The 72,089-nt window shown below is 36.1% G+C and overlaps 1 protein-coding gene and 2 long non-coding RNA genes across 4 annotated transcripts; 1 reads left to right on the forward strand and 2 right to left on the reverse strand.

Annotated features, from left to right (window-relative positions):
* Positions 1–8,843: 8,843 nt before the first annotated feature.
* Positions 8,844–18,978, reverse strand: LOC109168208. Its single transcript, XR_002052019.1, has 3 exons — positions 18,968–18,978; positions 11,289–11,293; positions 8,844–9,057 (listed from the first exon to the last, which is right to left on the reverse strand). It is a non-coding gene; the product is annotated as an uncharacterized LOC109168208 (long non-coding RNA).
* Positions 18,979–19,307: 329 nt separating this feature from the next.
* Positions 19,308–54,274, forward strand: LOC109168207 (random slug protein 5-like). Of its 2 annotated transcripts, XM_019317252.1 has the most exons (6): positions 19,310–19,554; positions 21,170–21,428; positions 37,988–38,024; positions 38,123–38,228; positions 45,739–45,849; positions 54,056–54,274. In XM_019317252.1, exons 1-6 carry the CDS (start codon positions 19,417–19,419, stop codon positions 54,170–54,172), a joined length of 768 nt encoding a protein of 255 aa, XP_019172797.1. In that variant the 5' UTR covers positions 19,310–19,416; the 3' UTR covers positions 54,173–54,274. The 2 variants fall into 2 exon arrangements, with proteins under 2 accessions (XP_019172798.1, XP_019172797.1); XM_019317253.1 differs by lacking the exon at positions 45,739–45,849 and having other exon boundaries at positions 19,308–19,554.
* Positions 21,602–38,786, reverse strand: LOC109168209. Its single transcript, XR_002052020.1, has 3 exons — positions 38,776–38,786; positions 24,355–24,357; positions 21,602–21,728 (listed from the first exon to the last, which is right to left on the reverse strand). It is a non-coding gene; the product is annotated as an uncharacterized LOC109168209 (long non-coding RNA).
* Positions 54,275–72,089: the final 17,815 nt, after the last annotated feature.

A 72,089-nucleotide genomic window follows, 5' to 3' on the forward strand; every position in this document is an offset into this window, starting at 1 on the left:
GCCGTGTCGGAGCTTGCTTCCAATTACCTAAAATCCCTAGACCTTTTCGCCCAGAACAATCTAATCCAGTTACTGGTTAGCCATTTGGCCTTTGAGACAGTCCAGGAACATAGCAAATACGCCATTGTTAGCAAGGCCACATCAATCCACGCTTTGGTTTTAGCCAGCAATAAAACCGCAAATGAGAATCTTAATTTGGGAGAAGAATCGTAACCTTAAGGTTCATGATGATGATGAAATGAAGAAAGTTACCAATCCTCTTGGGAACAAGAAAGCCAGCAATTTCCAGAATGTGATTGAAACCACAATGGCAATGAGAGCTCAAACAAAGAACCCCACAAATGGGGTTAATCATCAGCACCAACATAGTCTTTCTGCTGGTTTAGGGTTTAGTAATTAAGGAAGGGAAATTGAGGACCCTGCTACCAAGGCATGAAGGCAATGTCTGCAAGAGCCCTTTGGCATCTTGCCAAGGGGAATTCCTCAATTTTCCGTAGCATTGCTGAATTCAGAGCTCTTCTCTGCTTCGCGGTTCTTCTGGAAAAAGGACCCGAAGATGTGCAGTATAATTCAGCTATGGCAGTAGGTGGCGCATGATGAGCCTATTAATTAGTTGATATGATGAAAAGACACAAATACCCCCTCTCAAACGGGCCTTCTAACGGGAATATTGACGGAGGACCAAAATTGTCCGCGTCACAATAAGAGTGTCTACAAATTGTCTGATTTTTTTATGAAGGACTAAAATTGTCCGTGCAACTATAAGTCTAGGACTAAAAATGTCTTTTACTCTTTTTTAAAAAAGACACATTTATGACAACTGCTTACCTCTCCACTCTCATAGATATCCAATGTGTTTCCATATCTTAGCTAGAGATGATGCAATGCTACTTAGAGGGGTATGATAAAAACATCATGATATGTACAACTACTTGTATAATGTTTTCAAGTAAAAGATAAACACAAACATCCTTGTGTTTAGATTAACTATTTGTATTATTATTCACACATAATTGCATGTTCAATTGTTTCTATGATAAGATATAAAGTTAATACTGAATGAGAGATAGAATCATAGAACTACACTATAGAATAAGAGTTTCACCTTTTATTTAGATTGCAACAGTGTTGATGTTATACATTGTCTTGAAAATTCTTCACTATAAAATCTAGAGGCTAATTCATATAATCATGCATGTGGTTTCAGTTTTCTTTAGATTCTTCTCAAAATGTATTGTGGTGTTATTTTGTAAACACTTTCAAGCTGTGTTGTATTGATCGACAGTATTATCATATCCATTGTCTGATTGCACTCTGGAATTGCTGACTAATGTGTGTTTAGTAATCTTCCTGCAAAAAGTTAGATAGCAAGATCATAATGTTGATGTCCTTAGTACACTAACAATTCAAAAAAAATGGTGATTTCCTTCACCATTTTAAGTTTGTTGGTTGAAGAAAATTGGTCCATAAGGATTCTTTTCACAACATTTGAATCTTCAGAGTTAATATCATTCCTTCCTTTTGGACTCTTTTGCATTTATTGGGTTCTTTATCTCATCACCTTTTGAAACTTCCTGAAAATTTAAAAATAGGAAGTTATATCAATCAGTTTTTTTAAGAAACAAGAATATATATATATATTTTGTGTATCTAAAATAATCACCTGATCGGATAAGTCATCCTCTTCTTCATCCCCTATTTCTTGGTTGTCCTTCAATTTTGGGCTGTTTACCACATCATCCTAAGAAGCTTCTTGGAAATTTAAAAATAGAAATTTTTATCAAAAACACTTTTTTGAAGATGAATATATGTTCAATTTTTTTTAGGAGTAGTCAGAAAACTAAAATATTAGGCAATGAAAGATTGGTTTGAAGCTTAAACAGTGAACAGTGTGCAAAAAAATGGAAGCAATATTGACAAAAGTTTGATTTTAACAGTGTACATTTATTTTTCTTCAAAACTTATTTCATATAAATTTTTAGATAAAAAGGTTTAAGAAATAATACATTTGAAATATGCACAGGAAATTTAATACATGGTAGGATTATAGTATTACCATGTCTGATTCATCATCTTCACATTCTTCTATGGTTTCACTCATTCACTCAACATGGTTGCTGCTTCTTTTCCATCTATTCAAACTTCCTGCATTGCAGTGAACTAACTGGATAGATTTCCCTCTATTTTACCTATAAACATGATAAAATCCAAAAGAAAAACAAAAACAAAGAAATAACATGAATATAATAGAAGATAAAAATAAACAGTTATTACCAAATCCGAGTCAGTATGCTGAGGGCCAATCATAACCAAACATTCTCTACTCTTTGCCCAGATTTTGGTTCTTTGTTTCTGATTTGCAGGTGGTTCGAACTGGAGAGATGGTGAACTTGGGAGTGAATCTTGATATCAAGGAAGGTTTATATAGAGGCTGAAATTTGTTTTTCAATTTTGAATATTGTCTTGGAACTATGAAGGCTGCTGAAAACGTTTCAAGACCCAAGATTACAATCAACAGATTATCTTTTCGAAGCATTTTCTCGTTTAGAGATGTGTAATAGCTGTATGTGTATATCTGTGTCTTTATTGTAGATTATAGGTTAGCTTCTCAATGTAATTAGAACTCTTTGACTATTAGAAGTCTATTAATTTACATCGGTAATAGACAATATTAGCCATAATTAATTCGACTGTTGAGTTATCTTCTTAAAATGACGTCATTTTAATTCTTTATTCTAGATTATAGGTTAGCTTCTCAATGTAATTAGAGCTCTTTGACTATTAGAAGTCTATTAATTTACATCGGTAATAAACAATATTAGCCACAATTAATTCGACTGTTGAGTTATCTTCTTAAAATGATGTCGTTTTAATAAGGCGGGAGAATTTTTTAGGCAGAAACTTAGTGCTTTATTATAATGATAGATTCTTATCAAATCCACATAATTATAAAACTACAAAATTATATATATGAATGAATAAACCTCATATCACATTTTTATATATAAAATTTAATAACATTAATAGTTTTTAATAAGAGTCAAATAAGCCACTTCACTGCACACAAAAATGCAATTGGGCCACCGAACTAAAAAAGAATGCAATTAGGTCCCTGAACAAACTAAAATCATGCAATTGGGTCAAAAATGACTTGTTCTCTAGATTAAGTGCTGACGTGGCGGTTAACCTCTAATAAACTATTTTATTTATTTATTTAAATCTTAAAAATTTTAAGAAAAGAAAAAAAAAAAATAACCCCACCCCTTCCCTCTCCTCCCTTCCGCTCCGTCTTCAATTCGCCGGCGGTGAATTTGCAAATTGATGGTATGCTTACCATTCCACCCCAGTTTCTTAATGCTGCAAGTTGGCCACGCCTATGATAACATTGCATGGGAATTGAGAGGAGTATATGTCCAAAGAAATCATCAAACTTTTGTATTCATCACTCTCTCTATCCATTATCATGGTTACTGCTTTCGTCCTCACCTTTTCTTATTTATGCTATCTCCTCAACATGCTTCCGTCGTGCTCTTTGCCAAGTGCGCTACCACCACCGTTGTCAAGACTTTCGAGAAGTGCACTCCTCCGCTTCAAGGCTACTCCCTCACCATCAACGACCTTGCCTCCATCTTCACCATATACGTTATCTCCAGTACCTCTGATGAGTTCCACAGCAGCAATTGCAGATGCATTTTGTCTCAAGTCCAGCGGCGAAGACGGAGGGGAGAGGAAGGGGTGGGGTTTTTTTTTTTTTTTTTTTTTTTTTTTTTTTTTAATTTGCTTAAAATGTTTAATATTTAAAAAATAAATCAAATAGTTTATTAGAGGTTAACCGCCACGCCAGCACTTAACCTGGAGAACAAGTCATTTTTGACCCAATTGCATGATTTTAGTTTGTTCAAGGATCTAATTGCATTCTTTTTTAGTTCGGTGGCCCAATTACATTTTGGTGTGTAGTTGAGTGGCCTATTTGACCTTTATTCCTTTACTATTTTAAATTTGTAGTATGTACCTCACATAAGTGTCATACTAATAATTATAATATTTGAACATACTTTGAATAAATTTTTAATTTTTTGTATATATTTAATTATTTATATCTTAAGTAATATTCAAATATTTATAAAATAAGTTTTGTTCTTAAAAATGTTATTTTGTAGACCATTTAAATACCACATAATAATCATTGCTGTTTTTATATATAATAAACTTTAATTTCTTAAACAACATCCAATTTCATTAAATGGTTGCAAAGGAGCATGAGTATTCATACTTTTCTAATTTTGAAATTTCACGTTGAAATTTTGAAATATCATTTATATTTTCTCATGAGAAAATAAAGAATCTTTTATTTATTGTATATAATTTGATTTTCTAATTTATATGGAATTGAATAAATGTCAATTTTTTCAAATTTCATGTGATATCTTTTTCTTTTTTTTTAGTACTACCCACTATGTTACAATGTAGTATTTGTTCATAACTATCTCATGTGGTATCTAATAACACAGTGTTTTATAATATATGTTAATAGTATGTGATAATGTTCAATATAAAATCCAATTTAGTATTGCTAAAGAAAAATACATTTCAAAATAAATTTTCACCATTAATGTATGATTTTATCATTTTTTTTAAAGAATTAATACCCAATATAGTCATCAACTATATGGGTTTTACTTAATTTAGTCTTAAATGACTTTTTGTGTTCAATTTAGTCATCGACTTTGATGATTTTACACAATTTAGTCCTTTGAAAAAATTTTGTTAGTTGACGGTTAGAAATAGTGTCCTAATGGTAATTTCTCATCCTTCATCCCATTTAGAATGATTCCTTCTTCTTCCCCTTATTAAGAGCCACGCATAAATGCAAATCTTCGAGGACTATATTAGGTATTAACTCTTTCTAAAAATATTATCAACAATAAAGTTACTTAAATTTTATAAGGTGCATCGCACGGGGGCAAATATATTGTTCCCACTTGGTTCTTCTGGCTTATCTTGAAATAACCACCCATTTTTACAACATATTTCTCGTGCATCGCACGGGAACAAATACTAGTTGTAGAATGCATATTATATTAAAAGTATAGTTGGCAATTTGAATAATCATTATGGTATGATTAATATTATTAAAGTAAGAATTTTAGATATGATAAATTATTAAATAAAATTATGAATTGTTATGAAATCAAACTTATTTCGTTGTGAATTGTTATGGAATATAGAATATATATTTGATATATAGAATCTCTATAGATTAGGCAGTCTTAGGAATTTAGGAAGGTAGGGTATATGGAAACTTGTTTCTTATTCGTAGTCTTTTAGTACCCCTATTTATAGGGCTTTGTATTCTCTATTCAATATGATAGTTTGAGATAATATACGACAGCACATTAGAAACTCTCTCTTCACTTTCGTAACATGGTATTAGAGCCTTTACGATAATTTTTTTCCCACTCCGTTGTCGTCACGTTGTGTTCATCCATTGTGTATGAGTATGAGTATCATTGTTCATCCATTTCGTTGGAGGGGGAGTATGAGTATCCAATCTCAAGCTTGTTCGGTCACTTTGTGTTCATCCATTGTTCATGGAAATCATGGCGTTCGAAGCTTTCGTTTCAAATGAGTGTCCTAAATGGACTTGAGTTATTTGTAATTTAGTTATTTTGGGTTATAACTCATTTGTGTAACAAGTTGGGCATTATTAAAATATATGCTCCAACTTGAAGGGGAGTGTTATGGAATATAGAATATATATTCGATATATAGAATCTCTATTGATTAGGCAGTCTTAGGAATTTAGGAAGGTAGAGCATATGGAAACTTGTTTCCTATTCGTAGTCTTTTAGTACCCCTATTTATAGGGCTTTGTATTCTCTATTCAATATGACAGTTTGAGATAATATACGACAGCACATTAGAAACTCTCTCTTCACTTTCGTAACATGAATAAATATATGTGGACATTACTATATGTATTATACTATGATAATACATCTTTATCCTTTGTAGTATTATTGTTATATTAGAACTCTGTATATCTTGTATATATTATACTGAAGGATGATTAATAAAAGATTGATGTTTCTCTCTGTACTAGTTTTGCACGGGCATTGCATGACTGATTTAATGCTCAATGTTTGTATTTATTTAAATATAAATAATTCAAAGTATATAAATGAAAAATTATATATATATATATATATATATATATATATATATATATATATATATATATATATATATATATATATATATATATAGGGAAGGGATCAGATGCATTTGTTGCTTCCCATGCGGATGTGCGGTGGATTAATGTGCGTGAGATTTATACTTAATGTGTGTAGACACAGAAAATTTGAAGCCGACAAGTGGACCGATTAAATCATTATCAAGCCCAATTTCAGGGTTAATCATTAGTCCAATTTAATTATTAATTGGGCTATGATAGTTAAATTAATTTAATTAGTCCAAGTAAATTTGATTTGGGCTATTGAATTAATTAATTAATTGGTCCAAGCCCATTTCATAAGTGAATTATAATTATAATTATAATTTAAATATAATATAATTTTATTATATTTGAATTAGATAATTATAATTTAATTTGAATTTGAATTAGATGATAGAATAATGAACCTAGACTTGATTTTGGCAATGTTCATTTTAGTAGATAATTAATTAATTTAATTAAATAAATATTAGTGGAGTTTGTTGAGGGATTTTAGTTACAAACTTCACTATAAATAGAGCCTCAATTCCATTCTTCAAATCACACCTTAAATACATTGAGAACAACTTGAAGACTTGAGAGCTTGAAGTCATTGAAGAACGCTTGACAACTTAAAAGCTTGAAGATTTGAGAGCTCTTTTGAAGGCATTTGAAGATCTTGAAGAATTAAAGGCATTGAAGGCATTTTTTGCAAGTTTTAAAGATCTTGAAGCAACTTGAAGCCTTTTTAGTTGATTGCTTCAGAGCTTGACGTTTGTTGTTGGAGATCACACCGTTTGAAACCCGGAAGCTACGCCGTTTAAATCCCGGAGACACGCGCTATTTGAATCCCGGAGGCTACGCTATTTGAATCCTGGAGGCACTTCAATAGATAACGGCATTGAAGAACGCTTGAAGATTTGAACGCATTTTTTGTTGATTTTGCAGGCAATTTGAATCCATTGCATGGCCGATTATTTCTAAATTCTTGACGCTCGTTGTTGGAAGCCACGCCACTTGAACCCCGGAAGCTACGTCGTTTGAATCCCGGAGGCACGTGCCATTTGAATCCCGGAGGCTACGCTATTTGAATCCCGGAGGCACTTCAGTAGACAACGTTAGTGAAGAATCAAAGGACTAGACAGAGATTTTGTACCTGCATTGAATTATACACACACTGTACAAGAAATTTTGTGAATATATATACAAAGTTTACATTTTTGTGTTTACACATTTTGGCACGCCCGGTGGGACAACTCTGCCTCTCATCTCTTCACTATCGATCTACATCAGCAAGCAACTCTACTAGCAATCGGAATGGCGTCAAGAAGCTCGATGTTCAAGAAGTCTTATGCCCAAGCCGCTAGTTCCAAGTCTTCATCAACAACTGGTTCTGAAGCTAGCCGAGAGACCGAAACACCATTAACCAGGAGCCGTGCAAAGAGCTTAGGAATGCGACCGCCGGAGCCTGAGTCAATTGTTCGACGTATGATTCAAAGACTCGAAACGGCCCCTACCGTCCCGAGAAAGTCTATTTATGTTGCAGGTCCACCATCTTCGAAAGGAGCAACCGATAGCGGGAAGCTGGCTTCTTCGAAAGGAGCAGCTGGCAGCGGGATGCTGACATCTTCGATAGAAGCGGCGAATAGCGAGAAGTCATCTACCTCAGAAGGAGCAGCTAATAGCGAGAAGTCGATTACCCCAAAAGGAGCAGCTGTTAGCGAGAGTCCAACATCTCCGAAAGAAGCAGCCGATAGCGGGAATCCAACATCTTTGAAAGGAGCTGATGATAGTAGGAGTCCAACATCCCCAAAAGGAAACGCTAACACTGGAGGCTCGTCATCGACATCGCCGTCGTCCAGCATGTGGAAGGTCGCTCCAGAATGGTCACGCATCTATACAGGCATGCCGGCTATGACAACAAGCGCGACAACTATAGAAGACCAGCTTGCGAGCATCACTAAGGCGCTTGAAGGGATCACCACCCTCCTTCAAAACCAAGAAAAGAGAATCAACGACTTAGCTAAAAAGGTCGAGAGCACAAGGAATGACGAAACTAGCCGGGCTCCTGGGAAGCAACCTGAGGTTCAAGGAGAAGATGCCTCGCACTCACCAACTTGCATTGGGCGAACTACAGTGCACGAGGAATCAACTTCGCACATACCAAGTTCGGACAGGAGCATTCCAGTCACAGGGGGCATGATACCTGTAGATCAGCTTAACGAGTTCATCATGGGAGCTATCAAAGGAAAGCTCGAGGGGGAAAAACCTTCATACACTTACACCAAGCCTTACACTCAAAGGATAGAGGATTTGAAGATGCCCATTGGATATCAACCTCCAGCATTTCAACAATTCGATGGGAAAGGCAATCCAAGACAACACATTGCCCACTTCGTGGAAACATGCAACGACGCAGGAACGTATGGAGATCTTCTTGTCAAGCAGTTCGTCCGCTCTTTGAAGGGTACTGCCTTCAATTGGTACACTGACTTGGAGCCTAGTTGCATTGATAGCTGGCAGGACATGGAGCGTGAGTTCTTGACCCGCTTCTATAGCACAAGAAGAACCGTCAGCTTCTTAGAACTCACCACCACTCGCCAAAGGAATGGTGAAAGCTCGACCGCTTACATTGAAAGATGGAGGGAGTTATGCTTGAATTGCAAGGAAAAGATATCACAGAGCTCCGCGATTGAAATGTGCATCCAAGGCATGCACTTCGAGCTCTCCTACATCCTCCAAGGGCTCAAGCCTAAGACTTTTGAGGAATTATCTAGTCCTGCCCACGATATGGAGTTAAGCATAACAGCTAATGGTGAACAAAACATACCCATTCAAAGCTTCTACAATGGGGGCAAGAGTCATGATGACGTTGAAAATGGCGACAAGGCCTTTAAGAAATATGAAAGCATGGACGCTATGCATGTGAATATTCAACCAACTAGAATATTCACTGAAGCTACTAATGAGTCTAAGGGTGCTTCTAGATCATTACGGGGTAGTAGAAGGCTTTCTTTCAGGGAAAGACAAAACAAGAAGTATCCATTCTTGGATTCTAATGTCCCACATATGTTTGATGAGCTATTGAAACACAATCTCGTTGATTTTCCAGAAATGAGGCGACCACACGAGGCATCAATGGTGGATCATTCGAGTTATTGCAAGTATCACAGACTTGTCGGACATCCAATTGAAAATTGCTTTGTCTTTAAGGATAAAGTAATGGAGTTAGCTCGAGATGGGAGAATTGAACTTGCAGATGCCACAGCAAGCGCTAATCAAGTTTCCATCTCATGCGGTAAATCTACTTCGCTACTCATTGAGAGGAACAATGTGAAGGGAAATAGAAAACGACACAAGTGTCTATTCCCTCTTAACATCAAGTCTTATGATACCAAACCTGAGTATGATACTCGACATGGTATTAAGCATGCTAAACAACACCATGTTGATGATGCGGCACGACCATCTAAGCGGGTTATGAAAAGGTGGGTTAAGAAGAGAATGTTACAGGGCCCTATTGATGGGAGGACTTGCAGCCACCATATGAAAGCACGAGTTCCAGTCATATTGGCAGATTACATGCCGAAGTGGTTCCATATTACTCCAACTAACCGAGGAATGAAGATGAAAATTCCTCTAATCAACCCATATGCTAGAGAAGAATGTGCCACAACACATTATACCACAATATGTGATGGAGGAAATATTCTTCAAGCTTCCTCAATGTGAATTGAAAACGCATCATATTCAAGACTCCCCGGCACGAGTCGAAACTGCCTCATATTCCTTCAAGACTCCCCGGCACGAGTCGAAACTGCCTCATATTACTTCAAGGCTCCCTAGCACGAGTCGAAACTGCCTCATATTCCTTCAAGACTCCCCGGTATGAGTAGAAACCGCCTCATATCCCACAGGGCTCCTTGGCACGAGTTCAAATGACCATATAGTTTCGAGACTTCCATGCACTACATACTTTCAAGCAGTGTATGCTCTCAAGTGGCATGTCCAAGAAAGTCTCGAGGGGGCAATTTGTAGACACATAAAATTTGAAGCCGACAAGTGGACCGATTAAATCATTATCAAGCCCAATTTCAGGGTTAATCATTAGTCCAATTTAATTATTAATTGGGCTATGATAGTTAAATTAATTTAATTAGTCCAAGTAAATTTGATTTGGGCTATTGAATTAATTAATTAATTGGTCCAAGCCCATTTCATAAGTGAATTATAATTATAATTATAATTTAAATATAATATAATTTTATTATATTTGAATTAGATAATTATAATTTAATTTGAATTTGAATTAGATGATAGAATAATGAACCTAGACTTGATTTTGGCAATGTTCATTTTAGTAGATAATTAATTAATTTAATTAAATAAATATTAGTGGAGTTTGTTGAGGGATTTTAGTTACAAACTTCACTATAAATAGAGCCTCAATTCCATTCTTCAAATCACACCTTAAATACATTGAGAACAACTTGAAGACTTGAGAGCTTGAAGTCATTGAAGAACGCTTGACAACTTGAAAGCTTGAAGATTTGAGAGCTCTTTTGAAGGCATTTGAAGATCTTGAAGAATTAAAGGCATTGAAGGCATTTTTTGCAGGTTTTAAAGATCTTGAAGCAACTTGAAGCCTTTTTAGTTGATTGCTTCAGAGCTTGACGTTTGTTGTTGGAGATCACACCGTTTGAAACCCGGAAGCTACGCCGTTTAAATCCCGGAGACACGCGCTATTTGAATCCCGGAGGCTACGCTATTTGAATCCTGGAGGCACTTCAATAGATAACGGCATTGAAGAACGCTTGAAGATTTGAACGCATTTTTTGTTGATTTTGCAGGCAATTTGAATCCATTGCATGGCCGATTATTTCTAAATTCTTGCCGCTCGTTGTTGGAAGCCACGCCACTTGAACCCCGGAAGCTACGTCGTTTGAATCCCGGAGGCACGCGCCATTTGAATCCCGGAGGCTACGCTATTTGAATCCCGGAGGCACTTCAGTAGACAACGTTAGTGAAGAATCAAAGGACTAGACAGAGATTTTGTACCTGCATTGAATTATACACACACTGTACAAGAAATTTTGTGAATATATATACAAAGTTTACATTTTTGTGTTTACAATGTGCGTGAGATTTGTACTCAATGTGCCTGAGATTTGTACTTAATGTGTGTCATATTAATATGCGTGAGTTTTGTACTTAATGTGTCTGAGTAGTGTGTTTAATGTGCATGAGATTTGTGATTAATGTGCGTGAGTATTTCAGAATTACGAGCTCAGAAGGAAGCAGAACAGAAACTCACGCACATTAACGCCCAAGCTTCTTGTTACTTCTTCCTTCAATTTGGCCATGGATTCTGGATTATCAGCTACCTTCAGTGCGGTTGAATGTTTATATAACTATAGGTGCAACTACTTATAACTATAGGTGCACTTTGTATTGATGCTCAGTGTAAATTTTTACTTGCACCTATAATACATTTTACATGCACTTGTAATACATTTTACTTGCACTTCGATGTTCAATTATTTACGATAATGTCACCGCGTTTTTTTTTTTTTAAAATCAATGTTTCTCATCCATTAGATCTGGACTCGTGGATGGACATAATCTATTCCTGTTTCGCGCCTGGGCGAAGCATTCGCATGTGAGTGCGATTCTCTCTCTCTTTCTCTCTCTCTCTCTCTCTCTATATATATATATATATATATATATATATATATATATATATATATATATATATATATACATACATATATACATATATACATATATATATATATATGTATGTATATATATATATATATATATATATATATATATATATATATATATATATATATATACATATATATATATATATATACATATATATATATATATATATATATATATATATGTATGTATATATATATATATATATATATATATATATATATATATATATATATATATATATATATATATATATATATATATATATATAGAGGGTTGCATTCACATGCAAACACCCTTAAAATACAAACTTATGGACAAATTGAGACCATAGGATTAAGGGCTTTGGGTGGCATGGATTGATCCAAGAATCATGTAGTATTTAGGATTTGATTTTTTAAAAAGGGGTAAAAAGGGGAAATCATGCAAAATTTAATATGGATAATATAATAAAAGATTTTCATGCAGCATTTTTGGTATTGTAATTAAGGTAGAATTCGACTACGCAACCGTGATTCCCTTCCCCACAAGCGATACATCCATCATCGATCAAACGTAGCGGTGAGGATTGAATAGAGAAGACTACATGGAGGCAAATTCTAGAGATATCAAGATGGGCATCCCAGGTATATTATACCAACGAACTAATTAAAGTGAATTTTTTTAAAAAGTTTGAATGATGCATACAGATTGGAATTGTAAGTGTGAATTCGATGTTGTTCGAATTGTGACCAAAAGTGAATGAATATGATCAGTTTACTACCCAAATTATTAGCAATAGATTATGAAGCATTCTGTACAGTATAGAATGTTTATATGGTACCCGTGCACATAGAAATTGGGCTATGTGCACACATGGCTGTCGTAAGTTTACGTGTTTGCGAAGACGCCAAACTAAAGCCATGGTACCGAGCTGATTCCCTTCTAAGAATAATGTAAAATGCATAGACCAAATGTATTTAGCATGCACACATCAATGCATACGCCAATGGGCGAATGCAATGCGAACTCTAATGCTCAGTAAAAATATACCCCATGCAAACACCTACAGGCGTCCGAGCACGCATGTGTGGCGTATGTAATGTGTTTGCACATTACAAGAATGGTGTGTGCACGAGTCAACTTGTATGTGCGACAACTACCGAGAAAGCATGTAATGTTCTTATAATAATGTTGAATTGGTTTACAGGTAATGAGCTCCCTGAAACTGCTGTACCGGGATGTGTAATGGACATATCCCAGATGGAGCCAAGAAGAAGAAAAAAGGGGAAAGGACGTGCCACACATACGACCTTCCGGGCCATGACAGCCGCAATTGTCCAGACAAAATAGCACCAATAGAAGATTAGACAACCATTGGTAAATAAAAGCAATGTAGTATCCTGTTTCAGAAGATTTAAAAATCGTATTTTAAGACCTAATCATTTGTTTATTATACTAACTAATAATTGATTAATTTGATGGCTACAGTTTGTGGTTTCTAATTTTGTATGAAAAGTCTTACACATAGATGTTGCAGTGAGCAATGGATGTGACAAACAAGCACACTTGCCAGGAAAATGGAGAAATAACACAGTGTTCTAAAACTGAAAGTATTAGTTTACTACATTATTTTCTTGTTTCTCCTTATCATCAAGAATACAAAATGAAGATAAATTCAATGTTCTAGTTGAGCGTTAAAAAGGGCACATATTAATTCATTGTTATTCCTGAAATGATGGAAACAATTGGTTATGGCTTCCATTCACATCCACCTTGTTCGTTGTGCACACAGAGGTACAGTACATGTGCACACACGTACGGAAAGGGCCAACTAGTGTGCACACATGAACTACCGGATGTTCCAATTACTATTAGAGAACTGATCATATAAATTGGATAATGTTGGTGGAATTGAACAAGTTAGGAATGCAATATATGCTATAGTGTTGGGGGAAATCAACGAGATAGGTGTGTGATATAGTTTATAATGTTGGCAAAGAATTGACCAATATAAATTCATAGATTTGCACTCAATAGCGATGCACACAATTACTAACTAGATGACTATACATTCTGGTTCATATCTAAAATCTGCTGGATAGATTTTTTTTTTTTTTTTTTGATAAATTCTGCTAGTACATGACTAACTAGATGGTTATACATTTTGGTTTGTACCTTTATGGCATGCTGTTACGAGCCAAAGAATATGACTACCACCTTGCACATAGTTTTATAACTCTCACGCACACAGGGATTGCTAAAGTGTTAAGGAAACGCAGGGATGTACCTTTTTAGCATGTTGTTACTTGTTACTAACTATACATTTTGGTTCGAATCTAAAATCTGCTGGACAGATTTTTTTTTTTTTTGATGAATTCAGCTAGTACATGACTAACTAGATGACTATACATTTGGGTTTGTACCTTTTTAGCATGCTGTTACGAGCCAATGAATATGACTACCACCTGCACACAGTTTTATAACTCTCACGCACATAGGGCTTGTTAAAGTGTTAACAAAACGCAGGGATGTAAGAACAGCCGGAATATGACTAATTGAGTAGCAATTAGGCCATTAAAATGCAAATACTTGCTAACATGCAGCCAAAAGTGGAATGCACACACCGAAACTAATATGTGCACCCACACACCCACGAATTCCAGTGGTACAGACCACAGAAACCATATGCACACAACTGCAACAATTAGAGCACACGTACCCACAGTGTTATACGCCAAGCCATCAACACACAGAAATAACGCCAACATAAATATTTAATGCCAGTAGTATCCCACATTGTGCAGTAAAAAATCAGTTCGACAAAAAAGAAATAAAAAAGTGGAATGACTAGTCTAGCCAACTACATGTAAGTTCATCCAAAAACAGCACCGTGGAAACTGCAAGTTCACATAGTAGGTAAAAGAGCATAGTCTGGTACGCCCGACATAGATTCCGTGATCTGTGCTCATTGAACTCCGACACTGATAGATCCTTTATATACTGCAGCCTAAGTTTGTGCAGCATACTTGTGTCCCCCTTCAAAAGACCGCAATCCCACTTTGAAACCCCCGGTCCAACATATGTCAACATTTGACGCATAAGAAACACCCCACAATGTTCTAAAATAATAATAATAATAATAATAATAATAATAATAATAATAATAATAATAATAATAATAATAATAATAATAATAATAATAAACACCCCACAATCTGTCTTATTCTTTGAATCCCGCCAAGACATTTGCATCCGCTTACCATCCACCCCAGCACAAATGATAGACCTCGACCTCGCAGGACAAATAACTTTAAAGAACCCGAATAGCATATCCTTTTACGTAACAAAAAAAAAATCAAAAGGAAAATTAAAAATAACAATAAACATATAGGGGGTGGGGGGGGGGGGGTGGGGGGGTGGAGGTCAAACGAAACGGAGACATATCACAAAATATACCATATCCTCCAGCGATTAACCGTATCTGTGGATCTTGGTAGTTGGATCAAATGAGTTATCTATAATCTCATAGCGAGACAGGCGAAAATCAAAACAAAGTAGTGGTCCCGCCGAATAATGGGGAAGAAAATCTGGAACCAGCAAAATAGAGTTAAAAACATAAATTAGTTTACACAGAATGAACGAGTACATAAGAGGTAATTGCACATCATAGACCATCATGCGCACACCCATTCTAACGCATCACGCCCAGAACACGATACACACTAAAAGGTAGAACAGACATTGAACAACCCATACAAAACTACATAAACTCCTAGCATGCACACAACATTGCACCCTGATGCACAAGACAGAATATAACCCATTAACTACGTACAAACAACCCATTTCAACGTGGGAAACAACAGGGACACACACGACAACAAGGACACCACCAACCATAGTCTAGCAACAACAGGTTCACAAGAGGAAAAATAAACAAACCACAAACAGATTCGGACACACAGAACTGGAAACTCCCACCCCTACTACCAATACCGAACAAAACAAAAGAGGGGGAAAAAAAAGGAACAGGAACACAAATTAGACAACAGAAAGCAAACAAAACCCCACCATAACAAAATATCTAATCACAATTTCATATAAATAGGTAAAAACACAAACCCTAGATATACAAATACCAACCCAAATCAGGAAAACCCATCAACCCCCACACAAATAGACGACAAAAATAGATGTACTAATACATACCCACAACAAGAAAACGACCACACACACACCCCACCGAAGAGCGCGGAAAAAAAAATGAAAACGCGAAAGGGGGAAAAAAATTACCTCTAACGCCACCACGACTATGTGGTCCCCGCCGCTTCCCTCTACTGCGGTCGCTACTGACATCCATCAAGCTTGAGGACAAAGACGACGGACAACAGAAGCCACATGACGCGAACCACGAACGGCGTCGGCACACCACGCTTCAGAAACGAGTAAAGGAGATAAAGAGAGATGCGTATAGTAATGCTACAAGATACTCGGGTGCGTGGGAGAATAGATCAGATCTGACTAGATCAATTAGTAGCAAAAGCCCAAAATTACCCCCCGCGTAATAATAAAAACTAACACAAGAATTAAAACAAGCAAAAAAAAAATAAAGAGATCGTGAGCGTCCAACCCACAAATCAAACGATCATAAACAGTCCACACGTTTTTATTTTAAGGGGTGTTTTTATCTGAATGTAATTCTATATATATATATAGAGAGAGAGAGAGAGTTAATCAACGATTTGGTCCCTCAATTAGTAACGAACTATCAATGTAGTCCCTCAATTGCTTATTCATCGATTTGGTCCCCAAAAATAATTATTTTTAGTTGATTTAGTCCCTCCGATCATCGACGGTATACATATATAAATACTTCAAAGTATATAAATGAAAAATTATATATATATATATATATATATATATATATATATATATATATATATATATATATATATATATATATATATATATATACTAATAAGAGCCCAAGAGAGTTAGGCCTATAATGGGTAGAAAAAATGGCGGTCACAGATTTTAATCAAATGAATGGCTCAGATTGATTGAAAGATTAATCAGATTTAAATTTTACAGTAAAATTTCCTAAAATACCCACACATCGTTACTAATTCCATTAAAATTTTAAGAATTGCCGTTAGTTCACCGTTAAGTTATTCATTGATTTCAATAGAAAAAGGTCTTAGGTTCGAACCTCATCCCAATCAAAGTTGGCATAATTAGTACTTTATTTTACTCTTATTAAATTATATAAATAGTAATTTAGTAGTTACAACAAAAAATAATACATATGCATTTCTTTAATTTATAATTATGTGTCCACAATGCCTTTATTCAAAAAAAAAAATATTCATTATCAATAAATTAAATAAGAGAAATAATTTTATTAGTTATATTGTCTTTATTTTTTTTCAATATAAAAATTCTTTATATTCAAATTTATTAATTGATTATATTCGCTACATTATCCTTACAATGTCTTTATTCGGTGAAAAAAAAATTATTAATTATCAATAAATTAATTAAAAGAAATATTTTCATTAGTTATATTGTCTTTATTTTTCTCAAATGTAAAGTTTTTACATCTCAAATTCATCAATTGATTATATTCATTACATTATCTATTATCTTTTTTTGTGCACTGTTTTTCTAATTAAATATCAAAGTTATAATACAAAATAATGCTATATATTTATTTACCAAGTATTTTATTAATACCATGAAAAAATTAAAAAATATAATTAATAAAGCCAACCATATTAACTACTTGAGAGATTTTGTGACAAAGAGAGTATTCAAATCACACAACAAATTGAAGTGAGAACTACCTCGCAATGTCCTTGTTTGACAATCAGCAGTTAGCGGTTAGCGTTAACGGATTATACTAGCGGATTTGACCAGCGAATTTAAATCAAATGAATGGTTCATATTGTTCAGGTTTTAATTTTTTTTCTTTTAAGATTTTCTAATTATCCTTAATTATATGATTATCCATTTAATTTTTCCGTTAATTCACCCTTAGTCTAATTCTAATATTAAAATCTAATATAGAATTATAACTACACCATTAATCTAATTCTAATATTAAAGTCTTAATAGAACTTAACCACAAATCCTAATGTCGTAATCTTCTGAAACAATATTAGTATATATTTAATATTTTATGCCCTAATTTTTATTTGTTCTCCCTTATGTCGCGTATTTGGTTTCAACCACACCTATACAATTATTTTATTGACAATTATAATCAATCTTGACTATATTATCTTGCATTTGTAAACTTAGAATTACCTATTTAACCCGCACAAGCTTAGCTCAATGGTTTAGTGGGTAGTATTTGGGAGAAGAGACCAAGGTTTGAACCTCGGCGGCGGCAGTGCGGGAATTATGTCCAAAGTGGGCAGATTCCTTGTGCGTATCAGCATTTGACCCTGTCTGCTAAACCATTGAGTCACCGGTGATTTACAACTTCCCACAATGCTCTGTCGGGCCGGAGTGTGGGGGGGGGGGGGGGGGGGGGCCTTGGGGTTGGGGACTCACCCTTTGGGAGAAGAATTACCTATTTAAATATGCAAATTCAACCTTCAATTATCTATGCATGAACAATTTCAATATAATCCTGTCTTCATATACTTTAAAGTTCTTATTTAAAAAAAAAAGTATTGGGCATTATCCCAATCGCGCAATGCGCGTAAAAAACTAGTATATATATATATATATATATATATATATATATATATATATATATATATATATATATGAAAAATTTATTATAGTTAGCTTTAAAATTAATGTTTAATTTGCACTTTTTTAAAAATAATTGTTTAAATAACTAATTTTCTAACTTTTTAGACAATTGGATGACGACATTAAAAAAAAAAAAAAAAGTCATGTACAAAACGTCAACAATTGAAGGACCAAAATTCTACCTATTCCTCGATTTATTATTTTTGGATACGAAAATGGTGATTAGATATATTTTTGGATGCTTGTGGTGGTAGCTCAATTGGTTCTTGTGTGACAATGGACAAGGATGCAGGATTAAGCTCTAACAATCGTAATGTGAGAGTTTCACCTTTTGTAAGTGTGACTTTGTTTTGGACACCAGACACTTGTCTTTTTATTTAATGTGTGATGAATCACTATAATTTATTTCTTTACAATTTTGTTATGCCAATGTTTGGAGGCACTTAGAGCAGGGATTTCGCCTTTGTGGGTAAGGTGGGTTAATGAATTAACATGGGGAGAAAGTAGTTAAAGCGGCATGTAATAAATGCGGACGCCATATGATATGCCTGTTCAAAAATAGTGTCGATGCAGAAAAAGAAAACCAAATTTCCATTATATAACAAAACTTTGATCAACGTAGTTATCAATCTCCAGCTTTACCGATCCTTAATTAATAAAGTGCTTCCTTCTCAGCTCTCATCTGATCTTCTTCAATTCCTTATTTGTGAGTAATAGCTTTTTCCAGTTTAATGGAGAGAGAAATCGAAACTGAGCAAAACAAGAGTCAGAAAGTGGAAGAGGCAGAAAATGCAGGATTTAGTGAGCTAGAGAGGAACAAAATTCAGCTCATGAAAGCTCTTCTTAATAAACAAGATCCATCTTTTGTGGTATATTTATATATGAACTTCTCACTATTTTATTTTATTTATTTATTTATTTATTTATTATTATTATTATTATTATTATTATTATTATTATTATTATTATTATTATTATTAGAGTTAATTCCACCATAGATCCCCTTGCCTTTGGTGACAATTTCAAATTTAATTTCAGACTATCGTTTTGGTCATTTAACATCTCAGACTATTATTTTTTGGACATTTTTAGTCCTTCTCATGACTTTTCCAAATTTTAGTAAGGACATTTTTGTTTCTTCATATTTCTTTTGTAATTTTTCTTGTTTCAACCGATTTAATTGGTTTAGGACTTTACTAAAAACCGGTTGAAAAATATGGTTACCAAAAATCAGAGGTTACATGAAGTTCTAAACCAATTAAACCGGTTAAAACTGAAAAAATAACAAAAGAAAAATATGAAAAGACAAAAATATCCCTATTAAAAATAGGAAAAGTCATGAGAAGTACTAAAAATGTCCAAAAATAATAGTCTAAGATGTTAAATGACAAAAACGATAGTTTGGGACTAAATTTGAAATTGTTACCAAAGATAAGGGACCTTTGGTGGAATTAACTCTTATTATTATTATTATTATTATTATTATTATTATTATTATTATTATTATTATTATTATTATCATTATCATTATTATATGAAGTTAAGTTTTCTTTAATATTTTTAAACCGAAAAATAAAAAAGAAGCGTTTTGATAGACAACTTCTAGTTGGCAAAAGGGGGATGCTTTCAACTTTAAAACAAAAGATTGGCACAAGTGTCAAATAGGCCCATTTACTACTGCGAAGTGCTCAATTTTCACCACGAACTAAATTAAATGTCAAATAGGTCCATCTACGAGTTAAATTTGTTCAATTGACTTTTTTTACAGGTTAATAACAGGTTACCTATTTAATTATTAAAATAAATAAAATAAAATAAAATAAAAAAGAATACAGCCACCGGCTGTCCTCGCCGGACAGCCGGTGGCTGCCATTTCAAAGACAGTCGTGGCTGTCCGGTTGTGACAGCCGGTGGCTGTATTCTTTATTATTATTTTTTTTTTTTTTTAATAATTTTTTAAATTATTTTGAAATTATTTTTTTAATAATTGAATTGGTAACCTGCAAAAAAAATTCAATTACCTGAAAAAAAAAAGCTAATTGAACAAATTTAGTAGGTAAGTGTGGTTAATTAGCCTTTAATTTAGTTCATAGTGGAAATTGAGCACTTGACAATAGTACATGGGCCTATTTGACACTTCTCCCTAAAAGATTCAATCTTTATTTCATATATTTAAGAACTAGAAACGTATTTCATCCATTTTCAGAAAATCTTTAGTCCCCTTTCATGACATGAATTATTGTCACGATTGGTTGCAATTGATGTAAAATGATTATAATAGTATTGTTATATAACATTGAAATAATAATAATTTTTTTTGAATAAGAAAAATAAGAATAATCTTTAGAATAAGTCTTGTTTGAGATTTGTAATATATTTTAGTTAAAATGTACGGAGTAATACTTTTTATAGGTCCATAGAAAAATAATTTTCTCATACTTTTGTATGTTTGATAATACGTTTGTTGTTGTTGTTGTGTGGTAGGAAGTTGATGACTACACAATGAGAAGGTTTCTTCGGGCACGTAATCTAGACATAGAAAAAGCTTCAATTATGTTGTTAAAATACCTTAAATGGAGGCATACATTTGTGCCAAAAGGTTATATTTCTCCATCGGAAGTTCCAAACGAGATAACTCAAAATAAGGTATTTGTACAAGGAGTGGATAAACAAGGACGCCCTATTGCCGTCGTGTTTGGTGGTAGACATCTACAAATCAAAGATGGCTTTGAAGAACTCAAACGTAAGTCCATTATATTTTTCTTTCCTCTAATAATATGTTACTGAAAATAAGAGTAAGTGTGTCCTAATACATTGGTGTAATGGATGAGAAGTTTTATTTAAACTTGCTTTTAGCGTCACGAAAATTGAGGGTTTGACTCCTTATGCGCAGAAACTAGCTAGATTAGCGGATGAGAACTGTATGAATAGTATTGATGAGATAATTACAAAGATACAGATTACAGGTATATATACAATGAGAGATCACATGGACACTAGGATAGAGAGTCATAATCTAACTCAAATACATAGAGTCTTAATACTACCTCCCTCTCAAACACAGGGTAAACTAGTAACATGTAGCTTGTCCCTTAAAGAAGAAAAAAAAAATTAGCACCAGGCAGAACCTTAGTAAAAATATCAGCAAGTTGATCTTTGGTTGAAAGAAAATTGACTTGAATATCTCTAGAAGCAACTCTATCTCTAACAAAATGATAATCAATCTCCACATATTTGGTATGAGCATGGAAAATCGGATTTGCAGATTAGAGAAAGTCTTTCATTCAGTTCTAACAGAAACCAATTACAAAAGATAATAATACGATACAACTCTAACAACTCCTATCAAATAGACTAACCTAGTGAACTGATTATACACCACACAATTATACATTACAATATAATAATAAAGTAACGCTAGCATGTAACATAATAATAATACTATTCACACACCCCCTCAAGCGCAAGGTTGATGCGCCAAAACATTGAACTTGTCCCGTAGCAGAACAAACCTCGGACCCGGTAGCGGTTTGGTGAAGATATCCGCTAGCTGATCATTAGTAGAGACAAAATTAACAAGAAAGTCCCCGGCAGCCACCTTGTCACGGACGAAATGGAAATCAATTTCTACGTGCTTAGTCCGAGCATGAAACACCGGATTGGCACACAGATAGGTAGCCCCAAGATTGTCACACCATAAAGTCGCCGGTTATCTGGAGTGTAACCCAAGCTCTCGGAGCAGCGAGACGACCCACGTTACCTCAGCAGACACATCAGCTAGAGCTTTGTACTCAGCTTCAGTAGACGACCTAGCCACAGTACGCTGTTTCCTGGACAGCCAAGAAATTAAGTTCGAACCCAAGTAAACAGCATAACCACTGGTAAACCATCTTCCTGTCAATGGGACAATCCTCCCAGTCAGAGTCTGAGAACGCATGGATTGCAGCAGAAGATGAAGGTTCCAATCGTAAACCATAATCGATAGTACCCTTAATGTAGCGTAACACACGCTTAACCAAGCCCCAGTGATCCACAGTCGGTGCATGCATAAACTGACATAAGCGGTTCACCGCAAAAGACAAATCCAGACGGGTAATAGTCAAGTATTGGAGAGCCCCTACGATGCGTCGATATTGCGTTGGATTGTCAAATAGCTCATCAGAAGGAGTTACTGGCTGAGTGACGGCAGCGGGTGTGGCAAGCGGCTTGCAGTCCACTATCCCATAACGACCAAGGAGATCAGTCATGTACCGCTTCTGTGATAGAATAACACCTGATCCAGCCGGAATGGTCTCAATACCTAAGAAAAAACTCGGTGTGCCCAGATCACGAATTTTGAAGGCAGTGGACAGGCGTTGCAACATAGAGGAAACCAGGGTTGAATCCGTACCCATCATGATGATATCGTCAACATAAACGAGCATAAAAACTCTGGACCCTCCTGAAGAGTAATAGAAGAGTGACACATCTGTTTTCGAAGCACAAAACCCAAGAGAAAGTAAGAAATCATGGAGTTGCTTAAACCAGGCACGGAGAGCCTGTTTCAGACCATATAGAGACCGTTGTATGTGACAGACGTGTTCCGGATAAGTCGGGTTTTCATAACCTGGAGGTTGCTTCATATACACAGTTTCTTCCAGATGGCCATTTAGGAAGGCATTGTGGACGTCCAACCGACGTAATGTCCACCCATTGGACATAGCAAGAGAAAACAGCATGCGGACGGTTGTTGGTTTTACAACCGGACTGTACGTGTCAAAGAAATCCTCCCCTGCTACTTGATTAAACCCTTTGGCAACTAACCGGGCTTTGTATCGTTCAACCGAGCCATCAGCTGTGCATTTGGTCCTAAAAAACCATTTACACCCTATGATGTTCATGTGGGGTTGTGGTGGGACCAAGCGCTACGTGTGATTGTGTAATAAGGCGTTGAACTCCATATCCATGGCCTCACGCCACTGCGGGTGTCCCACTGCTTGGGAATAGCACGTGGGGTCTGTAGTTACAGTTAGAGCCTGCAAGGGCTCATTAGTACCCCGAGTCATGTGGCGAAGCCGCATAACATGCCCTCGTTCCTGAGGCCGGGCACGGACCCTTCTAGGGCGGCCCCTGACTCCCCTGGTTGCGTGTCGCTCTTCAATTGCCAAGGGTGGCGTTTCACATGCTAGAGGTGTGGGTTCAGGCCCAGGGTCCGGTGGGTTTGGGCCTGGAACTATCACTGTCGGAGATAGACGAGGCACAATAGGCCCAGCAGCCCAAGGTACAGATGCTGACGTAGAGACTGTATTCGGAGTTCCTGTAGAAAATGGAAAAACAGACTCGTCAAATCGGACATGACGACAGACATAGGTTTTTCCACTTATTGGATCAACACATCTGTATCCCCTAAAGGACAACGGGTAACCTAAGAAGACACATGGTGCTGAACGGTACTCTATCTTGTGCCGATTGTAAGGGCGACGATAGGGATAGCACCAACAGCTGAAGACTCGTAGAAACATGTATGGAGGTTGTGTTTCGTAGACACGAAAATAAGGACTTTCAAAGTTGATTGCCGAGGATGGCAGATAATTGATTAAACAAGTCGCCGTTTCAAAGGCGTAGTCCCAGTATTGGACGGGTACATTGCCTTCGGCGAGTAAAGCGAGAAACAATATGCCTGTTACGACGTTCTACTCGGCCATTTTGTTCATGTGTGTATGCACATGATTGACGGTGGTTTATGCCCAGTGTTTGGAATATATTATGTAACTTACGATACTCACCCCCCAAATCCGATTGGATAGATTTGATAGAACGCGAAAATTGGCGGTGTACCAACACATGGAACGACTCAAACAATTTATAGATGTCTGATTTTACCCGTAATGGATAAAACCAGCAAAACCTGGAGTAGTCATCTACAAATAATAGGAAATAGCGATAACCAGTACTAGAGATTACAGGTGCAGGTCCCCAAATATCAGTAAATAATAAATCTAGTACATTTGAGCTAGAATTCGGAACCCTATCTAATTTCAAGCGCGATGACTTTCCAAGGTGGCATGCGACACATGATTCTTTTGGCTTGGTTTTATTTGACGTGACCGGACATGTCTGCAACACTTTATTTAACACGACATTATGCGGGTGGCCCAGCCTGTTGTGCCAGATAGTGGGAGTAGCCCGGGAACTGACGAACGCAAAATGAGACTGATCCACCGGGAGTTTGTACAAGCCACCCGCCGTGCAACCCTTAATGAGAACCGCCTTGGTTTGAGAGTCCTTCACAAAAAAGCAATTACTGTGAAATTCAAAGAACACTTTATTCTCATTGGTAAACTTGTGAACAAACAATAACGGAACTGACAGATTTGGCACACGTAATATATTGGATAAATTTAAAGGGTGAGATTTGGATGGGATTGATGCGTGACCAATACGTGAAATCACCAAACCTGCGCCATTACCGACTCGTAGCACATCCGGCCCGCCATACTCCTCGGATTGGACCATCATGCTAGCATCGGGCGTGGCATGTGCTGTGGCCCCAGTATTCGGGTACCATCCATCCATTGGTGCGGACGTAGACGCCGACGGCGCTTCACCGGAGACAGCCATGTGAGCCTGCGCCGGCGGTTGTGTAGTGTACCTTTTAAAACAATACACGGCCGTGTGGCTGTGGGAGCGGAAAATTTGACACCGCGGGTTGCCACGACCACCTCGTCCGCCACGATTTTGACCACCTCGCCCATTGCGCACGCCTCGCCAATTCTGACCGTGAGACTACCGGCCTCCATCATATTGCGCTCCGCGACCCCGGCTTGCGTACATGGCTGTCGGAGAAGCCACCATCTCTCCCGTGGGATAATCATCAACCAGAATAAATTCGTTTGCCTGCAAAAAATTGGAGAGATGGGATAGCGTGACTGGATTGCCGGAGGCGGTGATGGATGCTGCCATCGCCTTGAGTTCCGTCCAGAGACCTCGGAACACGTACAGATTCTGTTCAATTAGCGAGAGTGGTCTGCCGGCTTGCACTAAGGATTCAACCAAAAATTCCGCACGCCCCAAGTACTCTGTAGTGGTGGAATTACCTTGCCGCAAAGCCTGGAATTGGCCAAGCAAATTTAGGCAACTTGCCTGACTGGACGAACCGAGGGCAGTCGAGATGGACGCCCAGACCTGCGTGGATGTCTCTCGCCCGAGCGCCAGGTGTATGACTTCGTCAGCCATGGAGGAGATGAGCAGCGACAAAAGGGACTGGTCTTGCTGTACCCATGCCTTGTACGCTGGGTTTGGTTAGGAGACGTCGGCGGGAGCGCACATCGATGACTCGCCGGAAGTAGGAGTGACGGCGACGATCTCCGGAGGACACGGAATGCTGCCGTCGATGTACCCCAACAGATCTTGTCCTCACAGAAACGGAATTAATTGGGCTCGCCAAAATAAAAAATTCATGTTCGTCAGTTTCATGGATATGTAGTGATGGGCACCTGCGAGTGGGCACATGTATGTAGCACAAAGATAGTCACACCATAATTTGGGAATAGAAATATTGGCAACATTAATCTCATGCAAAAATGATAAAATCCAGATTACCTCAGCATAGACATCTGCTAGAGCTTTATACTTAGCCTCAGTAGAAGATCTAGCAACAGTTCTTTGTTTCTTACAAACCCAAGATACAAGATTAGATCCAAGAAACACAGCATAACCACTAGTTGACTTAAGGTCTTTAGGACAGCCAGCACAATCAGAATAAGAAAAAGCATGCAAATCTCTAGACACTGACTTCTTTATACACAGATCATAAGTAATAGTTCCCTTAACATACCTCAATACTCGTTTTAGTTGTTCCCAATGTGAAATTCTAGGAGCATGCATATGTTGACAAAGTTGATTGACTGCAAAGGACAGGTCTGGGCGTGTGACCGTGAGGTACTGTAGTGCCCTGACTAAACTCCTGTACTAAGTAGGATCATCATACAAATATGCACTAAAAGGAACAGATTTCGAGACAGGAATAGGAGTAGCTAGAGATTTACAGTCTGTCATACCAGCACGTTTTTTAAAAAATCTTTCATGTATCTCTACTGGGAAAGTAACATCCCATCATCACCGTGAGGTACTGTAGTGCCCCACCTAATCTTAAATGTAGTGGATAATTTTGTTAGTAGCACATTCACTAGATTCTGATCACTCCCCATCACAAGTATATCATCAACATAAACCAATATATACACAAAGGCAGAATCCTGTGAATAATGAAATAATGACACATCCGTCTTTGAAGCTTTAAACCCAACTGACAGCAGAAACTTGTGTAGGTGATTAAACTAAGCTCTAGGAGTTTAATCCATACAAAGAATATTTTAAAAGACAAACATGATCATGGACTTGTGTATCAAATAACCAGGTGGCTGACGCATATAGACAGTTTAATTATAATTCCCATTTAAAATCACATTATGAACATCAAGTTTTCTAATGATCCAACCAGAAGATAAAGCCAACGATAAAAGTAACCTGACAGTAGTGGGTTTTACCACCGGGTTGAATATATCGAAGAAGTCTTGTCCAGGTACTTGATTGAACCCTTTAGCTACTAATCTGGCCTTGTGCTTCTCAATCGAACCATCAACCTTCCTTTAAGTACGAAAGACCCATTACACCCAATAACATTCATATCTGACTGAGAAGGAACTAGGCACCATGTCTGATTCTGAAGAAGTGCATTGAACTATTGATCCATTGCCTCACGCCATTCCAGATACTTAACTATCTATGTATAACAAGTGGGTTCAGTAGGGCAAACCTGTGTCGTCAGAACCATATGAGGAGCTTGGGACTAACTCCGAGTGGCCATGGCGTGAGTGCGTGTGGTAGGCTTAGTAGACCGCCAACGTGGACGGCCACGGGGCCGTGCAGTGGCTACCGCCGATGTAGCTGGAGGCTGCTGTACGGACTGGTCTAGTATGACAACCACATCACTGGTGGGGCGAAGAACAAATTCGGCCCATGGGAGAGTTTACGTAGCCGGAGGTGCCTGCAAAATATTCTTAGTAGCAAAAGGGAAAATCGCCTCATCAAACCGAACATGCCTGCACACATATATCTTATTAGTCTGTAAGTCCATGCACCTATATCCCCGAAAAGAGTCAGGATAACCTAAGAAGACACAAGGAAACGATCTGTAGGACATTTTGTGACGATTGTATGGGCTTAAATGAGGATAACATAGACAACCAAATACACGAAGAAAGGAATAGGATAGAGGGGACTTATGCAGTATAAGAACACGCTTAACTATGTAATATAAGTAGTAGTTCTATTCTTTTTGGATTTTTGGGTATGTGTATGAATATAAAGAACAAGATAGTGGGGTATGCCTTCTCGGCTTGTAAACTAGCTTCTCACTAGTTTACTTAGATTGAATGCTTCTCACAAACAACCTAAACACTCATTGCAATTCTCATGCAAAGAAAAAGAGAGAAAATCTCATTTCATTTCAAAAATTACAAGCTGATTTGAACCATTGGGTGATGGGGTTTTTATAGGAAAAATCAGGGATTTAAAAATATAAAATATTCTAGGTTTCATTCCCTAACTATGAAGTAAATAATTAAAAATTACAAGTTGCAAAATAAACCTCCCCTCCCCCTTTTTTGCATATGAAATCTGATTGTTGTATGTTGATTTTTCTTCAAAACTTTGCTATCTTTCACATGGGTTTGTCATAAGCATTTAATGCTTTGTCTCCTTGAGTAAGCTAGTTGCTTGAGATGCTTGCTTGAGCTACTTGGTTGATGACAAGCAAGGAGGTGAGGGAGCAGCTAGGTAGTGAAGAAGTTTCACAAACAAGTAGGTGAATCACTAAGCAAGTAGGTGAATCATCAAGCTAGTAGGTGAATCACACTCCTTAAGCTAGTAGCTCTCTTCAAAAGTCTTGATGTGAAGGCAATTGAATAGAATTGTTTCTCTAGATTGATCTCCTTCTTCATAAAAAGCTGTTGTATTCCAATTTGCTTGCACAAAAGTGTTAAATGCCTCTTGAATCTTTTTTGACTTGGAACTTGTTGTTGGGCCACTAGAGACTTTCATGAGATCATTTGCTTGTTGTCTTTGGGTCTCATCCTCCTCCCCCTCTTGAAAAAGATTCGTCCCCGAATATGAAAATTCAAATGGAGATAAATCAGCAACTTTGAAGGTAGAAGAAACATTATGCTCACCTCGAAGATCTAATTTGTATGCATTGTCATTGATTCTTTCAAGCACTTTGAAAGGTCTATCTCCTCGAGGCATCAACTTGGACTTGCACTGGTTTGGAAACCTATTTTTGTTGTAGTGTATCCAAAGCCAATCTCCGGGTTTAAAAATTGTAGCCTTGCGTCCTTTGTTGGCCTTTTGAGCGTATTGCTCATTTTTCTTTTCAATTTGAGCTCGAACCTTGGAGTGAAAGTTACGAATCCCTTGAGATATCTTAACAGCATCCACATTCTATTAAGTGTCATAGTATATCATTTCTGTAGTAGTGACACATTCCCTATCATTCATATGTAAGGGAATCAAATCTAAGGGAGTTAATGGATTAAACCATAAGCAACCTCAAATGGTGACATGTTTGTAGTGGAATGTATAGCTCAGTTATAAGCAAACTCCACATATGGTAAGCTTTCTTCCCATGACTTTAGGTTCTTTTTAATGACTACCCTTAGAAGTTGTGTTAGAGTTTTATTCACAACTTCGATTTGGCCATATGTTTGTGGATAACAAGCAGCAGAGTACATAAGTTTTGTATCAAGCTTTCCCCAAAGTATTCGCCAAAAATGGCTTAGAAACTTGGAATCACGATCAGATACGATGGTACGTGGAATCCCATGTAAACGCACTACCTCCTTGAAGAATAAATCGGCAATATGAGAGGTATTGTTAGTTTCGAGACAACCAATAAAATGAGCCATTTTACTAAATCGATCAACAACAACATAGATTGAGTCATGGCCCCTTCTGCTTCTAGGTAACCCTACTATAAAATCCATAGATAAATCAGTCCATGGTTCCTTCGGAACAGGTAATAGTGTGTATAACCCTTGTGGCAGAGATTGTGATTTAGCTTGTTTGCAAGTAACACATTTGCTAACAAACATTTCCGCATCCCTTCTCAGCTTGGGCCAAAAGAAGTGTTCATTTAGGATTACATAAGTTTTAGTCACACCAAAGTGACCCATTAATCCACCACTATGTGCTTCCTTAATGGACATTTCCCTTAAAGAACAATTTGGCACATACAATCTGTTTTCTTTGAACAAATATCCATCAAGTAGATAGTATTTGCCAATTGGAGTTGTAGAGCATGCTATGTATTTTTCTGCAAAATCAACATCATTACTATACAATCCTTTGAGAAATTCAAAACCAAGTAATTTGGCTTGTAATGATGAAAGTAAAACATAACTTCGAGATAGAGCATCAACCACTTGGTTTTCCTTACCTTTCTTATACTTGATAACATAGGGGAATGCTTCAATAAGCTCAAGCCATTTTGCATGTCGCTTGTATAACTTACCTTGCCCCCTAAGGTGTTTGAGTGCCTCATGGTTGGAGTGTATAACAAACTCTTTAAACCACAGATAATGCTCCCAAGTTTCAAGAGTTCTTACAAGTGCATATAACTCATTGTCATAAGTAGAGTAATTAAGTGTAGGACCACCTAATTTCTCACTAAAGTAGGCAATAGGGCGCCCTTCTTGCATAAGAACGGCTCCAATACCTATCCCAGATGCATCACACTCAATTTCAAAAGTTTTATCAAAGTTAGGTAATGCAAGTACCTGAGCAGAACACAATTTTTCCTTAAGACTTTGAAAGGCTTGTTCTTGTTTAGGACCCCATTCAAATTTAACATCCTTTTTTACAAGTTCATTCAACGGGGCTGCAATTGAAATAAAGTCCTTAACAAATCTCCGATAGAAACTGGCAAGGCCATGGAAACTATGGACTTCAGTTCCTGTTTTTGGTGTTGGCCAATCTCGAATTGCTTGTATCTTGGTCTTGTCCACTTCAATGCCTTTAGAACTTACTATAAAACCAAGAAAAACAACACTTTCCACACCAAAATAGCATTTCTCAAGGTTAGCATACAATTTTTCTCTTCTTAAAACAAGAAAGACTGCTTTAAGATGTATTATATGCTCTTGAGGGTCTCTACTGTGAATGAGAATATCATCAAAATATACAACAACAAATTTCCCAATAAAATTCCTAAGAACATGATTCATCAATCTCATGAACATGCTAGGGGTGTTTGTTAATCCAAATGGCATAACTAACCATTCATAGAGACCATTTTTCATCTTGAAGGCAGTTTTCCATTCATCACCCTTTTGCATTCTGATTTGATGATAACCTCTTCTTAGATCTATTTTACTGAAAATTTTAGCTCCATGCAATTCATCAAGCATATCATCTAACCTAGGAATGGGATGGCGATACTTTACCGTGATGTTATTGATTGCACGGCAATCAACACACATTCGCAACGTGCCATCTTTCTTTGGTACAAGTAGTACGGGAACAACACATGGGCTTAGACTTTCTTTGATGAATCCAACTTGCAATAACTCATCAACTTGACGTTGAATCTCCTTAGCCTCATCGGGATTGGTGCGATAGGCCTGTCTATTAGGCAAACTTGCTCTAGGTATGAGATCAATTTGATGTTCAATCCCACGAATTGGAGGTAACCCCTTTGGTAATTCTTCAAGAAAGACATCTGCAAATTCAGAAGCCAGGATAGAAACATCAGAAGGGATAGTTTCATTTTTAATAACATTTAGACAAAACTCAATAGGGTAAAGCAAGAAAACTCCCTCTCTCCATCTTAAGGCTTGCTCCACTCCTCTTTTTGTAATGAGCAAGTTACGAGATGATTGCGTAGTGTCCTTTCTCATCCCTTCTTTCCTTTCCTTCCCTTCTTCTCATGAGCTAAGGCCTTTTGTTTTACACTAGTGGTTTCCTTCATGGACATGGCCTCTTTTTCCTTCTGGGCAAGTTCTTCTCTCAACTTTTTGGATTGCACTTGGATGTTGTACACTTCCTTTGGTGCTAGTGGCGCCAAAGTGTACTTCTTACCTCCCTTATGAATGGTGTACTTGTTTGTCTTACCATGGTGTAAGGTGTCTCGATCATATTGCCATGGTCGACCCAGTAAGATGTGACAAACATGCATTGGGATTATATCACACAACACATCATCTTGATATTTCCCAATGGAAATAGAAATGAGGGCTTGCTTGTCTACCTTGAGTTCACCATCATCATTAAGCCATTGCAGCTTATATGGTTGAGGATGTTTGACTGTTAGTATTTTCATTGCATTAACTACATTCTCACTGACCACATTGGTACAACTCCCTCCATCAATGATGAAACTAAATGTAGCACCAGGAATCTTGCATTTGCCATAGAAGACGTTATCTCGTTGTTCTTCTTGATCTAGGACAACAAGAATGCTCAAGGCTTTGTGGACTACACAGTTGAAATGTAGAGTATCATCTTCTTGCACATCTTCTTCAGAATGTTCAACTTTTTGTCTTTCTTCTATTGGCTCCAACTCTTCATCTTCAGATTCACTTGTGGACATGTATTCTCGCTCATCTTTGCCAGTGGTGAGAATTTTTTTGGTGTTGGGGCATTCTCGATCATAATGTCCTCGACCTTGACACCTATAACATGTCCCACTACTAACCTTTTCTTTTGAGCCTTCTTGGAACTTCCCCTTATCTCTTGGGTCATTTTTATTTTCCTCTTGAATGTGGGATGATTGAGAGTACTCTTTTTGTGTCCTCAGTTGATAAGAGTTGTTTGTGGCTCTCCTTGGTTGATCCCATCGAGAAGACATAGATGATTTGCTTCCCCTTTCGGATCTTAGTTCATCTTCAACTTTCGAAGCAACTCGAACCAACTTGTCTACATCATCAAATTCTTGGTTGCAGAGTTTTCTTCAAATATCACGGTTGAGCCCTTCAAGAATACGAGCTATGGTGGTCTCGTCATCTTCTTGGATGTTTGCTCGTGCCTTTAATCCCTCCATCCCCTTGTAGAACTCACGAACAAGCTTGTTGCCTTGTTTGAGTTCTTGTAATTTCCTACGCATATCACAATAGAAATTACTAGGCACAAACTTCCTCCTCATCTCCCTCTTAAGCTCTGCCCATATCTCTATAGGGTCATCATGGTCTTCTAGGCGCCTACGACTAAGTTGTTTCCACCACAATTTTGCAAAATCTTTTAGGGATGTTATGGCTGTCTTAAACTTCTTATCCTCCCCAAAGTTATGTAGTCCAAAAATATCATCCACTTCATCTACCCAATTTAAGAAAACTTCTGGTTCATCATCTCCATTAAAAGCAGGCATTTCCATTTTTAAAGAGCTAAGATTATTATCTACCATTTCTTCCGCATATCTCCTAGGGAGCATGCGGGGTAAACTATTATGTCTAGCTACTTCCCTACCCCTCCTTACTTCTTGGTTTCTTCCCTCATGATTTTGTACTCCCTCATTTTCAACTCTAACCCTTTGATTTCCATTTTAATGTTTTGCAGCCATTACTAAGGTCTCTCATCATGTTCATCATTGCTTCTATTTGGGCACAAATATTGCTTTGTTCACTAGTACTAGCCATACCTGCAATTCTTTAAAGTATAAAACACTAAAATAAGGTGTTAGTAAATAAAAAAGGAAATATTCACACCCTCACAATTTTCTTTACATATATATTTTTTTCACTCCCCTCGCTGGCAACCTCACTAACCTTTTTCCAGAAGTGTTAGTTATTGTCATCTTGGTCCTTAACAAAGCTTAGAACTCGCAAGAGTTGTATCCACCACAAATAGCAAACCCAATAGTTGTAGAGTGTGAGTCTAGTAAGCACGAAGGTGGAAAATAATATCTAAGGAGTGATGTAGAAACTAACACAGAGTGTGTCTGAAACTGACACATGTGGCTTTTTGTGAATTAGAAGAAAGATAATAGAAAGAAACAATGCATAAAAGATTTCAAGTAATGCAATTTAAACTAAATATCAAACCAACCTTATCCTCCTTTTTTTTTTTGTTTTTTGTTTTTTTTTTGTTTTTTGTTTAATCCCCCTTTAAATAAGGAAAATTCGTGGTAAAGTAAAAACACAATAGTAGAAGATAAAAGAAGCCTGATGGTATCTACCTTTTATATGGTCACCAAGTTAAATGCTATAAGTAATACATATAATATGCCAGATGGTATCTACCTTTTATAAGGTCACCAAATCAAAGGCTATAAATAGGAGCTGATGATTTAACCAAAATCAGAATTGTTTAAGAGTCGACGGTAATCCAATCAATACTCTTAACAAAACCGATGGTGTAACCGAAACAAGACTCCTTATAGGAAAACAACAAAAAAAAAAATGCAAGGAACAAGGGAAAAGGAAATAGAACAACAGTAAAGATAGGAAGGATAGAATTAAAGCTAAACAAGAATAAGGGAAAAGAAATATAAACAACAGTAAATATGAAACTTAAGATAGAAATGATAGAATGATGCAAAAGGAACTTGGCTCTGATACCAAACTGACGAGTACGCGGGTTGCTTCTCACAACAAGTTCACACCCATGGAATCACTCCAGAACCTTTCGTGTCCTATATAGGATCTTACCTTGTAGACTCTTGGATTTTGAGATCCCGAACTCTACAATTGCCTCGCCTAACTAACCAATGATCTTCCCAACCCTTAGATGATTAAGCAAGGCTAAGAACTAGACTCAGGAATCTAGCACTTGAGATAAGAAATAAGAACAAACTTAACTATGTAATATAAGTAGTAGTTCTATTCTTTCTGGGATTTTTGGGTATGTGTATGAATATAAAGAACAAGATAGTGGGGTATGCCTTCTCGGCTTGTAAACTAGCTTCTCACTAGCTTATTTAGATTGAATGCTTCTCACAAACAACCTAAACACTCAATGCAATTCTCATGCAAAGAAAAAAAGAGAGAAAATCTCATTTCATTTAAAAAGTTACAAGCTGATTTGAACCATTGGGTGATGGGGGTTTTATAGGGTAAAATAAGGGATTTAAAAATATAAAATATTCTAGGTTTCATTCCTTAACTATAAAGTAAATAATTAAAAATTACAAGTTGCAAAATAAACTCCCCCCCCCCCCCCCCACCCTTTTTGCGTATGAAATCTGATTATTGTAGGCTGATTTTTCTTCAAAACTTTGCTATCTTTCACATGGGTTTGTCATAAGCATTTAATGCTTTGTCTCCTTGAGTAAGCTAGTTGCTTGAGGTGCTTGCTTGAGCTACTTGGTTAGTGACAAGCAAGGAGGTGAGTGAGCAGCTAGGCAGTGAAAAAGCTTCACAAACAAGTAGGTGAATCACCAAGCAAGTGGGTGATTCATCAAGGAAGTCGGTGAGTTCTTGGAGTGTAACTTGCTGCCCACGCATGGCCAGTGAAGTTGTTAGTGACTGGAACTTCGACCGTAGACACATGTCGATCGACGAGCGCAAGATCCTTTATCACCACCTGAGCTCACCCTATGTAATTTGCAACCAAGGAATCTCCTTGTCGAAGGGCCTGAAGCTAACCAAGAAGATTGAGCGACCTAGCCCGTGAAATCGACGCCAAAGCATGCTCGATAGCGTCCCACACGGCTTTGACATCCTGCGACCTATTGCGAGCGGCATCACCTCCTCGGACAGCGGGGAGATGAGCATGGAAAGAAAGTCATGGCGCACCCATGCGACACACGCCGAGTTGATCTGCAGTGGGAAGGAAGGCCGGCGGACAGGGGTTCGTTGGATCCATCGATAAACCCCATAAAATCATGACCATGGAGGAACGGAACAACCTGAGTCCTCCAAAATAAAAAATTCTTGTATGTCAGTTTGATATTGATAAAGTGGTGTGAGGTGGATAGTGAATGTACGACTGTAGTAACCGATGAAACAGTAGTGACATTTGATCGAGACGGTCCGTTCAGAGGAATTAACAAATCCGTCAGCCATGGGAACGATAAACCTTAGCTAGATGATACAGATGAGAACTGTATGAATTGTATTGAATGAGATAATTACAAAGATACAGATTACAGGTATATATGTAATGAGAGAATCACAGGGAGACTAGGATAGAGAGTCATAATCTAACTCAAATACATAGAATTTTAATATGACTCATCTCAAGAAGAAAAAAAAAAAGAACAGAAAAAACAAAAACAAAAATAAAAAATAGAAAACAAAAAATAAAATAAAATAGAAGTAGCCAGTTAAAAGTGATTTGTTACTAATTTGTTATACCAAGGATAATGTGGTCCAATGGTATTCAGTTATTCTCTTAAGTGGGGGTGATAGGTTTGAGCCTTAATGGGGGCGATTAGTAGTTTGGGTATCCCTTTCCCTTATAATAATAATAATAAAAAAAAAGTGATTTGTTACTGGATACTCATTTTTATTCCCCACTTCAGGTAAAATTTGTACTCAGCATTAGAGAACAAATAATTTTTCTCTTTATAGAACATTGGCACATTCTTAATTAAGGGAAAAATGAGTTTTTTGTCACCAAGTATTCTCAGCTGGTAGTTACTTTAGTCGTTAATTTTTTGTCTCTATAATATATATATACCCGTAACTTTTTAAATAAGTTACACTTTTAATGCTTTGAGCAACAAAACAATGCCGGCCTAGGGTTCTTTTAGTATATGGGTATATTAATAATTTATTATATTTGTTCTTTATAACCCTCTTTAATTTTGATATTTTATTTTCAAAGTAGATAACTTGATTTTAATAGGTTCGTGTAGGGGAGAAAATGAGGGCAATATACCATAATTGAAGAGAGAAATTTAAAGAATGAGGTTGCTAATTTTTTTATTTTTTATTTTTTGCATATAAAATATTGAAGCTAAAGAAGCTATAAACAAGAAAAATAAAAATAAAATATTAAAATATTTATGTGCTAAATAAAACACTAGCGTAATTTAATCTCTTATTACTCCAATGATTACAAAATTGTAACTTATTTGAAAAGTTAGAGGTATATTACAATGACAAAAAATTAATAACTGAAACTAGTATGGAATACTTGAAGAACTAAAAATGCAATATCTTCCTTAATTAATTAAGAAAAATGAATAGTCACTAAGTACCTAATGTTAGTAAATACTCCGTATTAGGTTATTAGTTTAATGTCGTCAGTTGGGTTTAACGGTAGCTTATTTAGTCGATTATCGCATCAAAACGACGTCGTTTTGTTTAATGAAAAGAAACGGCATTCGTTTTCCGTTGTTTCGCACCCTTTCACAAAAAGTAACTCTGTTATTCAGTTTCATTTTGTATGCATTGTAGTTTCAGTTCAACACAACTACAGTTTCATTTCAATATAACTACAGTTTCATTTCAATATAACTACAGCTTCATTGTACAATATGCACTCAAATATGTGAAATGTTATTCAGTTTCATTTTATACACTGCAGTTTCATTTCACTACAACTACAGTATCATTTTGATATAACTGCAGTTTCATTTGATATTATAAAAATAATACGTGAGGCAGTGTCAGTTTAGATATACTGTAGTGTCAGTTGCTAATTAACATACAAAAAAATGCGCGCTCCGTTAAAACTAACGGCGCACCGTTTCTTTACTTAAAGAAACGACGCCGTTTTGACCACGGTGCATGTACACCGCGGTCCACGATATAACGACCCCTTATCACTACTCCCGTTGTTATACAGTGGACTACGGTCCGTACAACACTATGTGGATCATGGTCTAATACGATTGTCAAATGAAATTGTAGTAGAGTTAAAATGATACTTTAGTGTTGTCAAAATGAAATTAGTGTGTGTGAAAAATGAAACTAAAAAACAGAGCTCATAATATATAATGTCAAAATAATGGTAATAGAACAAAAATGATACTTTAGTGTTGTTATAATAAATAAAACTAGTATGTATGCATAGAAATTGACACTACAAAACAAAACAGTATTGCCAAAGGCCTTGTAATCAAGCGGCATAGCTTTGAATTCTCAAATGAGAGGTCTCAGGTTCGAACCTAATGCACAGATACTACGTGCTAAAAAAGTCAATAGCATTAAAAAAATATTGTCAAATGAAATTAAAGTGTAACTAAAATGATAATTGTTACAACATCATTTTGCTTTTTATGGTTGCTACATAAATCATGGTTCATAGTAAAATTTGTCCCACTACTCGGCACCGACATCATAACTCGGTCATCTTTAACGTTAATCTTGTTTAATTTGGTTTCAGGTTTTGTAGTTTTTGCTTTTGACAAAGTTTGTGCAAGGTAAGTTATAATTATATAGGAGCATCGATCCCTGTTTGAATAAAAGATTATTGTTTTTTTTTTTTATTGTTTTTATGCACTTGGGATTTGATTTGTAGGTTATTAGCAGGCAACGAGGAGTTTATGATGATTTTAGATCTTCAAGGATATGGGTATTCCAACAGTGATGTCCGTGGATATATTGGAGTTCTATCCATTCTTCAGGTTTATCTCTCACCTACAATAATCATTTGTTTCCATGCGTTATATTATTTGGGGAGTTATATTATTTGGGGAAGCTCTAGACAACTTGAACTTTATCTAAAAAGTTAATTAGGTGTTCAGATTTTTTAAAGTTGTCAAAATTTTTGTGATCAAGTGGCATGAGTTGATTCTTCCAAATGAGAGATCATGGGTTCGAACTTCAGTGGAGGCGATATTGACTTGTTGGGTTTCAGTAGGTTGAGAAAGTATATATGAACAGATACTAGCGTAAAAACCGAAACCGGTTAGTGATATATATGAACAGATACTACATGTAATAGTGTCAAAAGCCCAAAAAAAAGCCCAAAAATCGGTATATGAACAGATACTACATGTAATAGTGTCAAAAGCCCAAAAATCGGTTCTGGTGCCAATTAGTAGGTTGAGAAAGTGCCCAAAAATCGGTTCTGGTGCCGATTAGTAGGTTGAGAAAGTGCCCAAAAACCGGTTCTGGTGCCGATTAGTAGGTTGAGAAAGTATGTGATGACATGTGATAGCAGAAACCAACTGGTTCTGGTGCCGATTAGTAGGTTGAGAAAGTGCCCAAAAACCAGTTCTGGTGCCGATTAGTAGGTTGAGAAAGTATGTGATGACATGTGATAGCAGAAACCGGTTAGTGATATATATGAACAGATACTAATAGTGTCAAAAGTCCAAAAACCGGTTAGTGATATATATGAACAGATACTACATGTAATAGTGTCAAAAGCCCAAAAACCGGTTCTGGTGCCGATTAGTAGGTTGAGAAAGTATGTGATGACATGCGATAGCAGAAACCGGTTAGTGATATATATGAACAGATACTACATGTAATAGTTTCAGAAGCCCAAAAACCAGTGCCGATTAGTAGGTTGAGAAAGTATATATGAACATATGAACAGATACTACATGTAATAGTGTCAGAAGCAGGTCACTAGGGTTCCCTAGACCGATGCCGATTGCTATAGAAAAAGGCCAAAAACTAGTTAGTGATGACCTGTGACAGCAGGTCACTAGGGTTCCCGAGACTAGTGTCGATTGCTATTGAAAAAGGGCTTCCTTCAAATGGTCGCCTCCCTGGAGAAAGGTGACCAAGTTTTGGTCGCCTTCTCTGTAGAGGCGACTAGAACTAGCTAGTCGCCTTTCCAGAGAGACGCGACCAAAACTAGTCGCTTCTTCGAAGAAGACGACAAAAAATGGTTGCTAGAGAAAGCGATCGACACCGGCGGTTGATTTTTTATCGGAAATGGTGCCAGAACCTTAGTGACCTAGATCACAGGTCACTAACTGATATTTAGGCTTCATTGCACCAAAATAAAATGTTCATGGGTTTAATTAAAACTTTAAAGAGTTTAGACACCTAATTGACTTTTCAAGTAAAGTTTTATGACCTATTTGACCATTTCCCCTATTATTTATTGGGAATATGGTTAAATAAACTTTCAAATTATATGTCAAATAGTAATTGAGTAGGGATGGCAACGGGACGGGGAGTATACTCCCTGTCCCCGTCCCCGAAACCCCGACCCCGTCCCCCGCTGGGAATTGAAAATAGTCCTCATCCGCACCACCGCGGGAAATTAGGTGGGCCCCGTCCTCGGTAACTCGTTGTCAAAATTTTAAAGTATTGTAATTTTTAATTTTAAAAACTAAATTATATATATATATATATATATATATATATATATATATATATATATATATATATATATATATTTTTTTTTTCATATGTAGTTATTAGGCCTCTAAACCATTAAACATTTTAATTAGATATCTCAATTTATTAAATTGGTACCTTTGAGTCAATTGATCGGTTACCAAAAGGTAATTGGTTAATTAAAAAATATTTTCCTGGACGAAAAAAGCTGTCGACTTCTGTGTCCACGATCGGTTTTTTCATCTAGATGACAGAGGGATCATGATCACCCATTTACCCTCTTATTAAAACGAGTGTAAAATCTTGAGATAGAATTATATTTTTCAATTATTAAAGATGAAATATATAAAATAATAAATATATAATACTACTATCAACGTAAATATAAATAAATATATAATATACTATCAAAGTAAATATATCTTTTAAAATAGTAAATAGATAGGGCGACAAAGGATCACCTTGTCTGAGTCCTCGCGAGGGAAAAACCTGTCCACCATTGACACCATTAATCATTATATTATAAGAGACAGTAGTAACACATTTCATTATCAATTCCACCCATCCCTCTGCAAAACCCATAGCTTTCAACATGTTACGCAAAAAAGGCTACTCCATACGATCATAGGCCTTAGCCATGTCTAACTTCAAAGCCCCTAGCCTACCTTTGCACACTGCTTCCTATTCAACCTTTGCTGCAACTAAAATATTATCAGTAATAAGCTTGCAGGGATAGTAGCACTCTGGGATTCAGAAATCACACAACCCAATAGAGGTTTCATCCTATTTGCAATCATTTTGGCCATGACTTTATAAACAACATTACAAAGGGCAATAGGCCTTAAATTAGATACCAACTATGGGTTCTTCTTCTTGGGTATTATGACCACATTAGTGTCATTGAGACAATCAGGGAAAATACAAGTATGCAAACAATTCAAAACAAAAGCCGAAAAATCCCTCCCCACCACATCCCAGAAATGTTGATAAAAGCTAGGATTCATCCCATCAGGCCTTGGGGCCTTATCAGGAAACATAGAAAACAACACAGATTTCACCTCTTTCTCCATTAAAAGGTGGGGAAGCATCTCATTCTGATTCTGAGAGACACAAGGCATAACAGAACTAAAGAAGCCTTCACCACACGTGGACCCATTACTAGTTCTAAAAATATCCTCAAAGTAACTCAAAACCATAGACTTCACCCCTTCTCCTTCCACCCAAACCCATTCACTATCTTTGAGTTTAGAGATAGTATTCTTCTTCCAAAAAGGCTGAACCCCAACCCTAAGGGCTAGAGATAGTATTCTTACGTTTACGGGCAGAAGCATACCTGTGATAAAGCTTAGTATTCGCATCAACACCTCATAACCAGTGTTGCTTGGCTCGCTGCCTCCAAAATATATTCTCCTGGGCCTCTAGACGACATAGTTGGGTTTCCAGTCTTTGAAATTCTGATAAGGAAGTCGAGTCTATACATCTTTTAAGCTTAAGTTGATTTACTCGTAAGATCTTGATTTGTCTCCCAAAGTTATTAAAATGATCCCATCCCCACTCCATGAGACGATTACAACATGTCTAAATACAATCCAACAAATCCCCTCCCTACCTATCACGCCATGCCTCATCCACCACCCTACGACACCCCTCATCAAGCAACCAAGCCATCTCAAATGGAAACCCACGCTTGGGCACACCCCCTATCTCACGGTTTATAGACCCCAAGGAAAAGAGCTGAGTGATCTGAGGTGCGAGCTAGAATGATGACTACCTTAAATTTCTCAAGCATCGAACACCAGTCCCCAGTTACAACCACTTTGTCAAGTCTATCTTTCACCCAGGCTTCAGTACCCATCCTACCAAGTATAAGGGTAACCCACCATTTGAACTTGCACAAGGCCACAATTATCCAAAGATTCACCAAATCCATGAAGGAGACCCTCAGGGTGAGGAACCCTTCCTCGTTTTTCATGCTGATACAGAAGATCGTTAAAGTCTTTTACAACCACCCATGGTAAGGAAGAACAAGATGCTAGAGACCTAAGTAAATCTCATGAATCTCTTCTCCTACTCTGCTCCAGGAAACCATAGAAGCAAGTCATGCGCCATGGCTAGAACCCAGAATGGCTAACAGTAACATTCACGTAGTTTCTAGAGAAACTCAACAAAATAGCTATATTTTTCCTCTTCCATAGAAATGCTAATCCACCACTCAACATTACACTGTCAACATAGAACAAGTCCTCAAAAACAAGAATAATACAAAGACGCTCAGCATGCAACCTACCCACCTTAGTCTCCATCAAGAACACAAAATCAGGCTTCTTACAAGACACCATGTCCACCACCTCACGAACTGTACGTGGATTGCCCAAGCCACGACAGTTCCAACTAAGGACACTCATGATGACGAGCGGGTCTAGGAGCCAGAACCCACCATGCACAAGTTTGTTGAGACATCGGCCATAGCCACATCACCCCCTCCACATTTATCTTCATTCACAACCCCATCCATCAAGACCTCCTTACGCCGTTTAGCCACTGCCACAATACTGCCATCTCCTAACTCAGCTAAAACCGCCACACCATTCCCCTTATCACCCTACTCCGCCACCTCGACCTTACAAGGATGACCACCTGCCAGAATGATAAGAGGTCAAAAGATGGGAGTTTGAAGTCCCGAGTTTTTATCGTTCTCAAAGGATGACAAATTTAGAAGTGTTAAATTGGTTTGAGTTAAGGAATAAGATCCATGCTAATCACATAAATGTTCACGCAAGCTTTGCATTCAAAGACTTGAAGATGTAGAGATCAAGAGTAAAACAAGTATTGGAATGCAATTAAAGAAATCTAGGAATGGAATTGGTCATCTACCACATGATGCTTCTAGTTTCTTAAGTCTAGGTTGTGGCTTTGCAATTGAGTGATTCAAGTGAGGCTTTACAAATGCCTTTCACCTCTTGGTCTACTAAGTTTCTTCTTGGTGTAGAACACCTTTAAGTGACTATGATCCTAAGAAGCATTTCATCAAACACTTGGTCTTCACCTCATTCCTAACTTAGGTCTTTCAGATCTTAAAGCAAGGAAAAACAATTGGCTTGGTGCTACAATTGATCTAGCAATTTCTTGCTTATATCAATTGTTTTAGAACTATCAAGAGAGTTTGGCGGGACTCACAAGATGCAATCAATTTACCAAACTTTAATAAGACATCGTTCACAATTGCAATGCACAATCTAATCATGAACTATATTTCACACTAGCATCATGCAATAAAATCACAATTCAATTCCTATAAAAGATCTAGCCACTCATCATAGCTTTGAGAATCGTCATTGCATTCAAGGATCAACTAAACAAAGAAATTAAAGGAAAGCAAGTAAAGATTACCAAAACTTAATTGCAATAGAGATTCAATCTAAAATTGTCTCCTGGATTGAGGAAGTGTGTCAAGCTTCCTTCACCAAGATGATCGTCAATCCAATGTGTGAGAGAGGCTAGAGAGAGAAAAACCTAGCTAGAACTAGAGCTAAGAATGTAAGATTGGCAAGTAATGAAAGTGATGTCACTAAACTATCTAATCTAGGCTTAAATAGCTCTTCCCCCAAAATTACACTATGAATTCCGCACTGCCTTGCATCCATGAGCCATCCACGAGCGTGCCTCTCTCATGGATTGCGCACTTAAACCTCCTGGTGTTCCTCTCCACGAGCGTAGATCCTGCTTGTGGAACTTTTTTTTCTCCAACCACGAAGGGTCCATGATCGTGGATAACACTCGTGGAACTCACTATTTTCTATCTACGAGCACTCCACGAACGTGGATGTGTGCTCTTGAAATGCTTCGCTTTGTCATCTTCTTGGGATGCTCTGGTTCATGCCCATATGCCTTCCTTGAAGCTCAATTCCCTTCATAAACACTAAAGTGCAAGATATGGTAGAGCTTTGTAACACATTAGCACATTCAAGCACATTAGACCATAAATTAACCACAAAGGATAGCAATTAAGCACTAAACAACCCCATAAATACCCTTATAAATGAGTTTCTTTGGCACTTATCATGGAACCAGCCAACGGTCACCCACCGCCCTCGGCCCTTTCCTCAATCCAGTGCGTAGCAAGCTCCATACGGGTATTGCTAAACCGGAATCGAGGTTTCACGAGCCTTCAAACAAAACTTCTTAGTATGACCTAACAAACCACAGAAGAAGTAGAAATCATGAAGCCGCTTATACTTGAAAGACACCCAACTCCACGATTTTTCACGCTTGATTAGCGTCATACGACGTTTAATAGGTTTCACGACGGGGATAGAAACCCTAACACGATAGAAGACTTTCCAAGGACCCCCAACCTGCCTATTATCATACCGCACAAAGGTACCAATAAAATTCCCTATCTGCTCAATAATCACATCTGACGTGTAACCAACCGGCAAGTCATAAAGCTGCACCCACATTTTGACCATATCAAGTACCACCTGTCCTAGAAACTTCCCAACACTAATTTGTAGGCACACCATAGTACTATTCTCGAAAGACTAGGGCCCCTCATCCATGACCCGTTGCATGTCTGTCTTGTGGAAGAAATCGAGCATGAACAAGTTAGCTAGTTGAATTTTGGTGATATGTACCCCCTTCACAGGCCTCTAAACAGATGCCATAACTTGTTGCATATACTTATGCTTGACCTTCCGTTTCGTGAGGAACCTGCTGACTAGAATCCAAGAGTCGGTGCTCCCTCCTACGTCTGCATGTACGTCCACTCCTTTAGGCAGCAAACTAACCTCTCCCCTTCCAATATAATATCCGCATAGCGAGCCGTGAGATCTGCCACCACTTCCTCGATCGTCGATGTAGCTATAATCGAACCGCAAGCCAGAAACAATACATCCAAGAACCTCATGAAAGTTCAAAAATAATCAAAGCAGCAAGGAAACACCGGCAAGAAGCCATCGGAGGGAAAATCAAAAATTCAAAAACCCTAGAAAGTCGTAGGGAAACAAAAACCCTAGAGAGAGGCTAGGGAAAGAAAACTACTAAGTATATACCATAGGATGAATAGATCCTCTGCTTATTTAGTTTAAAATAATGCATGTGAGAAAAATTATGCATATATATCCCAAAATATCACCATATTTTTATTTAAACATTTGTACATTGAAAAGAATGGTGTTATTTCTCAAAAAAGTTGCTATTTTTTTCTTCGATATTGATGTTCTCGTCAAAATGGTGTAATTTTTTCTTAAATGATGAAATGAAAGTTCTACATATATATCTACAAAAATGACATAGTGAGTTTTTTAAAATTGTATTCAAGTATAAATCTAATTCGTTCACTTTTTTTTAGACAGATTGTACTTGGTGTTATTGAATACATGATTGTCCTAGGTATTATTAAAATGATTTTCAATGGAACAATCCAATATCATCATTTACTATTAGAATAATTTCAATATTACATAAATGACACCATATATATATATATATATATATATATATATATATATATATATATATTGGTACAATAAAAGTTTCTTATTTGTATATAAACTTTAATTTTATGGTTCGCAATTATAACCATCTAGTTTCAAATTGAAACAAACGAATATAATTCTTAAATTGAGACTACCGTATCGTAGAATCTGAATTCTAAAATTTATCTTTTCAAAGACCTAATATGGTCCGAACTATGATCTTGCCTGACTAATTAATTATCTTCATCCAATTGACTCGCAACATTTACCAAGAATTACAAATGGCTTATCTACTAGTTGCATCAAACAAGGCCAATCTTCTCATATATTAAGAACTTAGCTTGTAATTTAATGGCAGGATTACTATCCAGAAAGGCTGGGAAAATGTTTGATTATTCACGTGCCTTATCTGTTCTGGGCGTTGTACAAGATTGTGTATCCTTTCATCGACAACAATACCAGGAACAAGGTAACCCCTCTTCATCTGATTCGATAAAAGGCATTAAAATTCATGAATTCAACACACGCATTTGCTTGTAACAAGCCATTTGGTTGGAAGTTAAGGATGGAATTAGGAGGGGAATAAATTATAATTCTGTAGAAAAGGAATAAAGTGATTTTTTTTTGAAAGCAAAGTTGCGATTTTTCATTACTGTAAGTGTGGAATAATAGCATCAGGAGGGATATCGTCCCAATACATAGTAATGTCCTGGTCAGAGACCAAAGAAGCTAAAGTATGCGCAATAATATTTAAACGTCTAGGAATAAAATGAAAAAGACATGAATTAAAATGTGCCATAAGCACTTGACACTCCTGAATCACAATTCCAACATATGATCTGGGGTGCGAGCTAACTCTGGATAGATAGGATTGTAGGACTGAACAATCTGTGAAAATTGTAATCTCTGTTACTTGCCGATTTTTCAACCAAGATAACGCCTCCTTACAAGCTAGAGCTTCCGCTGTGATAGCATTTTCACAAAACGGAAGCCGACCACTCGTTGCCGCCACAAAGCCTCCACCCCCATCTAACATTACTGCCCCAAACGCTGCTGTCCGTGTCAATTGGCTCCATGCCGCATCTACGTAGCAGATTGGCCCCTCTGGTATAACAGCGTGATATTGCTGCTGTGCTGTTGGAGGCGTTTGTGACCGAGCTGCTACCCAGGCAGTGAGGATTGCTTTGGCGCTCAACCACAGCTTCTTCGATATCTTCATACTCCCCTCCCATACCGCTGAGTTTCTTACGATCCAAAGATGATATAAAACTGCAACATTTTGAATAAGATTCTCCTTTGTTAGCACAATCATTGCATTCTGAAAACATTCAACAAAAGATCCACCAACTACAGTCGATAAATCAATACAAGATTCATTCCAAACTTAACAAGCATATTGACATTCTATTAAGCAATGCATAACATCCTCATTAAAATCAAGACACATAGGACAGGCTAGAGACACATCAACTCTTCTAACTGCCAGGGCTGTTGTAGTTGGCAAAATACCACTTAAGGCTCTCCACAAGAAAGTTTTCCACCTTGGTGGCACATCTAATTTCCATAATGCATTCCATCTAGTAAAACCAGTGTTATTTTGAATTTCTCCCACAATTGCCTGGTAAGCACTTTTAACAAAATATGATCCATTCTGCTCCTTATACCAATACCATGAGTCCTCATAATCCAGACAAACAGGCACCCTGCGGATTCGATTTACATCAATGGGATCAAAAATATCATTCAAAATATCCAGGTCCCAGGTACGAGTATCCTGATCAATCAAACCTGATACCCTCCTCTCATTGATATTACCTGGTAAATCAGTACGGATCTTATAATCCAAGTCCAACAGCCAAGGATCCTTACCTATCAAAGTTGTTTGTCCATTCCCAATTCTCCTCCTTATCCCTCCACATACAAGTTCATGGGCAGCCATAATACTTCTCCAACAATAACTAGGGTTATTTCCCACAATAGCATCTACAAAATTAGATTTAGGGAAATACCTTGCTTTATATACTTTTGTAACCAAAGATTCTGGTTTTGTAAGGAAACGTCATGCCTGCTTCCCCAGCATTGCAAGATTAAAGGCTTTTAGGTCCTAAAAACCCAGTCCCCCAGCTACTTTGGGCTTGTTGAGACGATCCCAAGCCATCCAGTGAATACCTCCTCCGCCAACGCCCCCCTTCTCCCAATAATACCTATTCATAGTCCTCTGAATCGCCACACAATGCGAGTCTGTTAGTAAAAAGACACCCATTGAAAAGGTAGGCATAGCCTGGGCTACCGTTTTCAATAGAATCTCCTTACCAGCTTGTGACAACAATTTCTTATTCCAGGATCCGACTCTTTGTCGAATTTTTTCCTCAATATAAGCAAAGACCTGTTTCTTATTTCTACCAATAAACGACGGTAGTCCCAAATATTTTCCGAAGTCAATCGCCTGGGCCACCCCAAAAACCGCTGCCACCTCCCCCTTATCTCTCCCGATGTATTTTTACTAAAGCAAATACTGGATTTGTGATAATTTATAGACTGGCCAGATAACTTTTCATAGAGCTCTAAACATCGCTTAACTGCACCCCCTTCCTGGGCATCTGCCTTAAAGAACAAGAGGCTATCATCTGCAAAGAACAAATGAGAGATAGCCGGAGCCCCTCTTGCTACTCTACATCCATGTATAGCTCCCAGCTACTTTGGGCTTGCTGAGACGATCCCAAGCCATCCAGTGAATACCTCCTCCGCTAACGCCCCCTTCTCCCAATAATACCTATTCATAGTCCTCTGAATCGCCACACAAAGCGAGTCTGTTAGTAAAAAGACACTCATTGAAAAGGTAGGCATAGCCTGGGCTACCGTTTTCAATAGAATCTCCTTACCAGCTTGTGACAACAATTTATTATTCCAGGATCCGACTCTTTGTCGAATTTTTTCCTCAATATAAGCAAAGACCTGTTTTTTATTTCTACCAATAAACGACGGTAGTCCCAAATATTTTCCGAAGTCAATCGCCTGGGCCACCCCAAAAACTGCTGCCACCTCCCCCTTATCTCTCCCGATGTATTTTTACTAAAGCAAATACTGGATTTGTGATAATTTATAGACTGGCCAGATAACTTTTCATAGAGCTCTAAACATCGCTTAACTGCACCCCCTTCCTGGGCATCTGCCTTAAAGAACAAGAGGCTATCATCTGCAAAGAACAAATGAGAGATAGCTGGAGCCCCTCTTGCTAGTCTACATCCATGTATAGCTCCCATATACTGTGCCTGCTGTAACATCAAGGACAACCCCTCTACACAAATAATAAACAGATAAGGAGACAAGGGGTCTCCTTGCCTGAGGCCCCGTGTTGGCACCACAACTCCTCCGACTGCGCCATTTATAAGGATGTTATATGAAACCGAAGTAACACACAACATAATCAAATCTACCCATCTTTCTGCAAATCCCAGCGCCTTCATCATCTGTCTCAAAAAAGTCCACTCCATCTTATCATACGCCTTAGCCATATCCAGCTTTAGGGCTCCCCAACCAGTTTTTCCACATTGCTTCCTATTAAGATAATGTCCTACCTCAGCAGCAATTAGGATATTATCTGTTATCAACCTGTCAGGAATGAAAGCACTCTGTGATTCCGAAATAATAGTATCCATAAACGGCTTCATCCGATTCGCAATCATTTTAGCCATAATCTTATAGACCACATTGCTTAATGCAATTGGCCTCAAATTCGCAGGGTACTCAGGGACCTTCTTTTTGGGGATAAGGACAACATTAGAATCATTTAATCCCTCCGGGAAGACACCCGTATTAAGACAATTGAGCACAAATTCTGTCACCTCAGCTCCCACAACACCCCAGAAGTGTTGATAGAAGCCTGGATTCATCCCATCCGGCCCCGGTGCCTTATCCGGAAACATAGCAAATAAAGCTCCTTTCACCTCCTCCGCCACAAAAGGTTTCAATAAAGACTCATTATGTAATTCAGACACACGAGGAGGCACCTTATCAAAAAAAGTACTGTGGGATGGGGCATTAGATGATTTAAAAATATCAACAAAATAATCAATAACAACAGCATTCATAGTACCCTTAGTTAACCAGCTTCCATCCACCCCTTTAATCTAGTCAGATAATTTTTCCGCTTACGAGATGAAGAATACCTATGATAGAATTTGGTATTTGCATCTGCCCCACGGAGCCAATGTTGTTTCGCCCTTTGTTGCCAATAGATATCCTCCTGCGCCTCCAGACGGGACAATTGAGCCTTGATTGTATTGTACTCAGCCAGCATTGTAGAGCCTCTGCCTCCTTTTAGTTTCAACAGTTTGGCATGTAATAATTTCAGCTGCTTACCAAACATATTAAAACGATCACCACCCCAGGCCTGCAAACGGTCCTTACACAACTGTAGGTTATTCAGCAACCCATTCCTCTACAACCTGAATCCAGAAGCCAAGCCATTTCAGAACGAAATGCCCGGCGACCACCTCCACTGAAACTCATAGGATTAGAAATACTCAGAAATATCGCTGAGTGATCTGACTTACGTGTGAGTATATTAACCGTCTTGGCTTCTACCAACAACTCCCGCCACTCCATAGTTGCTACTGCTCTATCAAGCTTTTCCTCAACCCAGTCCTCCGTACCCTCACGCCTTTCCCAAGTGTACGGGTATCCCTCCATATGCAGCTGTAACAAACCACAAAAGTCTAGAGTCTCTCCAAAACCTCGTAGCAAATTTTCTGGGTGTGGATTATTTCCACGCTTCTCAGACTGGAACAAAAGATCATTAAAGTCACCAATGACAACCCATGGTAGTGTGGATTGCGTTGATAACCTCTTCAATAAATCCCACGACTCCCGCCTCCTTGATCTTTTTGGGAACCCATAATAACACGTCATTCGCCACGGGGGGTGACATTCTACCGTGACCTCCACATCCACGTGGTTTTTAGAATAACTAATCAACCTTGCAGTGTTATTATATCTCCATAACAATGCCAAACCACCACGCTGTCGTTCAGGGTCCACATAAAAAACCCCCTCAAACCCTAGCTTTACACGTAATCTTTCCGCATGATCACTCTTCACCATTGTCTCAATCAAAAATACAAAATCCGGCTTCTTACTGGACACCATGTCCACCACCTCCCGAACTGTCTGTGGATTGCCCAAGCCACGACAGTTCCAACATAAAGTACTCATAATGACGGGCGGGACTGCGCAGCAGTACCCGCCATGAACAAGTTTTTTGACACATTAGCCATAGCTATGTCCTCCTCCCCAATCCGCCTCCCCCCCTCATTCCCCTCCTCCCTTCTCCTTTTCGCCACCGCCTCCACCACCGGCTCAACAACTACACCACCTCCCGAAACCACCCGCTCCCCCTCCACCCTTGGCACACCCACCCGAACTCCCAACGCCGCACCCCCCTCCACATCTCTCGGCCTACCACCCACAGGCACCAACTAGTTCTCCCCCACCTCCCTCGGTCCCCTACTTCCCCCCACCCTCATCTCCGGCCCATATGGATACTGCTGAACCGAAACCATAGAAACCCGAGCTTTCATGCAAAATTTGTAGGAATGCCCCATCAAACCACAGAAAAAACAAAAGGAATGTAGTCTCTCGTATCTGAAGTTAACCCAACACGTAGTTTTATCACGTTTCAACAACTTCATACGCCTCCGCAATGGCTTGTCAACTGGGATCGACACACGGATACGATAAAACGCTAACCATGGCGCCCCCGCGAACCTCTCATCATGCTTTACAAAGGTTCCAATGAAATTTCCCATCTGCTCAAGTATCGGCTGTGATGTATACCCCATAGGCACATCATGAAATTGCACCCACATGTCAACAGTGTTCAAGACTACATTAACCGGCAACACCCCATCATCAACTAGGCGACACACCAAGGTACTATTCTCAAATGCCCACGGCCCTCCATCGAGAACATAATCTACATCCGTTTTATGGAATAAAACGAAAAGAAACAAACCCTTCTGTATATCTGTCAACGTCACACCCATCACCGGTTGCCAAATCGAAGCCAAAACTTGTCTCATGTATTCTAGCTTAACCAATTTCGCTGTCAAAAATCTGCCCACAACACTCCATGTTTGTATTGGGGGCTCAGCATCTGCCTCCACCCTTACATCATTCGGCACAAAACAACCCTCTTCATCTTCAATAGTGATGTCTGCCCACCTTTCTGCCAAATTCACGACCTGCTCCTCCCCTCCTACAAAAGCCATGCGGACCACACAGACCAACCAGAAAACAAAGCGCAGAACAACTGACAACCAACCAACGCAGGCTACAAACCGCACTAACCGACAACCAACGCTCCTTCACGTCGCGACACACGGGATTACAATGTAGGCGAACAGAATTACGTCAGACACAAGCCGCATGATCCAACACAATCCAACCAGAAGCTTCGACACTAAACAAACGGATTACAATCCGGGAAAAGTATTGAAATTTGCAAAACCCTAGACAAACCCTAGGAGAGAAAGCAAAACCCTAGCATTCTAGAGAGAGAATTTTAGTATTTTTCGCCTCGCCAAAAGGAATAAAGTGATAATTATACTGGAATTCAAATTTTATTGTTTAGTAGGCACAAATATAAGTATTTGGTAAACAAGGGAATTGAAATGGAAGAAGTGATATAAAGACTAAAATGTCCTAGTAATAGTAAGAGTTAATTCCGCCATTGGTCCTCCGACTATGTTGATTTTCCACAATTGGTCCCCGACTTTTAATTTGGACAATTTAGACACTTGACTTTCGAAATCTTTCCAATGTTAATTCTTCCGCCAATTGAAGGTTAACTCTAATAATAATAATAATAATAATAATAATAATAATAATAATAATAATAATTACTCCTTTTTCTATGAAGAGCGAGGAGTAGAATTGTCCATACAACACCTTTTTTCTTCCGATTTAGTTTGGAATTGCGATTCTTTGGGGAGGGGTAGGATTTTGAGTTTGCAATTCCATAGAATGAGAGAATTGCAATTTAGCGGAATTGCGCAATTCCTTCCCAACAAATATAATTTTAATGTTAAAGAATTAGATAGGAAAAGAATTTTAATTCCTTTCAATCAAACAATCAGCAGTGAATTGAAGGATTAGGGAGAAAAGAATTGAAATATTATGGAAGACAAATTAAATAATGCATGTGACAATAAAGTATAAATTCAAATTATATTGTTTGGTTGGAATGAGTATATTTACTATGAATATTTTATTTAAATGTTTAGTTTACATGAAAATTGAAGGGAATAATAGTATAAACATCAAAATGTGCATGAAATTTGCTATTCCTAAAAGAGGATGTAGGAATATTGTTAAAGAGAGATAATTTGGTCATTACAACCCAACTTTTCTTTTCACCTATCATGAAATTGTAATTCCTATGAGAGGTAGGAATTTAGGGATGGGAATGTGCCCCGTACCCGACGGGGATCCCCGCTCCCCGCCCCGAAAGAGACGGAGATGGGGAAGATTTTAGGGGAACGGGGACGGGGACGGGGAACATTTGTGATTCCCCGTCGGGGACGGGGACGGGGACGGGGACATCCCTCCCCGCCCCGCCCCGTCCCGTCCCCGAATAAATAAATAATTAATTAATTAAATAAATATAATAGTGACAATATTGCATTTATATATAAAACAGTATATATAATAAATATAATAGTGACAATATGTATAAAACAGTATACTATATAAGTGGCAGTATTGCACTTATACTAACACTACACTAACAATATACTATATTTATATATGCATGTAATTTTTTTTTTTTTTGAATGCTACTAGCTCTATTACATTGTAGTATCTGTTCATATACTTTCTCAACCTACTGAAACACAAAGAGCTAATAACGCCTCCACTGAGGCTCGAACTATATTTATATGCATGTAATTAACTATATATATATATATATATATATATATATATATATATATATAATTACTGTTGCCACAATATATATACAAGTGGCAGCATTATTATTGCACTGTACTATATATACAGGCAGTATGCTACATATCTATATAGAGAGAGTGTTAATATTTTAATTTTTGAAATTAAGACTTATATTTTAAAATTTTTATTATTAAAATTTAAAATTATTTAACATTTTGACTAAAAGTTGACGGGGAATGGGGAATCTCCGTCCCCGCCTAATTCTCCGCGGGGACGGGAATGGGGAATATTTTAAATTCCCCGCCGGGGACGGGACTTCCCGTCCCCACCTCGCCCCGTTGCCATCCCTAGGTAGGATTTGTAATTTAATTTCTCAAAATTGTGGAATTACAATTACACATAATTACAATTTCTTTCTGTCAAATTTTGAAAATTTTACTTTTTGATATTAAGTAATAAAAAAAAGATTGCAATTCTCATCTGCCAAATATGCTATAAATAGGTGTGCTTTCATGCTAAATCGATAAATCATAATGCTAATAATGAGAATAGTAAGAGTACATTTTATAATTTGATAATATTAAAGCTTTCTATTTAATTTTTGTTTTCTAAATTACAGAATGTATCACATTTTATTTTATTTTTTACTGTTTTTAGTATTTGACAACTTACCATCCACATTGTATAATTTCTCATAAATAATGTACCATAATTGAGTGGTGCAGATTATGTTTGTGGATAATAGAGTATTGACATCAACACTACTGGAATTGATCGATGAGAGACAGCTCCCAGACCTGTATGGAGGGAAACAGCCCTTAGTCCCTATCCATAATTCATAATTATACTGTAACCACCCACGCCAACAACAACCTCAGAACTCATCATAGCTTTATTACTTTAATACTCATGGATTGTGTTTTGTTTTTATATGTAATAAATTACTTATAGGGAAAATGGCACTTTTTCCCCCTGTGTTATATGCTTATAGCACTTTTCCCCCCTGAGTTATTCATGCATTCACATTTGCCCCCTCAATTATTATAGAAGTGGCGGTTTTTCCCCCTGATAATATTAAATGGACATTTCTACCCTTAAAACAAATATTTTATTTATTTCTCTTCTTCACCAAATTATTGCTTATACGTAGGGATGACCACGGTTTGGTTCGAACTGAACCAAACACTATAGCAATCAAATTAAAAAATTTCGGTTATGATTCATAACATAACCCAATATTTGGGTTTCCGTTTATTAAAATCGTGAACTGGAAAAAAATGGATCCTAAACCGTGAACCGGAGGTTCAAATCGGAACAACTACTAGCAATAGCTTAAATTAGAATTATAATATTTGCAAATAGTGCATGTTTTTTTTTTCCGCATTTATATTGACTCTCACATATAAGTATATATAATCGCGATTTGAGTTTTATTTTGAACCGTCGGTTCACGATTTTGGATCCAATTTGAACGGTTGGTTCAAACTTTCTTTTAAATTTTTTTTTTATTATTTTTAAAATATTCTAAATTTAACACTTAATGTATTTTATTTTTTCAAATCGTGGTTATAATTTGTTGGAGAAGAAAAATAAATGAAATATTTATTTTAAGGGTAAATATGTCCATTTAATATATCAGGGGGAAAAACTGCCACTTAAATAATTTAGGGGGGAAAAGTGCTATAAGTATATAACAAAGGGGGAAAAAGTGCCATTTTCCCTTACTTATAATAAATATTGTATGTTAAAATTCTATTAAAATAATAAACACCTTCTGAATAATATTTTATGAACCAAAAGTTTGTCTCCTGAAGAAATTCAACAAATTAAATTTTTAGCCTAAATTCATTGATCCTTTTGTTGAATTTATCTCTCGATTGTTCTTTTTTCTTTTTTTCTTTTCAATAGCTTAAATTCATCAAATTCATACGTCAATCATTACGATTTATGCATGATTTTAAAATTTGAAAATCTCTCAACTTTGATTTATTGAGCATATAGTGTTTATATAAACATAAATGTGCAATCAAACTATAAGCTTAGTCTTTTAATTGAAATTAAGCACGTCCTTTAATTTGGAATCAGAGCCATGCCAAAGGTCATGGGTACATATAGTATATAAAATATGCAATCCTGTTATAATTCATCATCATTATGGACATTATTATTGTAACGTATGTAACTGTTATACATTTATTGCATCAATTTAATACCTTTGTATTATGTATATATACTCTATACTTAGCTTGTTGTAGATGAAGATGATAATGAAGAGACTATCATCCTTTCTCCCTCATCTCTCTATTCACTATTCTATTTTTTTCCTTTTAACACGTTATCAGCACGAGCTCTAACCAACAGAGGCTCCAGGCCGGCGATTATCACAGTGGTTGGAGATTGGGGCTCTTCAAGGTACTTCTATTTTCTGGTCACACTTTAAAGTACTGGTGTGGTGAGCTTATCATCTGCAATTGTTTCTAATCGGCTGGTCCAAAGTGATCTGGCTGGTCATAGAACACATGAAATCATTGTTCCTAATCGGCCTACCTTTGGTAATTTGGCTGGTCATAGGACCTTTGATGGAGCTACTCAAACCACACTACCAGTACTTAGTGTTCCTGCTAGTGATAGTGCTATTGTTTCTGATTTTCTGGTCTTGATAATATGAATACCACTGTTAATGAATCACAAAGTGTTAGTGGTCCTAGTGTTAATGCTCTTAATTGGCTAAGTATTGGTAATGTCCCTTTGATTTCTTCTGTTGCTAATAATCCACTTAGTCGTGGCAATGAGGCAGCAAACAGAATCCAGTTTGATAATTTTTTTTAACCATGTTAATAAGGATATGTGTGTTTGTATTATCCATTTCCAGAACCTGATAACATATGCATTATGACTAATTTTTTGTATGTATATGTGCGTATGCATATTATAAACCCAGTATCAAAGCAAAATTAGCTTGTGGGAGTACACTTCTTAGCATAGAAATACAGTTGAAATCAAATCAAAGGTTGGAAAATCATGCTAGAGTTTCGACCATACTCTAGCGAGCTTTGTCTTTGATCCTACTTGATTAAAACTGCTACATCATCTATGCCTACTTGATTGATTATGCACTTCATATTATTGCCTTGAATTATGTCAATAAATTATTATTATTATTAGGCAATACAATCATATTGCATAATGTTGTTATACCATGTCAAATTATAAACTGAAATGTGGTAAAAGGCATAGATTACTTGAACTTAGATGAGTGATTATCTTTTTAGATAATTTTGACTATGCTTATTATTTAAGATAATAATATGTCATATGCATGTCCATCCTGTTGATGCCTAATTTTTTTTGAGAGCTTAATTGAAATATATAATGTTGTGACACTACTGATTATTACATGACAATTATTGTTGTGCCACAATTTGCTCTCTTATGCAATATGGCTATGTGTATATCATAGAAGAAAATGTGACATAACAATTATTTGCTATAGGCCATATATGTTAAGATTTATTATAAATGTTAATGGGTGCTTTGCCCAGATGAAAAATTAAAGTCATTGATTTATATACTTATTATACGATAGTCCTTGTAGGATTGTCATGATCAACAAGTGGTTACAACATGAATTTTACACATAGCATTGCCCAGAAGGCGAATTCATAGCACTAGTTATATGATAATAACACTACGACAATTTATATGACTAATGTCAAATTGAGTTAATTCTGTTTTGGAAGTCAAATGATTTATTTTTCCAAATTCATGCATATTGATGGTGCTAATTTTTATCATAAAATTATATGGCATGAGTCTTGAATCTTGAATATCTCAAATGTGAGTATTTGAACACAATAAAAGTGCATATTTTCAATATTGTTTTGCCCAGAAGGTAAACACTTAGAGCACTAATTTTTATTTGACACCTTTTAGTCTAAACCATCGGTTATGAATATTTGATCGAAAAGATTTAGAGTCTAAGTTGATCCCTGAAGGATCGTATGATCCTATGATCAATAAATTATTGTGATCCATTAATGTACAAAATGGACGCATGATCTGAGAAGTTAATTCTCGTGGGTCACCCGAAATTATTTGACAATTTAGAATTTACTTCTCTATGTTTAATTTTCTGGACGGGTTTTTACTTCCCGGATGGTACCTTTTCGGATTGTACATGAATCCGTTGTACTCTAGTAGAAGTACATAACTAAAAATTATTTAAAATAGTGTGCGTCTCATTGTCATATGTGATAGTCACCTTGTACTCCTGTAGTAGTACATGACCAGATTATAATAAGTATTTTGAATGTCATTGTTTTTTTAAAAAGACATCAAAATTTTAGTTTTTTTTGTTGGAATGTACTTTATGAGTTCCGTGCCTTTCCTACTTGGCAAATATGCTTGGTCATTGGATCGTTTTTAATAAAGGTCTATAAGACCTCAAATGGGATTGATCTTTAAGGTGATTTATGACTCATGAATGAAGTTTGCAACTTCTATTTCTAATGCTATGCTACTGTCCAAAAGTTAAAATTGACTCACATCATGTTGGTTTGCCTGAAGCAAACAAGTTGTGATTTTTTTTACACATAGTAATCACTGCCTGAAAATTCTGACAGGCGCAGTTTGAAAATTAAATTCGTGAAAAATACTTGTTGAACTCCTTTTGGCATGAAATTTTTTCTGGAGAACCTAGACTCGTGATATTTGATGTCTGTAAAAATATTTTGTTAAAAATATGCTTTGGTTATTCCAGAAAAATTTGTAAAGTTTTGGCAGTGTGCTGCCAATTATTTTTCTGCCTGGAGCAATGTTGTGAAAAATTTCAGAAAAAAATACTTCCACACCTTGGATTGAGATGAAAATTTTTATGTACGTTCTAGACTTGCTGAACTACATATCTGCCAAACTTTGTGTCAAAATGTGTTACCGTTTTCCCCCAGAAAATCCTGCAATCCAGGTCAAAATTCTAAAAATTTTCTGCCGTCTTCAGCTTGTATATCTTGCTGTTTTGTGATGTTTTCATGCTGATATGAAACTATGAAATAAAATGAGAGCTTGCTTGGAAAAGTGCTATTTTTGACTCCCCGAAATAGGAATGAATGGGCCCGGCAGCGAACATGTGCTCATTATTCTTCGACGAACGGTACTTCTCTCATTTTTCTAATTTATGAATTAATAAACAATATCTCTTGTCATGTCATGCCTTGTGTGTACCAAACATGATACTCTTTAATGGATGTGCATGACTCAATAGAGAGTTTGGTGTCCAAGACATAAGGGACAATTATATCACATGCTATTGCATGCTTCTCTTTAATTGACAACTTTTAGCATATAATCTCTTGATTAGGCTCATATAACAGCTTTTGTTATTTCTTGTTGGCAATTAATTATTTGCTATAGGCCATAGCTATTGAGATTCATCACCCTACTTATAAGTGTGGCAATATCATGAATTCTCAATATGGTTAGGTTGCACCTGTCGTTGCTAAACCTTAGCTTGCATGTGATAATAGTTAAAGGCTATGACATGTTTACAGTGCTAGTTTCTGCTATAGAAACTTTTTGACATGAGATTTGGGCATATGATATTTAAATTTATAGCCCTCATTGTTTTGTATATTTATTTGCCCAGAAGGTAGATTAAGGATTTTAATTCTCTAAGTCATCCTTTTAGGATGAATCTTGACAATGAATTCTTGACCAAAAATGGTCAACCTATCCCATCAATCCCCGAAGGATTGCTTGACGTTACTATGAGTCAAGTTTTTTTTACTAAGTCTAACTCGATGCATATCACAAATCAATCCTTCAAGGATTGTTATACCCCCTTTTTCACCTAGTACGTGGTTTAAGAAGTAACATTTCCCTATCTGCGTTATTTTATTTGCGCAGTCTATTTTTATATCACCACCACAACGTACCTCTAAAAGGGCTACCAAAGAAACCTCCATCTATTGATTAAATACCGAAAGCCCATGATAGGGGATCAATACATATAATTGGGTACGTTGACTACATTCCTAATGAAGATTGTTTCTCGGCATTAGGGGGAGATAATATACTACTTCGTAGCTTTTTGGAATGCCAAGAAATTTCATAAGAATAAAAACATCTTCATTATTTAAATCCATGTACTAGTTAGATTGAACTGGAAGTTCAAAAGATAATCTATTTTGTGATTTTAGCAAATAATCTGCCAAATACATCTATTGATCATAATGATCATAAAAGAAGTGACTAGGTCCTATATCCTTGGACCAAACATATCTATCGATACTCCTTGACACTAGAAGTGTAGGAGATCTATCGGTGAAAGAGATATGGATCATAATACTAGATCTAGTAAAGAAATATTGTCACTCTTGAAATAGATTGAACAATTATGTCCTGCAGACGTTCGTCCAGATGACGAAAAACCCTGGTAAGATTTATAGGTGCACCAAACAAACGTAATACTAGGGATGCGGAATGACCAGATCAAAATATCTTTGCGAAATGTTTAGAATCTGGTTGTTTTAGAAATTGCCATTACTTTTACAAATATGGGAGTTTTACAAAAAGGTTATAGTTGTCGACAACACTATTGCCATTACAAATTGCTCGTTATATGATAATCTGGATCCAGAGTTAGGCACCAGAAGTGCCATGACTATTTAATATATAAAGGAGCAATTAAGGCATAGCTTGACTCGCTAAAATGAATAAATTCTCTTTATAACAATACACTATTTGAGCATTAACCCTGAAGGTTACAAATGAGTGTGTGCATGAAAGAGAAATAAGAATAATGAGGTGATAAAACGAGTTTGTAGCCTATGGGTTCACGCAGAGACCCTTAATTGATTTTAATCAAATATAATCTCCCACGGTAAATGGCATTAAGTTCTGCTACATAATACAATTGGCAGAATAATAAATTTAGATATGCAGTTAAATTTATCTTGAGAAATCCCTGATGGATTCATAATTCTCAAAATGAGGATTTTTAAGTATTATTATGTGTCATTATTTACTCTTTAAAGGGTTGCGAATGGAGTTAATATCCTCATTGAAGGAATAATATGTACCATTGTGTGCTCGATAAAGGGTTGATAATGAACTTATTTATTATTTATTATCTCAGTCAAGATTGATGGTGTAAACATCAATAAAAGATATAAAGAGCTTAATGATGTCAGTTCATGTTTAAAGACTGAGACTTTTGAAACAAAAGCTTGTGAAAGCTATAAGTATTATCTCGACTTGGAGATCGAGTTTTTATTTGAAGATTTTTTTATATACACCAGTCAGCCTACATCTAAAAATGCTTTTTCATATGTCTATATGCATATAAGTGTCATGTTTTTATCAAACTAAAGGTTGCCTAATAATCTCTTGAAGCAGATAAGGAACCTTTTTGGACTCGAAGTCCCTTACTTCATTATCGTTGGAGCACCATTATAGAACCAGAAGTTCTATAATCGCAACATATTTGCGATGAAATTGCTAGCAAAATCTAGTGCTCTCCCCCTACAAATGAAGTACTTGAATAATGATTAACATATCCTCCGGTATCTTCGAGATACAAAGACATGACATTTATGTAAGAAACCATGATTCGGTTTTAATAGGCTACTTGGGTACTGGCTGTTTTGTTTGATCCCCGCAATGCGAAACCCAAACTGGTTATACAATGAACTTTCCTAAATGTTCAAAATGAGGACAATAACACTTGTGTTGCACAAATGTTATATGAGCTCTAGAAGAGCCATAAGATTATTGTACACTATAGTGACAATCCAGAAGATTTGTCCAATCCATCTCTTCAAATTTTGAAATATATGTAGAACTTGAAGATTGTTATCTTCAGGGGGAGACGGGAAGTACATTTACTCGAATCAATTCGGAAGGTTGGACGTAAAATCCTGAAGATTAAGTCATAAAAGACTAACAGTTGCGCACTATTTGCAACACAACGGGAAGTACATTTACTTGAATGAATCCGGAAGATTGAACGTAAAATCCTGAAGATTAAGTCATAAAAGACTAACAATTGCGCACTATTTGCAACGCATAAATACATAAATATCATGTACTCTTTTCCTCACTAGTTTTTCTCCCATTGGGTTTTCTAGTGTGGTTTTTAACGAGGCATGAGTATGATATAGTAATGACAATGAGGAAAAAGTTGCAAAATAATTGCTTAAATGGACAAACCCCAAAATCCTGAAGATTATGCGGTTTGCGCCCTGAAGGCTTATGGTTGTACTCTTTTTCCCTTAACTAAGTTTTTCCCACAGGGTTTTTCTTAAGTTAAGGTTTTTAATGAGGCGACCAAATACAATATATGTTTTTACATATATCATGTACTCTTTCCTTCAACTAGGTTTTTCCCACGTGGTTTTCCTAGTGAAGTTTTTAATGAGGCATGAATATATTTTCTATTGTACTCTTTTCTTGTCTAGGTTTTTCCCACCGGGTTTTCCTAGCAAGTTTTTTTTTACGAGACGAAATCGTGGTCAAATAATGTCCAAGGGGAAGTGTTATAATTCATCATCATTATGGACATTATTATTGTAACGTATGTAATTGTTATACATTTATTGCATCAATTTAATACCTTTGTATTATGTATATATACTCTATACTTAGCTTGTTGTAGATGAAGATGATAATGAAGAGACTATCATCCTTTCTCCCTCATCTCTCTATTCACTATAGTGTTTATATAAACATAAATGTGCAATCAAACTATAAGCTTAGTCTTTTAATTGAAATTAAGCACGTGCTTTAATTTGGAATCAGAGCCATGCCAAAGGTCATGGGTACATATAGTATATAAAATATGCAATCCAACTATAAGCTTAGGCTTTTAGTTGAGATGGAGCACAACTTCAATTTAATTTATCTAACATAAAAATTCAATAGTTTTTTTTTTTTTTTTTTTTTTTTTTTTTTTTTTTTTTTTTTTTTTTTTTTTAAGTGTTGCATGCATTAGAAGGTGAGTTGAAATTCACAATGCCCTATTTGGTAAATTGTTGTTAGCTAATTGGGTTAATTAGAGGATATAACTAGTTGATAACATTAGCTAATTGTAGAAATGTGTTCAGTAAATTAAATTAGTTGTTAGCTGTTTGGTATAATTTCTTTTCTCAAAAAGCTAATTGAAAAGGCTGCTTTGAGAAGCTTTTTGAATTTTAGCATTTTGGAGTTGAGTTTTTAATGAAGTTAAACAATTAATAGTGGTCAAATACGTCAAAATTGACTGATAAACTAATATTTTACCAAACAAGGCCTACATAATTTGTCAATAATTTTGTGAAAATAAAACCTAGGTACTCCATATAAGTACTTCTTGATCATAAGAAATTGTTTCAGCATGGTACATAACTATGTTATATGATTATTAGTGAAATTGTATTATATGTCATATTTAGTGATATATTAAAAAGAGTATAATTTTATCAAATTAAATATGAAGTATTGGAGCATTGGGGTTGAGGGTCTAATGACGGCAAATTAGACTATGACTAGGATATGAACTAGGATCTATCTTGCGTTGTGGATTCTGGTAAAAAATAACATTAAGATTTTGTACTTGTAATATGTATCTGCACTTACTATATTCTGTACATGCAATTAACATTATATGTGTGTAATTATTATTGTATGTGTTTCTAATTATCCTATAATGTGCTTTCAATTTGTTTACAGATACAGAAACGGTTAACTGGAGGTACAGAGAATGTGTTAATTACAGACACATAATTTTTAGATTAGATTTCACAATGCAATATAAACCCTAGTCTAACAATGACTAGTTTGGCCTATGATAAGGGACCAAATTTTGAATGTTTAAGCAAATGAACAGTTGGATCAAAAAGCTAATTAAGGGTTGTGCCAATGCACAATCCTTCTACCACGGACCAGGGTTCACAATGCATTGTGGACCCTGGTGCAAATGTATGTGTTTTATGTTGTAATTTTTTGTGTTTTGTATTATAAAATTTTGTACTTTAAAAATATAAAATTTGTAGTTGAAACAAATTAGTAATTATGTCTTATGTTATGAACTTTTGCATCCTGTGTTGTGAAATTTTGTGCCTATGAACATAAATTATGTACCTAAATTATATTTGAAAAATAAGTAAATATATAACATGTGTAATTATTTTTTGTGTCTTGTGTTATGAAATTTTGTATCTTACGAATATAAATTTTGTACATTATTGTTTTAATCTAACGCCCATAATACTCTGTGGACCCTAGTTCATGATATAAATTGCCGCCGATGCACTAGGCGGGTGCAGCTAGTGTGCCTTAGAGTGGCAAGGTGACCTCATGGGAAATTCGTTTGCAATGCGCCCTGGCAAAAAGGCACTCACGAGCAAAGACAATTGTTTGAATAAGGGTTTGACATGCACATGTTACGTGATGAGCCTTACGTAAGAGCAGGGGAACATATATCGTGGTTGGAGGCTTAAATTAGGCAAATTATATTATGCACCGCGGTGCATAATCGATTATGCACCGCGCGTCTTTTTTTTTTTTTTTTTTTAAATGAAAATAAACAGTGTTAGTTTCCGCCGTTTCGCACCCTTTTGCAAAAAGTAACTCTGTTATTCAGTGTCATTTTGTATACACTGCAGTTTCAGTTCAACACAACTACAGTTTCATTTCGATATAATTATAGTTTCATTTGATATTTATAGACTCAAATATGTGAAAATGTTATTTAATTTTATTTTATATACACTATAGTTTCATTAAAACACAACTACATGATTATTTTGATATAATTACAGCTTCATTGTACAATATACACTCAAATATGTGAAATGTTATTCAGTTTCATTTTATATACACTATAGTTTCATTTCACTATAACTACAGTATCATTTTGATATAACTGCAGTGTCGGTTTAGATATATTATAGTGTCAGTTGGTGTTTAATACACCAAACAAGCGGACTCCGTTAACTCTAACGGCGGGCCGTTTCTTCACTTAAAGAAACGGCGCCGTTTTTGACCGCGGTGCACATGCACCACGGTCTATAATATAACGACTGCTTAAATTATGCTATGGACTCGTGTTCATTATGCATTATGGATACGAGTCCAAAATGTCGTCGTTTTAAAGTAAAACGGTGGCATTCTAATTTAAAAAAAATTATTTTCGTTAAGCCGTTAATGGCGTTATTGGTTTGTTTGTCAGACAGTTTCTATTTTTTCCTTATTTCGTTTTGGTAATTTGCGATTGCAATTTCTTCTATATCGCAATCGTATATTTTCGCAAGCTTCATATATTCTTTCCTTTTGTGTTTTTTGTTGGTTGTTGTTCTTCTGTTTTGGAATAATGAGTTCGTTGATGGATGAGGCAACAAATCAAAGAGTTTTCAATGTTGATTGATATTCTACGATGGAGGTTCGAGGTATTTTGCGATTTATCATCTACTTGATATTTTTTGTGTTTTGAGATTTATGAGGTTAAAAATTGGATTCGATTATATATTTGTGTTTGTTACTGCGATCAATTTTATTGTCAGTGTTATGATTTATTCATATGTGTTTTATTGAATTTGTGGTTGGTGTTGATTACATACAATGTCTACGATTTTGGTGAGGTTTTACTGGTGATTGCAAACAATGTATGCGCTTTTGGTTAGATTTTACTGGTGATTTCATATTTTGGAGTGTTTACTCTGCCCAGAAATCTTGGCGGTTTGCATGTTCATAATATTGCAAGTATACATTCATAATGATTGAGCTGTACATTCATATTGTGTGAACTATATATTCATAACAGTGTTTGGTACTCTATAGCTGTTTGTAAAGTCAATTTCAGTAAGTTGCATGGTACATGTTCAAAATTTTACACTTGTATGTTTCTATATTTGATTGCTCTGTGTATACTGTTTATGTATTTTCAGTGAATGAAGGTTTGGTGAGTGATTCATTAAGTACAGATCAAGGAGATTTAAACATTGATTGATCTTCTTCGATTCCAGGTTTTTTACTAGTGTTTACTGTCAATTAGATTGCTTTTGATTCAATTATAATAGATAAAGTTTTAGTATATATATATATATATATATATATATATATATATATATATATATATATATATATATATATATATATTTTTTATTTTTTTTTTTTTATTTTTTTTTATTTTTTTTTATTTTTTTTTATTTGGTTCCTGTGAGGTCAGATCTTCCCGTGCGGTCAGTGCGGCATAAACCATTAGGTATGCATAAATGCACCATACAGTGTTCAAAAGTACACCAGAATGAAATGCCAAAAAATACACCACACAAAAAAAAAATACACCACACATAATGGTGTATTTACAAACACTGTGTGTTGCATTTATGAATACCTAATGGTGTATGCCGCACTGAACGCACAGGAATACCTAACCTCACAGGAACCTGACTATATATATATATATATATATATATATATATATATATATATATATATATATATATATATATATATATATATATATATATATATATATATATATATTTTCTTGGTGTTTTATTGCAATCAGTGAATGAAGATTTGGTGGGTGATTCATTAAGTACAGATCAAGGAGATTTAAACATTGATGGATCTTCTTCGATTCCAGGTTTTTTACCAGTGTTTACTGTCAATTAGAATGCTTTTTATTCAATAATTATAGATCAAGTTTTAGTTGTTTTTTTTTTTTTTTTGTTTTTTTTTTTTGTTTTTTTGTTTTTTTTGGTGATATGTGATGGTTTTAAATGGTAGAATGGTGTTTTTGATCATATATTTATTGTGCTTCTGTGAATATATATTTATGAAATTATGAATATACACTATGAAATTATGAGTATGCAGTTTGAAATTATGAATGAATAGCTATGGAGTTATGAATATACAGTTAAGAAATTATGAATATACAGTTTTGTAATTATAAATATACAGTTTTCAGTTATGAATATACAGTTATGGAATTATGAATGTACAGTCATAATGTTCAGCCCATGTTATATTTTTTATCATTGGATGGAAATTTTATTCTTATGTAGAGCATGGCTGGATTTATTCGGCATTCCCCTTTCCCCTTCTACGTTGGAATTATATTTCCATCAAATTTTATTATTTGTTATACTTGATGTTATATTTTTCTAATTGCAGTTGATGAAGATTTGGTTGGTGTTGTATTAAGTAATGGTGATGAAGCTTTTGAGTTGTTTAATGAACATGCATATAGAGTTGGTTTCAGTGTGAGGAAGGGTAAACAACGTCACAAGGCATCTATCAAGACAATTCAAATGAAGAGATTTTACTGTTCTAAGGCTGGTTTTAAGTGTAAGGCAGATAGTGGTGTCAAGCTTTATTTAATAATTGATACAAGGACGGGGTGTGGTGCATTTGTTCAGTTTGATGTGGGTGGGGATGGCTTGTGGACAGTTGCAAAACATATGAAGGTGCACAATCATGAGTTATGTGATTTAGACAAGAGTCATCTACTTCGTTCACATAGGAGAGTGGGAAGTAATCAGCTTTCATGTTTAAAAGATTTGAAGGACAGTGGAGTTGGTTTGGCAGGTGGTATTAGGTTTTTGAAACATCAATCAGGCGGGTCTCCATTGGTTGGTTTCACTAGTCGTGATGCTTATAATTCGGTGGCTTATGACACAGATAAGAGTTTGGATGGAACTGATTCCAATTCTTTAATTGAAATATTTAGGAGGTGGCAGTCCAATGAGTCTGGCATTTTTTTTTTCGATTTTGAAGTTGATTATGATGCAAGACTGTGTAAATTTTTTTGGAGGGATGGTCAAATGAGAAGGGATTATGAATTGTTTGGAGATTTGTTAGTGCATGATACAACATATCGCACTAACAAATATGATATGATATGTGGGCCTTTTGTAGGGATGAACTATCATTGTATGAATGTAATGTTTGGTTTTGGATTTTTGAAGAACGAGAGGATAGAATCCTTTGTGTGGTTGTTTAGAGCTTTTTTAAGATCTATGGATGGCAAGTGTCCACAATCGATCATGATGGGTTAATGTGCAGCTATGACTGCTGCTATTTCTATAATTTTTCCAACATCACGCCATCGTCTTTGCATATGGCATATTGGTGAGAATTCGAAGAAGCATATCAAGACGTTAAGGAACAATAAGGATTTCATGGATATCTTTAACTGTTTGTTGAAATACACAGACACTGAAGCTGAGTTTGAATTTTATTGGACTAGGTATGTTAATATTTACTGGTTTTTATTTATGAATCTACAGTTTAGAAGTTTTGAAGTTACAGTATAGCAGTTATGAATATACAGTTTAGCAATTATGAATCTACAGTATATTAACTATGATTATACAATATTGCAATTATGAATCTGCAGTATATGAATTATGAATATGCAGTTTCTTAACTATGAATCTACAGTTAAGTAATTATGAGTCTACAATACAACAATTATGATTCTAAAGTATATCAGTTATGAGTATATATAGTGTTTTGGTTTGTGGGGCATCTGCTAGTGTTTTGGTTATCTTATTGTTTTCTTTTACACGATTTTTTAGTGAATGTGTCTTGTAAATTTCAGGATGGTGACTGAATATAAGTGTCACAATAATTCGTGGCTAGGGAAGCTTTATGATTGTAGGGAGAAATGGTGTCCAGCATTTAACCAGGATTATTTTTCTGGGGAATTTTATCTTCACAAAGGAGTGAAACCACAAATCATTCAATTTCTAGAAGGCTATCTAAGACTGTTGGTCTTTGTGATTTCTATTCCTCTTTTGTTAGCGTTATTTCTGAGTGGAGAAGTAAAGAAAATGCTGAAGATTTTCGTTGTGCTCAAGGGGTACCTGCTATGATGATTGACAATGTGAAACTTCTTTCACATGCTAGAGAGGTATATACTATTGAGATCTATTTTTTGTTTGAGGAACAATTAATGAAAGGCAGTGCTTGTCATCAAGAAATTGTTTTGAATGATGGGTGTCAATATGAGTATCATGTGTGGCGACCAGATATAGACATTATAAGGCATGAAGTTAGTTTTAAGCCAATCAATCTTGACATTTCTTGCAGTTGCAAATTGTTTTATGAAATGGGAATTCTTTATTGTCATTGCTTACGCATACTTAATATAAATTGTGTTCCTAGTATTCCTGACAAGTACATTATGAAAAGATGGACTAAAAAGGTTGCGGCTGATAGGAATGTGAACATTGATTCATTGTCTTATAATGTTGGTGTTCCTCCTTCAATTTGGGCTGTTGAGATTAGTAGGAAATTTCAAAGATTGGTTTTTCAAGTCAAGACAGTAGTGTAGCTAGACAGTTTTGCGATGAAGCTGTTGAGAATGCAAAGAAAATGATTGAAGCTGAGATTGGGCAAGTGAATATTGAAGAGTGTGGTGTTTCATCTTCAAGTGGTATTGTTCAAGATCCTTCAAGCCGGAGATTGAAAGGTGTGCGTAATAAAAGGAGGAGTAGTGTTATTGAAAAGAAGTACACTATAGCAAGGGCTAGAAGGAGTGCTGCAAATAAGGCTGCTTCAAATATAAAAGGTGCCGTTCAATCATTGGTTTTGGAAAATATATCGAGATTGCTGGTGATGGATATCTTGTACATCCAACTTCTAGTAGTTCACAGTTTGTTCGTTTCATTAAGAGTTTAGATGAGAATGTAGTTGAAGACTGAGATTGCGCTATTACAATTGGTTAGCTTTGAACTTTATATTCACAGATTTTGAAATATACATTTACAAGTTTTGCAGTCTATATTCTTAATACCCGTTCCTTATTTTTTTAAGAGATTTAAACATTTATGTTAACTATTTATAGGTTGGTATGATAATAACTTTTGTCACTATATATTCATAATTATAAGTTTATAGTGACAGAGCTATGTGTTCATAATTCCATAACTGTACATTCATAACCCCATAACTGTACATCCATAATGTCATAACTGTACATTCATAATCCCAATACTGTACATTCATAATCTCATAAATGTACGTTCATAATCTCATAACTGTACATTCATAATCTCATAGCTGCATATTCATAATATCATAGCTATGAATTACGTAATATATGTTCACACATTAATAGTAGAACCATATTCTTTTGATATATACATTTACAAGTTTTGATCTCTATATTCTAAATATTTGTTCCTTATTTCTTTTAAGAGGTTTAAAAATCTATGTTCACAATTTATAGGTTGATATGATAATAACTTTTATCACTATATATTCATAATTATAAGTTCATAATGTCAAAGCTTTGTGTTCATAATTCCATAACTGTACATTCATAACACCATAACTGTAAATCCATAATGTCATAACTGTACATTCATAATCAGAATACTGTACGTTCATAATTTCATAGATATCAATTATGTAATATATGTTCACAAATTAATAATAGAACCATATTTTTGAACCATAAAGTCATAATAATAGAACCATGGTCACAAGTGCAAAAATATACATTCCACTACACAATTCATAATTTTAGAAATCAAAATTCACAAATTTTCAGCCAACCATGTTCAAAATGACAGATTTTCACATTCAATTCGGTTTGGACATATCTCTTGCTGCTTTCATAATCTTGTGCATTTCTGTGTTCTCTTCCCACGTTATGATTGCAGCAACATACTTAGCTCGCAACTCATAGATGAAATCAGCCTACAAATGAAGAATATTAAATAATCAGTTTGATGCAATGGCAAAAAAAAAAAAGTAATATATTTTTCTCTTACATTTACACTAGAATTTCTCTTGAATCCTGGGTTCCAATTCTTTAGAGTTCCTTTATATAATTCCATATGTCTCATGACATATATTCCACAGTCAATGGAATTTTCAGTATCTCTCCAGGTTATAGGAAGAAACTCTATAGGAATGTCTTCTATTTTCCAGTACAAGGATGAACTGTGTGCTGTCAAGTATTCTTGGAATGCAGTTTGCTGCACAAAAAATATGTCAATGTTCATTATGCATCATACTCCACATATTTCAAATGAGAAGAAGTTCAAGTTTTTGGATAAGTTACCAATAATTGAGGGCAATCTTCATACTTATCTTCTTCTGTAACATCTTGTGGTAGGGCTTTGTTGTCTATCACTTCAAGCTTAGATGAAATCATGTTGATGCAAATAACAAAATAATATCAATGTCGATACACAGGGAAACATATCTGATTTGAAGAAATAAAAAAAATTATGAATTTATAGTACAAAAATTATGAATGTACAGTATGGATATTATGAATATATAGTATAACAAGTATGAATATGCAGTGTTTGGTTTATGAACATGTGTTAGTGATTTGGTGATCTTATTGTTTATTTTTTTGGACGTGATAAATAAACATTGAGTGTGGGTAATAGAACGTACCAATTGTGCATCACTGATATCTAGATTGCCAAAACTACTCAGCTCATAGTTTAACTGCTCATTGAAATCTTTCTTCTTTTTATCAAGTGGGAGTGTCTTCATTCATTCGTCTGTTGGGTCAAGTTGCAGCTAATGAAAAAACATTTATTAAGAAATGAGATCTTTCATACTGTAAATTGAAATTCAAATAACAGTTTCTTGCAAGTCAAAAGACACTTACATATACCATTGTGCTGAAGAACACACACTTTGGTTGTCCCAGTGCTCGTTTGATGTTGAGCATTGTATGCTTATAAGACCATACATCTATCAGAATGCTGGATATTTCTCCTTCACTCAATGTGAGGAAATGTTCTTTTGTCAAATAGAAATCCTTATAGCTGAACAGTAACTCGCTACAACCGCACAAAATGCACAAAAAAAAAAGAGTAGACATTAGTTAATACATGTTAAATACTTAAGTAATTAAATATGTAATTTTGTATTTCCTCAGTTTAAGATTATTATTAGAGATAATCGACTGATATACTAGACTGACTGATTCAGTGACGTGAATTGTCAGTCATTTAGTTAGATTGTAGATTGGTTTATAGAGGAAAACTAAAGCAGATAATAAATCAACACATACAATGTTTACCTAGTTCGATACAATGTGTATCTACATTTGGGGGACGATCACCGAGGCGTCTAATCCACTAATTCATAATCCAATGTACAAAGGTAGAGAAACAACAATCACACCCAAGTGCTTCACACAAGGTACGTACCCAGTCTACAAAGGTTTAGTGGATTGTTGAAGTCGGAGAGCCACACATGCAGAAGTCCAATGAAATCCCTTCAATTGGAGAGCTAACTCTGATGCAGTTCGCTTCAATGACGCAGTCTCACGTTGTTCCCACAACTGAGTGATCTTCGCGTCCTTTCGTTTAAGCAACGTTAGTTCTTCTCAAGTTCTTCATCATAATCACCAAGAACTTATTATCTTGAGAAGAGACATGATAATCAAAGATATGTGTTTCTGTGTAGCATTGAGTGTTTTTTGTCTTCTTAAACTCGTAAGCCTAATTCTTGATCGAATGAGGATACTTATACTTCCTTGGTAAGAACACTCTCCAAAAATATCTTTGATTGTAGATGGTAGGACGATTTGTGAAGAATGCAATCTTTAAGATTCGGTCCATACCTTCCAAAACAGATCCGCTGATATTCTTTCCAAAACTGTATTCTCAAACTGCGTTCAGCATTTTGGAAACATCTCCCTTTATCAGATCTTCAGTGTCAGTGCGTCTGTTGATGAGCCTGATCAATCAGTCTTCTGTAAGAGTAAACAGACACCCAACTAAACCCTATCTTAATTTG

The sequence above is a fragment of the Ipomoea nil genome, unplaced genomic scaffold (genome assembly GCF_001879475.1).
Source record: "Ipomoea nil cultivar Tokyo-kokei standard unplaced genomic scaffold, Asagao_1.1 scaffold3195, whole genome shotgun sequence".
NCBI lineage: Eukaryota > Viridiplantae > Streptophyta > Magnoliopsida > Solanales > Convolvulaceae > Ipomoea > Ipomoea nil.

Bases quoted from the DNA above. Each gene is read 5' to 3' on its own strand.
- LOC109168207 (XM_019317252.1), top strand. From the start codon at position 19,417: ATGGAGAGAGAAATCGAAACTGAGCAAAACAAGAGTCAGAAAGTGGAA. The intron at 38,025-38,122 runs GTAAGTTATAAT...TTTGATTTGTAG, and splicing joins TTTGACAAAGTTTGTGCAAG to GTTATTAGCAGGCAACGAGG. The intron at 38,229-45,738 runs GTTTATCTCTCA...ATTTAATGGCAG, and splicing joins GAGTTCTATCCATTCTTCAG to GATTACTATCCAGAAAGGCT.